General features: G+C 43.5%; 1 protein-coding gene across 1 annotated transcript; it reads left to right on the top strand.

Moving 5' to 3' along the window:
- Window positions 1-18,839: 18,839 nt before the first annotated feature.
- Window positions 18,840-31,694, top strand: THOC7 (THO complex 7). Its single transcript, XM_044451896.1, has 8 exons — window positions 18,840-18,971; window positions 20,774-20,891; window positions 23,395-23,522; window positions 25,448-25,534; window positions 26,750-26,807; window positions 29,411-29,477; window positions 29,612-29,681; window positions 31,421-31,694. Exons 1-8 carry the CDS (start codon window positions 18,953-18,955, stop codon window positions 31,480-31,482), a joined length of 609 nt encoding a protein of 202 aa, XP_044307831.1. The 5' UTR covers window positions 18,840-18,952; the 3' UTR covers window positions 31,483-31,694.
- The last annotated feature ends 40,395 nt before the right edge of the window (window positions 31,695-72,089 follow it).

The raw sequence follows: 72,089 nt of genomic DNA on the forward strand, positions 1-72,089 counted from the left end.
TTGGTTAATTAACAACACCAAGCACGGGATTGGGACCTGGATCTTAGAAGTGGTTAACGCTTCTCTGAGGGAGGGTCGGGTACCTGCCCTTTTAAAGGAGGCGGTAGTCCAACCGGTCCTGAAGAAAGCGTCACTGGATCCAGAGATGGCCACTAACTATAGACCAGTGGCCAACATCCCGTTTCTGGGCAAGGTGATGGAGCGGGTGGTGGCGGGACAACTCCAAGCACTCTTGGATGAAAGTGATTATCTGGACCCATTTCAGTCCAGCTTCAGACCCGGGTACGGTACTGAATCTGCCTTGGTTGCCCTGTACAATGACCTGTGCAGGGAGAAGGACAGGGGGAGTGCGTCCCTGTTGGTTCTCCTGGACCTCTCAGTGGCTTTCGATACCATCGACCAAGGTATCCTTCTGGATAGGCTAGCGGGATTGGGGGTCGGAGGCACTGTTTTGCAGTGGTTCCGCTCCTATCTCAATGGCCGACTCCAGAAGGTGGTGCTGGGGGACTATGGCTCTGCGCCATGGCAGCTATGCCATGGAGTACCACAGGGATCCATTTTGTCCCCCATGCTTTCTGGCCAGGGTGACTTATTTTATATTATTTTATACGGTTATTTATTTTATATTGTTATTTTTGTATTTTACTTCTTGTTGTGAGCCGCCCCGAGGCTTTGGCGAATGGGGCAGCATAGAAATGTTTTAATAAATAAATAAATAAATAAATAAATAAATAAATAAAATCTATATGAAACTGCTGGGAGAGGTCATCAGGAGGTGTGGGCTGCGGAATCATCAGTACGCGGATGATACCCAGCTCTACCTCTCGTTCTCCACCAATCCAGGTGAGGTAGTGGTTGTGCTGAACCAGTGCCTGGCCGAGGTAATGGGCTGGATGAGGGCCAATAAACTGAAGCTCAATCCAGACAAGACAGAGGTCTTGTTGGTTGGCGGATCGGACTTCGGCGAAGGTGAACTGAACCTAGTCCTGAATGGGGTTGCACTCCCTCTTAGGGACAAGGTCTGCAGCTTGGGAGTGCTCCTCGACCCAGAGCTTTCACTGGAAGCTTAAGGTGACAGCGGTGGCAAGGAGAGCTTTCTTTCAGCTTTGGCTGATCCACCAGCTGTGCCCCTACCTGGAGAACGACTGCCTGGCGACAGTGACACATGCGTTGGTGACTTCCCGACTTGACTTCTGTAATGCACTCTACATGGGGCTGCCCTTGAAGATGGTCCGGATACTTCAATTGGTTCAAAATAGAGTTGCCAGGCTGCTGACGGGGACTGGGTGTTATGTTCACATGACTCCAGTTCTCCGTCAGCTTCACTGGCTTCCCACTGAAGTCCGGGCCCAATTCAAGGTGTTGGTTATGACCTATAAAGCCCTTAACGGCTTGGGTCCTGGTTACCTGAAGGAGTGCTTACGTCCATATATGCCCGCCCGCCCCTTGAGATCAGCGGGAGAGGCTCTTCTCTGGGAACCTTCCGTGAAGGAAATTAGGAGGGTAAGTACTCAGAGGAGGGCTTTCTCAGCGGTGGCGCCCAATCTATGGAATGTGCTCCCCAGAGAGGTCCGCCTGGCACTGTCATTATTTGTTTTTCGGCTCCAGGCGAAGACCTTTTTATTCAAATGTTATTTTAATTGTTAATATTATTTATTTATTTTATTATTTGGCCAGGGCGATTTAAATTATGCTGTTAAATTATACTGTTTTATACTATGTTATTTATTTATGATTGTGATCCGCCCCAAGGCTTCAGCGACTGGGGCGGCATAGAAGTTCTCTAAATAAATAAACAATCAATCAAACAAATAAATAAATAAAAGAAAGAATGCTGGGGTGGGCGAGGGCTTCACACCAAAATGCCCTTAAATATTGAATCGTCCTGGCAATAGGCTACCAGCAGGCACAGAGCCCATATATGTGATGCACAGAGACCACGAAGGAGGGGGAAAGACGAGTTAAAATGGTGGAAGAGTCACTAAGATATGCAGATGATATTACTGGCAGAAAGTGGCCATAAATTAGAACAATTCCTGATAAAAGTGAAAGCAGTACAAAAGCAGAACTGCAGCTGAATAGTAAGGGGGAAATCATAACTAGAGAAGAATTGCACAACTTCAGTGTCAACAAGAAATTGAAATGTTGAAAGATTTTGCAGACCTTTCCATTCAAAGGGAGATTGCAGCCAAGCAATTCAAAGAAAACAGACTTACAAGGGCAGCAATGAAGGGGCTAGAAAAGATCATCAAGTGTTAGGATGTCTCACTGGACACCAAAGTCAATATACTCCACTCTATCGTATTTTTTATGTATCAGTGTGAAAGGTGGACAGTGAAGAACGTGGAAAGCAAGATAATGATGTGTTTGAATCAGGTGCTGGAGGACAGCTTTGTGAATACTCTGAACCAACAAAAAGATGAACAAATGGGTCCTAGATCAGATCAAGCCCTAGTAGCAAAAATGACAGAAGTGAGGCTCTCATACTTTGGACACACCATGAGAAGGCAAGACAGAGAAAACAATCATGCTGGGGAAAGTTGAATGCAGAAGAAAAGAAATAGCAAATATGAGACAGACTGACTCCATAAAGGAAGCCACAACCTTGAGTTAACCACAGCTGAACAGGTCTGTCAAAGACAGCACATTTCAGAAGGCATTCATTCATAGGGTCACTATAAATCAGAGATCACTGCATGGCATGTAAGATCAACATCACACCTTAGCTTATTTCACGTAGCAAAAAGGGATGCTTTAAATATACTGAAACATGAGACTGATTATCAGGATCCATGTCAGCCGAGGTTCTGGTTTAGGTACAGAAACAGCTTTGGTCACCCTGCCTGATGCCCTATGCCAGGAGAGAGACAGGGAAGTGCAATCCTTTTCATATTCCTGGAACTCTCAGCAACTTTTGATAATGATGACCATGCTGCAGAATAAAGCCTCCTAGTCCCATCTTAGACAGTCTCTTCAGAAAGATAACATAGCTGATCATATCAAAACCCACCAAGTTTTTTCAGAAAACCAACCGGGTCCAGTTTCCAGTATAGATTGCACAAGTAAGTGACTAAAGCAGTCTCTGCCCATAACCAGGCCTGACGGCTGATTGATCTAGATCCAAAAACCCCTGATCCTGAGAAGCTATCACATGCCCACCACACCTTGCCCAAGAACAGAACACTGGATACTGCCAGAAGTTATACAATACAATGTAGTTCAGAGAACTTTCTGGAAATAAAGTATTTACCACTGCCTCTTTTAGGCAGGACTGAATCACATCTTGTTGGAAAGAGACATTCACCAGTGCCCTCACCAATTCAGCTAATCCCACCCACAAGCACACAGTTGCTTTTAAAAGCCAGGAAGGGCTAGGTTTCAGCAAACAAGTGCTAGGTCTCTTTTCTCCAACAATTCTATTGATATCCTCTGGATGTTTATCCTCTGGTAAACTGAAAAGTACTACCAGGCCTATGCAAGCAACCTTTGTTCAAACAACAGCATGGCCCTTGCCTTCATTCATACCCAAATGGTTCCCCAAAGTGGCAATCTCCAAGGCTGCCTATCTTTTTATGTACCAGTTGCAGGAAGCATGTGCAATCTTTTGCAGGAGTGAGTGCAGTCAGGAGTCTGATCCCGTAAGCAGATAGCATTTTCTGGCTCCAGAAAATGTTTATCTAGACTGGTCAGAGAGAACAAGCAGCGTCGTAAAGCTCACTTACTGTAGAATGCGTACTTGCTTGTTCCTTAATACACATTCCTATCCTTGTTCTAAGAAGCATGGCAGACACCCCTTTGAGCATCTCAGAAAGAAGCCAAAGCTTTATGAGTGGCTTCATTTTTAAGATTGCAAGGGAAGAGTAATACAACAGAGAGCAGGAGCTCATTAGATCAAACATAAGAATAAAAGAATAAACACATGCTTGCTTAGTACTGAACTTTTCTTGTGTGGCTTAATTCTCCCTTACTGCTTTTACCATACACACCAAGTAAAAATCTGCCTCCACCACAAACATGCCACATTGTACGTATATGTAATGGAACATTTAATATAAATATAGCAAGTTATATTGTCATTTATTTTACCATAAATCAGCTTTAAGTTTCATGGTATTAAAAGCCTTCAAAAGAAACTAAAAATTTAAGAGTTCAGTTTTCAGAAGTTTCATTATTTCACAAACAAAGGAATTACTTGTATATCTGTCCTCTTTCAAGAAGTGATTAGTCGTTTCTTTTTCTAGGCCCTTAAACTCGAAATCCTTGTTAAAATGTTATGCTTATTAAGTCTTTTTTCTACAATGAATGTTCAAGAGGGATAACACAGAAAACTAGCTAGTATACTCTGTTATTCATCCATACATATAATAGGCAAGAATAAAAATCCATTTTTATGAACATGACAATTAACTATTGATCTATTGTAATAAATGCAAATATAAAATAATTTGCCCAACAAATTCCATTAAAAGTATATAGTTCAGTTATTTACATTTCTGCTGACATCACGGTTGATGTTGGTAATAAGTGAGAGAGGACACTAATCACCAAGAAGACAAAATACATGACATGGGGCAAGCCGTGGGGGAAAATAACAGAAGATTTAAATGTATTACTTGAAAGTACTAATTTAAAAGGAAAAAGTGTTCAGAGAATTGAATGTTGTTATGGATATTAACTTTAAAACCCTTCCTTACAACTGGATACTATTGATCCCTGTAATGTACACTAGCCAAAGGTACTAGTCCTTTCTGGATTCAGTCTCAGTTTGTTCATACTCATTCAGCCCATTATCAAATTTAGGCAACCACATCCTTGAAGTCAGGTAACAAAAAGCAGCAAAGCTGACTGCCATCAGTATATGATAACTTTTGCATGGCAAAAGGCAAGTAGTAGTAGTAATTACAACACTGCATTTTATGCTTGTGCAAGGAACCCAAGGCAGCTCACACAGTTCTCTGCTTCACTTTTATCCTCACAAAAACAACCCTGTGAAGTAGATTAGGTTAAGCATCTATGACTGACCCAAAGTCACCCAGTGAGCTTCATGGCTGAGTGAGGACTAGAACCCAGATCTCCTAAGTCCCCAGTTCAGTACACTGACCACCACACCATACTGGCTCATACAATCTATGGAACTTTTCAGTCCTCATATACATTTACAGAATTGAATTCATTCTAGGGAAAGTACAAAATTGATTAAAATGTTGATTGCTATTAACTAAAAGAGATTTAAAATGGATCCTTAAGATGATCTTCGAAAAAGACATTTCAAAGGATAAAGTAAAACTGAATAATATAAATAAAACCAATTAATAATCCTGATCACAAGCTAAATGAGTCTTAGTTCATAATGTACTAAAATTAGTTATCCAGGATCTAGAACCCCCGATGTCCAGCAACAAGAACCAGTTGTAAAATGCTATCTTAGGAGGCTGAGTTACCAACAATCAAAAGCCTGGAATGACCTACACACATAGGTACAATTTCATATTTGAACAAATACAGATTGGAGCTTCTAAAAAACCAATATAAAAGGAGGCGGGGGGGGTGTCTTTGTTTCTATAATTAAAACAATTCAGGGTTAAAATCTTTTGCTGACCTAGTAGCAAATAACCTACCTTCTGCTCACAACTTGTTCTGTGGTCTACATAAGGAAGGTTACTGCTCCACTGCAACCCAATAATACATAAAATAATTATTTTAATGATTAAGAAAGCCAAACCCATCCTATACAGAGAAGAAACATTAAATATGTTTATGTCATCCTAGGACAGGCCGTTCCTCAGAGTAGACACAAGCCTTATTTCTCAAACACACCTGACAATAGAGATATTGCAGCATGACACACCTTGTTATTCTTGCAGAGGAGTTTTTCATGCATAATTACAGGGTTTGGTTTATTTATTATAAAGTATATTAGAGCAAATATAGGATATACTAACTGCTTCAGCTAAAATTTATGAAGAACTACTGCTATATAATTCCTATTTATTTCATCAGGCCTTGTATGAAGCAATTGAAAATATGCAACTGTAATTTTCACCAGGCCAACAATTAAAATTGTCATCATTCTGAACTTTTAAATTTAAGCAAGCATTTAGCTTTTCTAGTTGTGGACCAAACTTAAAAAACTATTTACACTAATGTGATGTCCTTGGGGAAAGGGCAAAATGAAGGTGGAAGATAATTAGCGATTCATTGTATTTTTAAAAGTTAAATTCACTGTTTCATAATAGCAGTTTTTCCCTATAACTGGCTTATATATCAAACATATCAATGAATATCTTTGTTTTATTTCATCACATTAATGCCATAAAAATACCTTATTATTTGACAATATTTGACCAACAAACCAATGGTTGGTCACAATGCTCAGTTCGACCCCAGTTCTGAAGACACAATCTGGATCCCATACTAAAACATTTACAGTGCAACTATACATACTCATGCAATCATACACACAAAAGTAAATTCCACTGCATCCAAAGAAGCTTTCTCCTAGGTATAAGTGTACAACAAGGCTAATGCAACCTAGTGACCTCCAGGTGTTCTGGACTGTACCTCCAATCAGTCTCAACCATCATGGCCAATGGTCAGGGATGATGGGAGTTGTGTTCCAAAACATCCAGAGTGCACCAAGTTGCTCTCCTACTGTATAGGACTGCAGAGTAAGTACTGCTAGACTATCTTGCACTTATTTCACAGAAAAATTAAAAGGGCAGATGATGGAATATTCCTACAAATGGTTCCCTTTTCAAACTATGGTTTTTCCCTCCTTCTGTGCCCTTTTCCCCATTTATTTATTTAGAGCATTTGTATGCCATCCCATCGCATAGTCTCAGGACGGCTTACATAAATAAAATAAAACATAATACAGATAAAATCCAGATCCAGATTTGTGCTGGTAAGTACATAACAAGAACTGACAGGTTATTTAAACCATGGACTGTCAGCCAGGAGCAAGGGTGCACACTGCCTCCAGTACATACCTTACATCTACTTTCAATTAACAAGGTGCAATCACCCTGTTTACAGCCTAACAACTCTCACTTAGCCTAACCCTCACAGGATAAAATGGGAGTGCAGGAAGGTATGTAATTAGGTTTCTTGCACGAGAAAGAAAGACAGGGTATAAATGTAATGTAATAACAATAACAACATCCCAACCAAAAACACTTTGAATTGATTAGGAATTAAACCCGTCAGTGTTAACCTATAATTTCTGGTTGGAATTGTTACACTCATTCCTGCTGAAGTTCAGCAATTCATGAGTTAATGAACCAACCCATGGAGTGCTGTTCTTTACAAACTGTATCTGCATCTCCAACTGAAAGGATCTCTGAGAACAGGGCTGGAAAGGAGTAGGCAGCACTGAGTTGCGTGAATCAGTGGATGACTCAGAATAAGGCAACTTTTTTTGTTCAAACTCCTTAATTTCTAAATGATAGATACAGCTCAAATCCACTTGGAAGTCACATACTTTGATAGGAGACATCTAGCAAACCTAGTAATGTTGAACTGGTATAGTTTCTAGTTAAGTCACCCTGTATATATTTGTCAATACTCTTTTTATGTCGCTTATTCTTTGGTATAAGGAACTGAAAACAGTTTCTGTGGTTAAAGCTAAACTGATCCCCCAACTCAAATTGTATGCTACCTAATAATAAAAACATTCCAAAGGTACATTCTTTGCATGCCTCATTTTCTGCAGTAAGATGAGCAGCTACCAGAAAGAGAGTCTTTTTGGTGGTGACACCTCAGCACTGGAATGCTTTCTTATTTACTTTCCTGGAATCAAGTCTGATCTTTTAAATGTCAAAGAAAAGCATGCCTATTTTCTCAGATTTGATTGTTTTTAGATCAGTTTTAGTTCATAATGAAGTATTCACTGTTGTTTTAACAGTGTTTTAATAGAACTGTTCTTATTAACTATTGTGTTTTATTAGTTTTTAATAAAACTAATAAGCCATGGAACAAACACATTGTCAAAATAATAACATGGTAAAGGTGTGAAATTAAAAGGATAAAGGACTACAGATTTGAAAGCCAGAATATACTGTTTCTTGCCTGCATACCCACCCACATGTATCAATGTTAGTCACCTGTCAACTAGAAAGAAAAAAATACTTTTATCTTCTGTTTGGTGGGGGTATCATTTTTAACATTCTATCCATTCACTCAGGTGGTGCCCCTCACTCCACTCCAAATGCCATCACTGTGATTAACATTGCAAAAAATTACACTAAAAATGAGCAGAGCCCAGAGCTAAGGGAATCCTCAGTTGCTTCTGAACTCTTTATTCCCCTTTTATTGAAAACCCTTTCAACAATCATTTTTCAGCATTAATTTCTCTATATCATACAACATATTTAGTTATTTCCCTAAGTGTTTCCAATATGGCTGCCTGGATTTTTTCCCTAGGAAGGTTCTTATTCCTTTAACAGCTGAAGAAGAACAAAATACAAATCAAAACTTGAACATTTCTCCAACATGGAAATGTATTCTACCTGATGAATTTTTGCTTAAGAGAAAAGGATTCCACCTGGTAGAAAGGAGATGGGAATCCTAATCAGTAGCATCTTGAATCGTACACTGCTAAACATACAAACTTTACGTTTGGAAGTAGTCTTCTGACTGTGATGTCTTAAGTATGCCACATAATGCAGGTAATAATACACCACATCAGTTGGAGTGATAAAGGCACATCAGCTCACTGGAGCAGCCATCAGGACAAACAATGTAAGTGAAATTTAGCAAAATAAATATAGAAGGCATAAGGAAATGAACAAGATCTAGACTACATAGGAAGGTAAAAATATTATGTCATTAAATAAGCATTAGTACAAGCTTACTGGGTAACTTTGGGCCAGTCAAAGACTCTCAGTCCAACCTATCTCACAGAGTTGTTGTTGTCATGCGGATAAGACTGAGAGATGCCTTGATTTCCTTGAAAGGAAAAAAGCCACAATATAAATATAATAATTCTTGAAAATGCACATGAATTAAACCAAAGTCCCACAGAAAGAAGGTATAACATCTTTCTACAACAATTAAATATGTAAAATTGCCAGAAATTGCTACAAGTAAAAAACCCGAAACTTTCTGACAAATGAAAATGTACGTACATTGTCATGCCTTGTGCATATCATAGACAACAGGGCTCATTGGAAAAGACAATCATGGTAGGGAAAGTCAAAGGCAGCAGAAGTAAAGGATGCGTAAATATGAGATGGAAGGAAGGAAGCCACAGCCTTGGGGTTACAAGTCCTGGACAGGGCTGTCAAGGGCAGGATATTTTAGAGGGCTTTCATTCATAGGATCACCATAAGCTGGAGATGATTTGATGGCACATAACAACAATAGCAAAAACAACACACAATAGTAGTTTATCAAATCTGACCTGTGAGAACGGCTTTAAGGCTATAAAATACATCATATCAAATTGTTCTGTGTGACATATTTCTGAAATGTACAGAGCAATCCTATGCATGTTTACCCAGACATCCAGCCAGATCTAGTCCATTTCTTTCCATGGGCCACAGTTAGAGCTTGGTTCTCACCCAAAGTAACAAGCCTTCACTTTAAGCTAAGGCTTGGTTTCCACAACAGGTCGTTTTCAGTTTCTGCCCCTCCTCCATCTGACCTTGTTAATATCCAGCAAGACAGGGCAATAAGTTGCTTCTTTCCCATTCTGTGGCAGGGTGTCAGCTATTTGAGGGAGAAGTGAAGCAGCTAAGCACAAGGGAGGGGCCAGATCAAAAGGCCAGCAGACACAAGATATTTGCTTCAGGTTATCTCCCAACTAGATCAAAGGTCAACAGCAGAAGGCAAGCCGCAATTCTCAAGTAGTGAAGGCCCTGCATGTGCCTCTCATGAAGATGGCAGCATATTCTATCTATCCATCCAACCACAAAATACAAAGGAAGTATAGAATGCTGCAGATTGTCTTGTATAAAAATGTACTTGGTACACTTAAGAGTGAGTTAAATGTCTTTAAAAACATTCCAATCATTCAGAAAGAAAATATGCCATAGGAAGGCTTTGTTTGTTTCATTGTTCTACTGAAAAAATATGGGGAACTCCTTGAGGAAATGAATGGAAAACATGTATTTTCCCTTCCCAGAACTTCACTTCTCTCTGCATTGGGAAGGTGATGCAGAGGGAGAGGGAGAGGGAGAGGGAGAGGGAGAGAGCAAGAGCAAGCAAGCACTAATATACTAAATATAACTTAGGGTGCAATCCTTTGACCTCCTTCAACTTTATCCCAGGGTGGAGGCACAGATTATTCATAGCCCTAGCTCTGAGATCCTGACACCATCCTTGGAGGCCATGCCTGCCTCACTTGTAGCCAGCACAGAAAAAACTTTAATGGCTGCCTCTCCAAGGTCAGAAACTAGCTTCAGAGAAGGAAAGGGGAGTACTGGGAGCCAGGGAGGGCGTAAGGCTGGGGCTGACAGCTTACACTGTATCGAAATGGACCCCAGCTTGCTTCCCTTTCCCTCTGCAGCATTTCATTCATATGGCCAAAATCGGCCTTCTAGGAGAAGAACAGGGCCAAGGTGGGGGTGCAGAACTCCAAGGCTTATGTGCATTGGATTGCGCCTTTGAAATCTCATAGCTAAAGATTTAGAGATTTTCCATTTACAAATCAAATGAATATCAGCAAAGAATTAAAAATGTATCATATTTTATCTTTAAAAAGTTGCTTAAAATTCTCATCTGTGATTTTTTATTTGGAATATTTACAAAAAATTTGGTAAATATTTCACTACATCTTCACCCAATTTTTGATATTATTTGACATATAATTAGATTTGAATGTTCAATATTTTATACTGAACAAAATTTATTTCTGTATTGATATGCTATACTATATTTGGAGTATCTGTGAATGAATGGATGACTTCTTCCTTTTCTTTCTCCTCCTATATTTTTATTTTATACTGATAATTTTAATTTTGTATTTGTAAATCAATGTATTTTTTGTATTTTTATATTTAATGGTAATTTATTATGTACTATTGTATTTCAATGTATTTTATCATGTTGTAAGCCGCCCCGAGGTTTCGGCAAGGGGCGGCATAGAAATGTTATAATAATAATAATAATGACTAAGTCTTCTGAGCTTTCAAACAAAAACAAAAGAACATTAAAAACCAAAAGTGATTAAACTAAACTAAAACAGTTCATACGCAGTAGCACTTAACAATATTTTACAATAGCTCGCCAGATTTTATATTTTTACCTGCCAAACCAAATAAACAGATTTCAGTGCGAATACAGCACAAGTTTCACATTAGAAGAAACGATTTCATGTGAAACTGAAAATAGAAATAATTATTTCTTTTTTAGGGTGATAAATCTCAAAAGCTTTGAATATTTTCACATTAACTCTGCATAGAGTACTTCCAAGTCACTAGAAATGACATTCACCAATTAAAATCTTTTGCAGAAAATGCTCTAGAGCAGTGGTTTTCAGGCACCAGTCTGTGGACCGGTATTTCCTGCCAGTCTGTGAAAGAGCCACAACAGCTGCATCTCCCTCGCCAGGACCAGCACGGGAAGGGACTAGTTGTGCTCTCACTGCTGATTTCCCGCCTTTTCCTCAGCTAAGGAGGCTGGCAGGGGAGGCAGCTAATTGGGAGCCAGCTGGGGTTCATGCCGCACTGGCCCACCCTCTGGAGGGGGCGCCAAAGGTCGGGCCTTTTCCTTTTTCTGCTGTGTTTTCTACTGGAAACGGAAATGCTGAGGTGGGATTGTGCTGTGTCTGTGCTGGTGTGTATGAGGGTTTGAGTGAGTGGGGTTCATTGTACTTTATTATTTAACATTATATTGTTGTATTAAGTAACTTTGTTTGATGTTTGTATTGCTCTGCTCTTAATATTGTATTTGGATTTGTATTTACTATGATCATAGTATTGCATTTATACTGATTTTACTATTGTAAATTTTTGATCAAGTATTCTTGAAATGAAGCAAAGCAGATTTCATAGTAGCCTTATCTGAATTACTTATTGCTCTCTAAAAATTTCAGTTGTATTCTATTACAATTAATTTCAACATTAAATTTTTATTAGCATTTTTACGGCTCAGTTTCTGGATATTTTACGGAATTTTCATTTCTGGTACTATACTTAAAAATGAATACACAAAATACTACTTTGTGTATATTGTGCTTTTTATTTCTGCCTCACCAGTCCCTGAAATAATTTTTCTATTTTTGCCAGTCCCCAACTGTAAAAAGGTTGAAAACCACTGCTCTAGAGTGAAACTACAATATCAAGGAGAAGGATGTAGAGAGAGATGGACAGAGAGGCCTTCTGCTCTTGATAAGTAGGTGATTTGCAGGTTACAAGCAGAGCCCTGCAAGGGCTACATTTCAAGTACCTGCGCCACTTCTGCCATGACCTTCCCCCACACCCCCAACAGCCCAGACTTACCTAGGATAGGAGAAGGAAAAGGCAGTGGCAGCAGGATCTCCTAGCATCCCCAGCAGGAGCAAGATGGTATTTATATCAATTTCTCCCAAGCAGAAGGGTGGCTGGACACTTTACTGGGCAGTTGAAGCATTGCCATCACCACCATCTCCTGCCCCATCAGGTTCAGTCTGCTGTGGGCTAGGAAGCAAAAAATCCTTTACCACCCTGTACTACCCTTTATCAAAGCTACTTGAGTCATAATCAATTATTGAAGCTTGGGATGATGCAATGGGGGTTAAAAAGATGCAGTTTACAAACCTTCAAAATGTTAAGAGTACAAGTAACAATATTCTACTCTTTCAATTGGTGCTGACAACCAGAGATACATGCTTAAAAGGGCAAGTTGCTAGTCATAGACCTACAAACATTCAATCAAACCTTGTCCATGCAATGCTGCAGCATCCCAGCTACACAAAGCATAATTCTTGGCAAAGTGAGCAAGGTTATAACAAAAACACAAGTATAAATATCTCCCTGCCAACATTGTAACATTCAGTGATATCCCAAAGGTGGTGTAGTGAGGTCTCACTAAACTCAACAGGAAGAGTAGTTACAAGCAATTTATACAACTTACCTGGAGTATAAAACAGGTTTTCTAAAACGGGGCCTTTCTAAAACTGCACATCACACAAAACAAGCTTTAAAAAAAAAGCAAATAAAAACTGCAGATTCTTAAGACTGAAAAAGAAAACTATTGTACAGTATTATAGGCTGACAATGTAATTCTGTCTCTCTTAAAAAAATGAATGTTGATAAGGAAAGAAAAAAGAAGGAAAATAGAACTGAAGTAATAAGTACCTATGGAAATAGTGACTGCCTAAAATAAGACAGATAAAGGCATTAATACTGTGCATATCTAGGCAGAAAAAGCTCTACAACTGCTTGTATGCCCAAGCGAGCCATTAAAAAAATCAGTATCGAGTGATGACAGATAAATATTTGAGATCAGGTTAGGTTTGTCCAGTCAGATTCTCCTATTTCGCACATTCATTTGTTCATTCCATTTCTATACCATTCAATAGCCAAAGTTTCTCTCACAATATAACTTCATGAATGTTCAAAAATTTACAACAGTTTCAAAGAAATTGAAATGATTTAGCAACAAAGCTACCAAGATCTGACAAATTTTAAAAGTCCCATTAGATATGCTGTCAGATGCCTGAGAAGAGAGAGAAGTCTTAACCTCTTAACCAAAAAGATGTTGGCATGAGGACGACTTTGTTGAGGAAATCCTCAGTTGATGAGAATTACATATGGGTAGATTTGTACGAGGAGAGTAGCTGTATGGGCTATCGTATATTTAACCATAGCTGAATGGACTATTTACATTATGTAAATTATTGTACATAATTTACACTAAATTACATTAATTTACATTATGTAAATTATGTGAGATGGGCTAAGTATAGGATATAAACTTGTATTAAGTTATTCTTCTAAAGCAAGACAAACCCAAGCACTCAGTTGCCCATGGGGGAACTGAAAAATAAGATATATCAATCCCTTCCTGTGCACAATACAACTTGCTTCTGGCTGGGTTTGAAACAGACTTATTTGCCTTCTATTGCTAATATATTTTGATAACAAATTAAACAAAACTGGAAGCTAAGGCTGTGATTACCGTTTTACTTAAGAACGTATGAACAGTCATGCTAGATCAGACTAAGAGACAATCTAGTTCAGCACTCTGTTCACACCATGGCCAATCAGTTGTCCATGGGATTTCACAAGCGGAACATGAATGCTTCCCACCCAAGTTCCCTACCCTACGCCGACATACCCACATCACTCCTTTGATAAAAGAGAATGTTCTACTAGCTCTTCTGAATCAGATTTTTCTCAACCTGAAATGGGACTGATAAGCAATGCAAAAAGCCCAAGGTGGTACAGTTATCTCAATAAAAGAAAATTAAACTTTTGATATATATGGCAGCCCTTTGGGGGTATATATCCTGGAAACAGTATGTTCTTTCAGTGCAGTCATTTTTTGCAAAATATAACCAAACATCAGAATGAACTTGGCTTGTTTCATTAAACATTTACAAATAATACAATAAAATAATTTTCACATAAAGCTTTGAAGGTTTATCCTCTATATTGTAATGTTAATTTAATTTTCCCCAAGCACAAACTTCAGTTCAAATATTTGGAAAATGTTTGACATATTTATAAAACACATATAACATGGGTTACATTTTTAGTTCTGTTTACGAGATAAGATAAATGGGGAGTAAAGATGAATCAAGCAAACATACTGAATCAGACAGCATTATTTAGAACACTGGAATTTTTTCCAGTTCTACCTTTTTCCAGAAAACCCACATCACTGCATATAAGCAGCAAGTGTAAGCAGCCAGGATTGGTGTTATATGTTCAGACCTTCAGGCACCTGCTATCAATCAAGCTGCCACATTTAGCACAAGTTGCAGCTTCTGAACCACTTTCAAGGGCAGTCTCAGAGAGAGAGAGCATTGCAATGATCTCACTTGGAGGTTACCAGATCATAGACTACCAAAGCCAAATTCCCTAATGCCAAAAGGACTATTACAAGGCAGCTTTAGAAAAAAGGTACCCAAGGCTGTGTGACTTGTTTCTATGAAATATTTCTGAAATAGTATCCAAACAGAAAGAAGTATATTTAGGTAGGATCAGGCTATTATAGACCAAAATACAGGAGATGAAGTAATATTGGAAGAACTTTCATTGTTGGGAAAGCTTTTATTGTTGCTACAGTAAAGTACAGCTGCAATGTCCTATCATTCCAGGGCTTCAGATGAACTCACTTATTCATCTTGGCCTCTACCTGAGTTAGGACTCTACTGCAAACCTGGTGTATTTGATACTATCTGGTTTTAGCTGCTACTTTTGATCACACCCCATAGTACCCAGTTTGTACAAAAGGCTAAGCAACAGAGGCACAGAACATCCCTGGGTTATTTAGTACTTCCCCACACACTTGCAGCCAGCTCACTTTACTGTTCTTGTTCAATTCACAGTAAATCAGGGTTTAAAATAACTGACTTGTCAGGTGTTGAATCAGGCCAATTCATTGCTAAGGCAAAGCATGGCTTACGTAAACCATGGTGTAGCATTATGTGTAATTACAGTCTTGGTACTTGCAATGCAACCTATTCATCTTCTCATACTGCTACTACAGTAATAGCATATAAAGATGACAACACATGTGGACATTTTCTAGAATTAGGAGAAAATCAATGGTCCACCATGGGGATTCCGGTACTGAACATTTCCCTGATGATCTTCTGGAGGTTGAATCCCTGAAATTCACCCCTACCACAACTAAGCTCTTATTGCTCTAATGAGATCTATAAATTGAGTTTTACACTTGGCGTTTGGAACATACTAGAGATGACCAGTGCAACTTCTATTAGCACAATGGCATATTTATAATGACCTAAGGCTCTAAATATGAATAAGATACTGAACTAACTGAACTGGAGTGATCTTGTACAACATTTCCTGTGTTTCAATTGGAGGTTATCCTCAGGCTCAGAATGAATCCTTAAGCAAGTTTACATCCAAAGCAGGACAAACTGCAAACCACACTTTCATATTTTCCTTATCAGTTTTCAAAGCATTGTAAAGCATTTCTTGAAACTTGTCAAAATAAAAGAAAGGCCTGTAAAGGAAACCAGGCATTTTAAATATGCGAAATACTGATTCGTTCATTTTAAAATGTCAGCAAGAAATGGGATTATTGAAAAAAGATCCGTGCATGAACAATCTGGCCAGTCCTTCAACATTTGAGACACATTTCCCTGAAATAAAATAAATAGATCCCATATGGTACAGCTCATGACTGTTGCAATATCAAAGTCTGTGGTTCAAAAGGACTACAGTATTCATATCATCACTACGCTATTCAGGGCCTGTCCTTCTACATGCTACAGCTTCCTAGAGTGCTCAGGAAGCTTTAACAGCCGTCTTTCTCCCACAGACATACCCCCCCTCCCCGGATCACAGTTGGAGCTTCAACTAGGCCCAGAGGCGGTTCTGAAGAACAAAACCACCAATAAGAACATAAGCAAAAAAGGCACACTTCTGTCTCTCTGACTGACATCTCTCAGCATGCACACCATTCCTTATTCCACTGTCAGCAGCTGATGCTTAAATTATCAGGAAAACAGGACATGAAATCCTGAAGACCAACATAAAAATAATTACACTTACTGAAGGTAACTTTACCTTCAAAATCACAACTGAATTGCTGCTGCAGATCCTAATGTGGGTTTAACCATTGAATATGTGTAATTAGATATCCAAGATGCTATGTTTGGAAATTCCTATTTGATATCCAATATTTGATATAAGTGACAGTTGGAATCTGCTCAGCTTTAGTACATACATTACAAGAGAACTGGTTTCAATGGCATGAGTTACAGATATTTGCCCAATATTCATATGCCCTATATTGGTTTAGAAGAAACAAGCAGGAGAAGAATTCTATGGGCAATTATTCTCTATTATCTTAATTTACCAATATTACCATCACATATTTTAAAGCAGTAACAGGAACTTAGTTGAACATTAGGATTAAACCTGGATACAGATTTAATCTTACTTATAAGCAGACCAACTGAAAGCAGTATTTAATTATGGCTAAATTAAGTAGCACTGATTTCAATGAGTCTGTCCTAAGTATGACTACATCTGGGTCCAACCCTAAAACTGTGTAGCGGTATGTACTACAACAGAAGGAAGTGTAGCCAGAGAAACATGAGCAAAGATAAAGACAATGGTTAAGAGTTAAGCAACAATGGCAACAAAAGCCAACAAAATCATAAAGATATTCTAACACTTAAATTGTTGGTAAGACTTCAAAAAAAATTTCATGGCGAGGTATTCACACTGATGGAGATCACAATGACATACCTAACATAGTAGAAATAGCATTAAGGAAGTTGAAGCAACCACATTAGTAACAGCAGAAATGGTAGACATCACTTTGACCTTAATAGGAAAAATAAAAATAGAAGTGGGATGTGTGATATGAAAATGATGGGAAATAGGTGGTTTCTCAAGTATTTGAAGATACAGGAAGCATGAAATAAAGAAAGGAAACTATGTTAACATAAGACCACCAGATCAATTATGTATCAGAAGCAGTAAATGCCATAAAATGTGTAAGAATACTGAAAATGATGATGAGAGGAATGAGAGAAATGACCAAAACGGTAATTACAAAGGAATTGTGGCAACATCAACATAACAGACACACGCCTAATAGATGTGCCAATTTGACAGAGCTGTAGCAGTAATGGCAATAGAAGAGCTATCATACTACAGCACTGAAAGAAGCAGTAAGAATACAAAGAGTGAAACAAGTGAATACAATAAGAGAAGCAACTCCAGTGACAGTGCCACAAAGGAGGCCGAAATGGTTGGCACAAGCTAGAGAAACAAAAAGGTGGCAAGAAAGGCTGTGTTTAGGTCAGTGTGGCAGCAGCAAAGAAGATGATGGTGCCATGGCAAACTCTACTAGAAGAATATCGCCCTCAGAGAAATGGCAGCAAGCTGAAGTGATGGTGGCAATAGTGGTGGCAGCAGCAATGATGATGATAACGGTGTCAATGCAGGAGGCCAAAGAGGTGGAGGTGATAATAGGCAAAAGTCATGACATGACAATGAAGCTGCGGATGAAAGAAGCCACCAGAACATGGTAACAGTGCAGGCTACAAGGACCATGACGTTGATGACAGCAGGATGCACATGGCAGTGGTGGTAGCAGCAACCATATTGACAATGGTAATGGAGGCCAGGGGTGGCACGGCAACATTGGTGAAGTAATGATACTGGCTGTGAAGGAAAGCGATAACAGCAAGGGGTCACCAAGAGACACAAGCAACTGCAGAGACAACTGACACTGGCAGCAAGAAGGGGCACGGGGTACTTGGCAGTGCCAAAAGGGCTGGTGCGACCCTGTGGCAGCCACATGGCGACTGCACAAAGGTCACCAAAGGTTACGTGGCCAGTGGCCAAGTCCAGGCCACAACCCATAGGAATGGGGGCGTGGGGTGGAGCCCTATCCCCTCGCATTCTCCTCCTCCCTCTTTTGCCCTCACCTGGCGAGGAAATAGCCCTGCTGGAACACTGCAGGCCGGGGCCCACGGGGCGGGGGCACACTTGGCGGGCTTCTCCTGCACTACTGCCGCCGCCGCCGCCGCCGCCCGCGCTCAGCCGCCGAGCCCAGCCCAGCCCGGTCCCCCGCTCCTGCCGCGCCCCGCGCGCTGCCCCCAGCCTGCCCCGGCCCGGTGCAGCTCAGGCCGCCGCCGCCGCCGACACCGCCTCCTCCTCCCCCTCCATGGCCGCCGCTTACCCGGCTGCCGCCGTCGCTGCTGCCGCCGCTGCCGCTGCTGCATTGTGGGAAGCGGCCGCCTGAGCCGGACCCACCTCACTCGCCGCCGCCCAGACTGACTCCTGCCTCTGCCGCAGCGGCGGCCGCCGCCATCGCCATGGGGGCCGTGACCGACGGTGAGAGACGGGCGACCCCGGCCCAGCGCGGGGGCGGCTCTGGCCGCGTCCGCGCCCTCGCAGCCCTTCCTCTGCGCTCGGCGGGCTCGGACGGGCCCGGCCTGCGCGGCCCGCCGCCGCGCTCTGCCTCTCGGGCGGCCGCTCCGCCAGGCGCGCTCGCTCGCTCGCTCGGGGCTCTGCCGCGCTTTCTTCCCGCGGAGCCGAGGAGCCGGCTCCTCTCTCCTCCCCGCCCCTGCGCCCGGGCGTCGGGCTCCCCTTCCCGCCGCGGGACCCTCGGCAGCGCCTGCCGCCCCTCCTCGCGGCCTCGGGAAAGGACCCTCCCAGTCCGTGGAAGCGGGTCTCGCCGTTAAGGGGCCTCGTGGTCCTTCCTTGGTGTGCGGCGGCGGAGAGGCGTGCTGATGCGCTGCCTCCCTGCGGTCTCCCGCGCTTGGAAGCTCCCCGACCTGAAGCCGAGCGCCAGCCTGCCTACCCCGTCCATGCCCACAGCCCGGTCTCCCTTAATTTAATTACTGTTGCTGTTTCTTGCACCGTGCCATGGCAGTGTAATGCCGTGATGTTAGAGCGACAGAGGCAGCACTAGACAGGTTCCTGCTACCCAAGGATCTGTTTGCGATCTAAAATAGATTTTGGGGAAACCAGGTGGGGGAGAAGGAGGAAGTGATGAAAGTAGAGAGGAAGAATGTGGGAAAACGGTATTACCTACGCTTCGGTTTAATTATAGTTTATTTGGCATCTGTATCCCTCTTTAATAAATTGCAGTCTGGAATCTCTCTCTCCCGGCCCCACATCCTCATGGCTTGGGTGTTCATCCTCCCCAGGTACCCTATAAATGTAATACTAAGTCGACATATTCATGCACAGTGAATGTATGGAGTGGGGTGAAGCAGGCTGGTTCCTGCTTGGCCTGTCTCTGGCTTCCACAGACTCCTCTAAACCTATGAATAAGACCTACATACATACGGCTTACATGGGCATAGGCTTTTGTGCATGGCCAAGGTGGCTTTTTTCATGGCCACAAATTTGTCTCTTTCTGTCAAGAGTTCGTATTTTCTGTTTGTACTTTTATGACAAGCATTTTCTGAGAGGCCAGTGGTGCTCCTCACCTCCCACCACTTTTCTTCAGGCTGGTAAAGGTGGTCATTTCTTGCAACATGGTATTCTGCCTCCTTCATACTTCCTAGTTCCTGCACACACTATTTTTACTTTGATTGAAAAAATACTGGGAATAATAAACGTCTTATCTGACAATGTGTTCATTTAGAGATGGTTCTAGTTCTCTTCTTTATATTTGTTATACATAGTACTTCATGTTCTCCCACATGCCTCAGTGCTTTAACCTCTTCTCCCCCTTAATTCTATATTGAAGTTTATTTTAAAACTTACAGTGAACATATGGGGTGGATTCAAAACTTGCTGATATTTAATAAGATATTCCCATTTGTTTAGTGTGAATGCTTTAGTCCTAATCATTTACCAGTAGGTATACCTTATTGTATGTAATAGTTCTTCTGAGCAGACACATATAGGATTATGCTGTAAGATCCTATTTGTATGACTACATGAAATCAGCTGCTGATTATGTAAATAGACCAATGTAATTATCACTATGATATGCAAGATCACTTAACAGTAAACACTAGGGAGGTCTGTATCTCACATACTTCCACCTAACTAAAACTATTTAATCAAGGACTTGTTTTAAGTAAATAGGTATAGAATCAAGCGGTAGTTTTATCTAATGGCATTCTTCTGTGAAAAAAGCATCAGTATTGTTCACTGACAAATATTGTTTTTTACTTTAGATGAAGTTATTCGCAAGCGACTTTTGATTGATGGAGATGGTGCAGGTGATGACAGAAGAATTAATTTGTTGGTGAAGAGTTTCATCAAGTGGTGCAATTCTGGATCTCAAGAAGAAGGGTATTTGCTGTCTGTTACTTGTAAAAGGAAAATGGGAGCAGTTCATTAAGTACCAGTGATGCATAATAATTTTACTGGAGCATGGGCACTGTGTCCAGGGACATATACCAGTAGAAATGGCATAGCCAAAATTCATTGTGAGGATTCATTCAGAGGAAAGCAGTGTTTTAGGAAAACAAATATTTAAAACAGTCTAAGTATTGTAGCAACTGTACATGGTTAAGAACAAGGTATGGTGCACCAGTTATCTAATGACTTGGTATTTTCAAGTATATGCGGTTTAATACCCTATGTAATTCTGTAAACATTTTTGGCAGCTGTTGATAATTGCTTTAATAGCAACTGCTAAATGGTAAGATGCAGACTAACTAAATAACATGTCCCAGAAAATTTATTTGATTTGTACCTCTAAAAGAACAAGCACACCTTACAGAATTTTTTTGTGAGAGCCTTCTTACACAATCATTTTTAGGGAGATATGAGTTGCATCGTTGCCTTCCATTGTTGTGTATAGTCCAAATGCTTTCTTTCAGGACTGCTTTTGCTATAGGGATATTGCTTCTGATAAGTTATTCTGTTTCCAGATAATTGACCTATTGCTATGCATTTGCCATGTGGGTGTATCTGTATAGCAGGCACCTTGAACATTGATTGTATCATAAATGGCGATGGCACAGCATCATTCTAATGACAGTAGCACTTTGGGATTTTACTTTTCTTTAATGGAGGGAAGGGGATTGTGTGACCTCCAGATGTTGAATTGTAGTTCCCATTCACTTTCACCTTTGGCTCTTTTGGCTAGGGCTAAAAGAAATAGAAGTTCAACAGCATCTGTAGAGCTGCACATTCCCTGTTCTTGCTTTGGAAGCTCAGTGTTCACCATCATGCTTCTCCAACATATCACTACCAGATTTTTGTAAAGGATATGCACACATTTCCCATTCTCACAGAATGCTTTAATGCTATCATCATTGCATTTGGCTTTTGAAAACTGTTTGTTCTTCTCCAGCATTTCAGTGACTATGTCTTGTTGTTTTTAAAAAGTGGTAACTGACAGTATGAGTGTTCCACATGTGGTTTGGGTATGGCACTGTTGCTTTTGAAAAAGGCTAGCATACAAAAGTTAAAACACGGTTGGACAGGCAGGAAGTGCTATTCTAAAACAAACTTAATTGGAAATATGAATGTTATTAGAAAAAGACTTAAATACTAGAATATATCATTTTTTTCAAAAGATCTTCGTAAAACAGTATTGGCAAAGAATAGGATAGCATATGAAATTAACATTTCATTGTAAATTATTTATTGTTGATGAACACTTACACAGACACAGGCAGTTGGCATCATGAAATTATGTTCAAGCTTTTAGACGTTTAGGCAATGCGTATCCATTTAATGTAAAATGTTGCTGATTTATCATTTGGTTTTTAATCAGTTCAACCATTAAATTTAAATAAATTAGCATTTTTCATGTTGCTTGAGAACTGCTGTAGTCTGTTTATTGGCATTACATTTCCCTTAAGGCTGAGATTCTAAAAGTAGTTAAACTGTACTCCTCAAACTGCTTCCTGTGGCCTCTTTTATGTTTCTTTTAATGGATACAGTTTAACTACATTAAAGATCAGCTTCCCTTGCTGTTTCAAAACTGATCAAAATAGTAATAACCATAAGCACAACAGAGAATAGAGTTAGAAAGAGGAGGGGGGAGAAATTCATCTTTAAAAAACTGAGACAAATATTTTCATGCTACTTTACCTTGTCTCTCTTATAGCTTTCTCTCTAGCACCTACTCTGGGAAGATAATCCTATACCTATAATCCTTACCTGGGAGTAAGGCCTATTGCACTCGCTTACTTAGAAGTAAATGAGACTTCTAAGCAGAAATGAATATGATTACACTGTCAGGCTGCAACCCAATACATGTTATTTGGAAGAAATATACATAGATTCTGAGTTAATTGAGCTGCAGCTGGTCAGGCTAGGTTAAATACACCTTCCTTAGCCTCTTTCTAGAATAGAACCAGTAGCAGCTAGGCTTTTTGGGCAATTTGTGTTTAAAGAAATAGAATGGGATGCCTTTATAACATTTATTAATGACTGGCACAGAGATTGGAGAAGCTGCTTGATGCCTCCTTGACAGCACCCTCCTGTGACCACTCTACACTGCTCAGAAACTACATTGCTGCAATTTATTAATACCAGTTTACATGGACATTAAAAAATAAGAATTTGATAGCTGTGATAATAATTACATGCTAGAACAAGGTAAAACAATACTAATGATTCCATTTATATAATCTATAATAAATTATATTATTATAATATAAATAATATTTATATTTATAAATATAGAACTTGAATATAGTACTTGAATATAGAAATAGTTTTCATTTCTACTAATTTGTGCCAAGCTTTATTGCCTCTAAGAATTATTGTAAAATGTCCATGAGATATTAACTTATTGAAATGCATGAACTCAATGAATTCCTTCTCTGGTTTTTAGGTACACCCAATATCAGCGCATGCTGAGCACCCTATCACAGTGTGAATTTTCAATGGGAAAAACCTTGCTTGTATATGATATGAATCTCAGAGAGATGGAGAATTATGAAAAAATCTACAAAGATATTGGTAATCAATTGAATTTCTACTTTTATTTTTGTACCATAAATAAAGTTCATTTTTAGAAAAAATGACATTGCATTGAGCAGGAAGGCATTTTAATTCAGACTGGCCTTTGGCAGTTAAGCTGGGTTGCTATGGATGGGGTTTTAAGTGGTTGAGGATCATTGCCTTTTATTGATGATTGTATTGTGTTTTTAATCTGTCTTTATGTTTTGGGCTTGATTTTTACTATTGTTAGCTGCTTTGGGTGCCATTTTTGGCAGAATGGTGGGGCATAAATTTAATAAATATATAAATATTAAAAGAACCCTTCTGAAGCTTTTACATATTCAGTATAAAATTTTAACTATATAAGACATTGCTTATGGTTGCCACAATTCTTTAAATCAGGGACTACATGCAGCGTCCCACATGTTTTACCGCACTCTCACATAAGTTCCTTGAGTTTCCAATCACCATTGCGACCCAAATACAATTTGGCTTTGTTTATATTACAAATTGAAGCCTGAAATTGCAAGCTAGAAGAGGCCTAGGAAAGTCTTACGTTCTTGGTTTTCTGGAGACTACATTCTAAATGAAGCTGAATCCAGATAGATAAAGTTACTGTTAGTAGATGTTTCATCTGCCCATAAGAGTAGTGTTTGCCCTCTGATGGAGAGGATTTCACTCACTCTGAAGGATCAGATTTGTATCCAGCTCTCTGACGTTGCATGACAGCTTCCAGGCACTTTATAGAAATGTAGGTTGGTGTACTAGTTGGTATACCAGCTGTCATTCTACCTGGGAAAAGCCTAATTGCCACAATCATGATCGGGTGGCCAGCCATTTGGACTACTGCAATGTGGGACTGCCTTTTAAGTCTGAAAAGTTTGGCTTGCAACTTGCTGACTTTAATGGATCTCTGTCCATTTCTGAAGCTAATTTAAAGTTCTGATTTTACTCTGTCAAGATTTTGGCCCAAGGTATCTGAAGAATCACCTGTTTCTTCATTTAGTTACTGTATTTTAAGATCTTCTGAAAGTATTCATTAGGTACTCTCAGTGGATGGGCAACTGAGGGAAGCGTTTTTTTAGCACTGGCACCCGAGTTTGGAACTCTTTCCCTAAAGAGATTTACCTGGATCCTACTTTGATACTAGCCATTTTGGTACTAGGCAAAGGATTACTTATTTTCCCAGGTCTTTTTTGCTCTTGTACATTTCTAATTTGTTTTAATTTTTGTCTGCTTTTATGGTTGGATGCTAAAAGCCACAGGTGGGAAATTCTGGCCTGTTAGATCCTGTTTGACTGCAGCTTGCATAAACTGTAGCCCAGCATAGCTGATAGTGAGAAAGAATGGGAATTGCTTTTCAAGAACATCTGCAGGGCCACATCCTCCCCATCCCTGCTATGAACACTTACTTGTGAATAAGTTTCTTTCACTCAATGCAGCTTATTCCTAAATTGACATATGCAGGATTGCACCGTTGCCAGTTTTATTGTTGATATCTTTCACTGTAGCTATTTTTAATTTATTTTTATTCTTGTAAGCTTGCCTGGGAATTTGGTTATAGGGTAGCAGGGTAGCATATCAGTATTTAAAAGGACATCATAAATAGATAAACCTAAATTCTCATCCAATTTTTTGGCTGGAAAGCATACCAGATTCTATGGCACTTACTGTAAATGTATCTTCTGTTTCTTTGGCATTTTTGTCAAAATAGTAATTTCAGTAGATCTGCATTCTGAGCACTCTGACAGTAATTATAGTATTAGAAGATGCAGTATGTTATGATTTATAGACCTATTCTCAATTATTAGAAATGAAACTTGAAAGCCAGATGCTTTATGTAATGTTGCCACTTATGGTACAAAGTTTTCACAGTTGAATAAATAGTCACTGTGACATTTATAGATTTGTGTCAATCACTTTTTATTTTATTTCTATGAAAGAAAATAGCATAGCTGCAGCACATGACAAAATTGCAGAGTGCAAAAAGCAGATTCTTCAAGCAAAACGAATACGAAAAAATCGCCAAGGTAAGGATTTATTTTGCAGTTAGTACTTATTATGTGAAGGGGTGTATAACATTTTGATTTAATGCTTAATGTTTCTAAATGACCACAACACTTTTCTTTTCTTATAAAAATACTGGTTTCCTAAATCTTCCCAATTAAATTCTTAAATATGTTATTCACTACTCACTAAACTTGAACAAGACTTGCTATGATAGAGCAAAACACCAAATGCCTGCTATTTTGGTATATTTTCTGGTGAAACTATTAAGTTTTGTTAACTGCCCAAAGAGCCTCAGCTATTGGGCAGTATAAAAATGAAATAAACAAATAAACTATTGAAAAATTTCTTCCTAGCTTGGTTCAGATTAATTATAATGTGCCTGAAGAATGTTGAACAACTCTCAATGTAACTTCCTTTTGGACTGCTGAATCTACAGGTGATTTTAGGCATGTTGAAAGAACCACATTTGTTCATTCAATCAGAGTTTGATTCATTTTCAGGGATCTATTCAGATGCAATGGCAAATATGTAACAATTTTTAGAATACATGTTTTAAATTGAACATTGTGCAAGCATTGTTCCTTTTGCTATTCTCCTTGCAGTTCACTGCATCCCTTCCAAATTTGCTTCAGAGAGTCCTGGAGGGTACAGGAAGCTGCAGATGAAGAGGAAAAAAGTTGTTTCTTCTTCTGCTGGCTACTCATAAGAGTTGCAAATAGCCCTTAGTGTGTGCAGAACTGGGCACACACGAGTTGGGGAAAGTATGATTTCCCATAAACCAGGATCAGAAAACATATTTTAATCCTGTTTGTCATTCTAGTATGTAAGCAAATGGTGCTTAAATAGATAAATGCACAGCTCCTCTTATGGAGGAGTGGTGTGGATTCCCAAAGTGTGATCTACACAAATGGGAATGCATAAGGGAGAGAGATGAACTAGGAAGGAAATTTGTGTTGAGAAGGGAGATTGAAGGAGAAAAGTGAAAAGCTGGTATGAAATGGAGAAAGACTGATATATATGGGTGGGTGTCCTTCTTTAAAAGGGAGGAAGCAACTGAACTATAATCTAAGCCTCAGTCATCCCAATTACATTAGCAAGTTTGCTATTTTTTATTCCTCTAAGTTTTACTTTTCTAAAAGCTATATATGTACTCTTAAAATAAACAGAATCATACTTTTTATTTTGTCTTAATAAAGCTGAATGTGTTCTTTTTGCTATTTTTTCCTTTATTTTAGAATATGATGCTTTGGCTAAAGTAATACAGCACCATCCAGATAGACATGAAACATTAAAGTAAGTATAAGTCTAACACTTAATACAAAAATGAGACAATTTATTAGAAATGCTTTCACGTTTTTATAGAGTCAGGCAACATAAGCTAAGAATCAATGATCCAATAAAAATACTTGGAGCACAGACATTTCTATTTGATACACTATAGAAATTCACATAAAAAATTTGTACATTCACATGTACAAATTATGCCTCGACTTAATAACCAGAGTTACATAATTATGATCACAGTTCCTTTTGTAATGATTCATAAAACGGTAGCCTGGTTTATATTGAGTCCGTTTGTTGTGGCCTCTCTTCTGTTCATTCAGGGCTGAGAGACTGCATTGATCTTTCTAGCCAGAGATTATACTTCTGAGATTCCTTTGTGGCTGTTCAGTCCAGAAACACTCCAGGAGCAGTATCCATATCCATGAGAACTCTGGTTTGGCTTCTGTGCCCTTAGTAATGCTGCCTCTGCAGTAGGGGTGACGCCAGGACCAAACTATTTATGAGCTGGGATCAGACAGTGGGTTATGATTAGCTTGCAAATTCTGAACTGGAAAGTCTGTGCTCTGAATTCTTCATTTCAGAACATTTGCAACCTCACTGTATCCAACATGAAAGCTTAGTTGTTTGAGGTATATTTCAGGCTTACTTGTGCTACAGTAATGCATATTAATCCAGCATTAATAACTGCTGCAATATGCCATTATAGTAGTAATTGAGTTTGCCCTTGTTTTCTGCTAGTTTACAAAATCCATGCATATTAATCTGTAGAAAATTATGTGGGTGTGTCCAGAGCTGCACTTATAGAAGGAATGTTTGTTACTGAGGATCTAGATCTGGCTCTAGAGAAGGTGCTTGGAGGAACTCGGGCTACCACCTATGTTCACAATCCTTGCTCATGTTTATTGATATCATGTAGCAAGAGGGATGTAACCAGCTATATCCACTGGGATATTTAGCTACTTTATGAAAGGGAATGGTCCTGGCCACTTTGAAAGAGGCCATTGTGAGACCGCTCCTGAATATTTCTTTCCTAGGAATGTGTTTGTGCAGTAGTTGCAGAGCAGCTCCAGCTATTCTTGGATGATGCTGGCTTTGAGCCCCAAATTTGTTACAGAAAAATATCCAGTTGCCCCAATGACTTTTTTCTAATAAGGATAGGCAGAATGATTCTCCTAGGCCTCTCAGCAGCTTTTGGTATCATCCAAAATGATTTTGTTTCTGGGGCTTCTAGAAAGTGGTGCAGGCCCATGGCAGTTAGCATATAATGTTATTTGTTTGCTTAATAGATTTTTAACCCTTCCTTTCATAGTATCTACTCTTACAAGGCATCTTACAGCATAACACTGACCTTGCTCTGAGGCAGAAGCTGGGACTCCAAACTTGGAGCACCTTACCTGTGCCACAGCCGGGCTGGAAAGAAATTTGGCTGCTAGAAATTCTTCATGTAACTCTTAAAGATGGTTCAGAAGCTGGCGGCAGCCAGATTATTAACTGGGACCCAGAGGTCCAAACATATAAGACCAGTTCTGACCTGCCTTTGTTGGCTGCCTGTATCCTTCCAATTCCAATTTAAGGTGCTAATCTTAACCTATAAAATCCTGCACAGGTTAGGAGCATCATACCTGTCGGAGCGGCTCTCCCAACCCCAATCTACCAGACACTGTGCTTAACCTCTGCAGCCTCCTTCTGAGTACCAACCCCTCAAGAGGCTTGGAGGGTGGCAACTAAGGGCAGGATCTTTTTGTGGTGCCCCCTCCCCAAAAACACTTTGGAACAGCCTCTGTACTGTGACCCACCTGGTCCCAAATTTTCCATCTTTTTGGCACCAGGTTAAGACAGCCCTCTTTGTGGAGACCTTTAAACACCTTCCTGGTCATTCTTAGGCCTGACAAAATTATTTTGGATGCCTTAATGTAGTTTCCTTTCAGTGCCATTTTATTTTCATAGGCTTTTAATGATGTTTAATCATGTTTTTCTCCTGAAAGATTGGTCTTTTTGTTTAATGTTGTTTTAAGATTAAATGTTTTGCAGTGTTGATTATTTGGTGTAAACAACCTGAGGGTTGTGCATAGTTTAAGTGTGGGATATTTGTAATTAGAATAAAATAAAGGTACTGTGTATTCACTGATGGTATACTTAATATGACCTATAAAGCCCTAAATGGCTTGGGTCCTGGTTACCTGAAGGAGCGCTTACATCCATATATGCCCAGCCGCCCCCTGAGATTGGTGGGAGAGGCCCTTCTCCGGGAGCCCTCCGTGAAAGAAATTAGGAGGGTGGTTACTCGGAGGAGGGCTTTCTCAGCGGTGGCGCCTAAGTTATGGAATGCGCTCCCCAGAGAGGTCCGCCTGGCGCCATCGTTATTTGTTTTTCGGCGCCAGGTGAAGACCTTTTTATTTAAGCAGCATTTTAAATGTTAATATTATTGAATTTTATCTGGCCAGGGCAGCTTGTTTTATATTGTATGTTTTATATTGTATATTTGTATTTTGTTTTAATGTATATATTTTAAAATGTTATTTTAATTTATTGTTGTAAGCCGCCCCGAGGCTTCGGCAAATGGGGCGGCATAAAAATGTTTTAATAAAATAAATAAATAAATATGTTCTCAGGCAATTAGAAGCACTGGGGAAAGAACTTCAACATCTTTCGCATATCAAAGAAAATGTTGAAGACAAAGTAAGTTTTTCTTATTTTTTCTCTCTTATTTATAATGGAATTATCTATAACTTTGATTACATGATTATTGATGTAGAACAAAAAGAATGGCAAATGTTTCCATAAATTCAGTATTCTGTTTGTTTTTGTTTCAGCTGGAGTTAAGACGAAAGCAATTTCATGTTCTTCTGAGCACAATTCATGAGCTTCAGCAGACACTGGAAAGTAAGTCATTCAGTTATATAAAGACAAGCCTTGCTTGTAAGGAACTTACACATCAGTTCAGAATTAATGATCAAGAACATTCCCTTCCTTCTTCTTGTGCACTCAGATTCCTCCCTTTGCTTCCTTGCATTCGCACCAGGGAAAATGTGGAGAGTGGTGTGATGAGAGATTGTCGTGCAGCTTGTTTCTAGTCCTCCAAACTGTGGTTTAGATTTCAGGAACAATCAGTTCAAACAAATTCATAGTCTTCATGACCTTCATAGCATAACATCTGTGTGACAAGGACTAACAGAATTTGGACTATGTCTTACGTCTATTAAATGCCATTGTTGCTTCTTGATAGACAGGATTCACACAACACTGCAACCCAATGTGGGTCACCGTGTGCCATGGTGGGTTGTCCTGTCATTTGAACCCAGATGGTTTCCTGCAGGGGGACCAGTTTTCAGGCAACGATGCATCCCGGCAATTCATACTTTATTCTAGAATAGTTGAACCCACAGTGGGATATGTATGACCTCTGAATCTCGGAGGCCAGTCCCATTGCGGGCTTCAGGAAGCGAGTGAGCAGCTCAGCAAAAGCAGGCAAAAGGCCCTTTGATGAGTTTTCCATGCCGCTTCAGTGACAGTTACTTCAGTGATGCCCAAGCAGCACTTTGGAGCAACTGTCGTTAGCCTTTGGGGGGGGGAAAGTTGCAGTGGCACAAATCTGAGCAACTTCTTTCATTTTTTTCCTGTCTTTTGCATGTGTGCTTCTACGGCAGCCCAAAATGTAGAACCTTATCTAGCCAGTATCTGGATAATTTTCTGCTGCCAAAGTGCAATAGGGTGTAGCCATGTGCACCTACATTTTGCTCACAGTTGTTAGCCGTCAATTGAAAAGTGAAGCGGTGAAGATTTTTTCCCCCTAAAGGGGGGAGGGGGTGACAAGTGTATCTCCCCCTTTTGAATCTGATTCTCCAGAGTTTGTGTGTTGTCCTGAATGCACACTACCCAGTGCACTACACTACCCAAGCCTCTAGGCCCTTTGGGAAGGTGAGGTCTACAGTTGACCCCTTTTTATGAGCACTTTCATTTCATTCAGCCTACTAGTAAATTTGAGCTTTGGGGGGGGGGGGACATGGGGAGGAGATAGGGAAATCTATGCAGACTTCATGATTACATAATTCCCTGTCTCAAAAGTATGCTCAAATTTGCTAGATAGGTTGAAATAAAAGAACCCTTTCTTTTGATAGGGTCAAAAGAAACAACTGAGCAATTAACACTAGGAAACAGTCACATTTTGCATTCTTAATCTGTTGATTCTGGCATGTAGTAGGGATGTATAAATTTTGTTAAATCTGTTTTATCAACTGTCTTTTGTTCCATCTTCGAGTCACTGGTGAAATCAGCTTTGTTCTGTTCTGTTTCTAGCAATGTGCATGAAACTCATGCATTTTGGAATTGTTTAAATTGCTACACCCTCACAAATTAAAAAAAATTGGTATGCAAAATTCACAGAACTCAGAAAAAATTGTATGAAATAATAAATTCTGATATGGCTGTTCAAAGCAAATACCTGCTTTGTTCAATTTCATCTTAGTATAAGCTTGCGAAATTCTTCAACAAAAAGTGATATTATAAAAGACATCATCATAAGCTTCAATATGTCTAGTATACTTTCAGATTCATCTTAATGCTGCACTAATTTCACTGAAGTATACCATTTTTAAAATAATGAGAAAAAATATTTATTTCAGATGATGAGAAACTTTCAGAAGCAGAAGACTCCTCCCCAATGGATGCAGAAGATAAAGAATAGATGGATTCTAGATGTAATTTAGAAGCCTTGGATTTTTTGTTTTTGTTTGTTTAAACTGATGAATAAATAGAACTTTACTTTTTTGTCCTTATGAACTCAGTTTTGTTTCCACTGAAGTGCATTTTATCTTGATGTTTAAATATTCTGTCATTTTTGTACAATGAATAAATAGGTAGAATTCCATAATAAAATTATTCAATCTTGGATTCGCACTGTGTTGAAATAAGTGTTTTGAAACTGTAGGTTATAATGTGTGTTATTTTATTTATTCATTTTTCGGTTTATATCCTGCCTTTTTCCTACAAAGGGCTCAAGGCAGCTTAACATCATTCTCCTCCTCCATCTTATCCCCACAACAACCACCCTGTGAGGTAGGTTGGGCTCAGAGTCTGTGACTGGCCCAAAGTCACCCAGTTGGCTCCATGGCTGAGCGGGGACTAGAACCCAGGTTGTCTGAGTCCCAGTCCCATGCTCTTAACCACCACACTACACTGGCTCTCAATGTTATGCAAGGCAACCTTCCAGATATTTATTTATTTATAAAATATTGGTAAGCAAGAGAACATCCTTGTCTTTTGAGTTCAGATTATAAGGATGAGGAAAATAAGAGAACCACAATTTGCTGGCAGTTAACTTCTTTAAGCAACAATGTTTGCATGGAGAACACATGTAAGTTTTTAAATTTCTGCTACTTCGTTGTCCTCTTTGAAACTGCTTAGAGGACTGATGTATTTTGTCCCTGAAAGGCACACAGTGTTGCAGCTCTGTACTTCTGAAAGCCAACAACTGTATGGATTTTTTACTGATGGTATCTAAGAAACTTTCCACCCAGTAAGGAAAATGGGGAAGTACAACAAAATAAAATAATTGTATCCAAACTGGAAGATGAAAGTTTTCAGGCACTCAAGCAGTGAAATGTAGAAATGGTTTTCAGTGGAGACCAGGTAATAAATGTTCTTGAAAACAGTAGCAGATAATAATTAAGAATATGAGTTGGACTCATTTGCCACAGCAGGAAAGTGGTTAGCAAGAGAAACTCCGGGGTTCTGAGCATCCTCAAAATGAGGCATAGGCTGGTCATTTGTTCAGATGTGCGTCACTGGATACTTCTGGCTGTGCTTTTGGCTGCAGTGGAAAAGTGACCATGAGTTTATCCAGACCAGAGTAGACAGTAAGTATGGCATCATGATATTCCACCCTTCCCACTCCACTGCCTAAGGTGGGGAATCTACCTTGCCTCATACGAGGATAGGTCCTAACTAAAGCTTTGCTGATATGCAGGAATAAGAGTTGCAGCGAGTTACAATAACAAGACAAAGACTTACGATGTAAGATCTAATCAAGCAATACATTGTGTTAAGGTGTCTGCATTTGAAGGTTCCTTTGTATTCTGTCTGAAAAGTACCACAGTGATGGCATCTTTCTTTCTTTCTTTCTTTCTTTCTTTCAAACTATTCTTTTTTTGAGAAAGTATTTCCAGATATGAAACCTGTTAAGAGGCAAGAAAACTTTCACGCAAAAACAGCATGGGTGAAGCTTTCTGTTCTCATTCTGGAGAACCTTAATATGCCATGTATATATAGACAATGCCAGTAATAAGTAGAAAAGCACCCATGTGCATGTAGCTCCATATAATCCAACCGTGGGATGCAATTATTTAATGCAGTGGTGCATATGGAGCAGGTGTGGGGCTGTGTTCCCTTGTGGGGCATTCTCTCGGGGAAAGGGCTGCCAAGGTGGGTGCGGTCAGGATCAGCAATGGGTGGAAGAAGGGCCAAAAACAGTGGGTCTTGTTTCCTCCCCCTCCCCCTTTTCCTTTGTCTTCTTGTGTCACTCCCTTTCTACAGGCTGCATGAAATTAGGACCACATGAAACCAACTCCAGCAGCACATGTGTCTCAGACCTCGGGTCCCCAACTCCCAGGGTGCAATATCACCCCGATGAGCATCGTGATTCTGTTTTATATATTAGGATTGCTTTTCAGCAGTAGAGCACCTATACCTTTAGTCACTGTCAGCTATGTGTGAAATCCTGTTTACAGTTGTTATTTATTAAAGGATTTCCGAGCAGCCTTTGAAGCCCATCCGAACTGTCAAAGTGGACGAGATTCTCTAAAGAGCAATCATAACCCGGGGGACAGAACGTGGGAGTGTGGGGTCCAACAAAGCCACTCCACCTCCACTGCTTCTGTAGCTCTTGCTGGACCTCCTGATGGTGTTTCAGGGCTTTTGAGCTGCTGAAGGTAACCACGGGAATGAGTGGGAATTCTCATTTCCATATTGGGACAGATAAACAGAGTTCCCTTATGCAAGCTCCACTAACCAGCTCCGTTTTTGAAATTGGCGATTCTGCTTATTTCATATATTTTTAAAATTAGAGAAGCACCATTGTGCAAACAGGTGCTGTTAAGTACACAGATACAATAACAACTTAGCAGTTTCCCTTTCTTAAAGGAGTCAGGGTATGGTAGGGTAGGTTTATAAGCACTGTTTCATATGTTAGCTAATAATGGAACATACATTTTTAAATGCAGCATACCTGGAAATAATGGGAGTTACTAAAAACCATCATGCACACTAGTATAAGCGCCCAGGACACTGGGTGGATTGCTTCTAAGTGATGCAATGCTGGATAATTCCAGAAATGGATGGATGTACATGTGGTCTGATCTAGCAAAGCAAATAAGTGTTCAATGTTTAGGCTACATCTTACAAGCACTCAAATTGACAATTACCTTGTTTGTGGCCTTGTTTTTACCATTTTTAACATTAAAAACCTTTATCTGTTTTTATTTTATTGTAGTTTTAATTGTGTTTTTAATTTATTTGATTTTTATACTACATTTTAATTAAGGTTTTCTTTTTGATGTGGGTTTTAATCATAGCTGCTTTGAACACTTTTTTAAGAGACAGAAATTAAACGTATTGAAGCTTTTGCTACATTTAGGAACAAATAAAATTAGTTCCAAGTCAAACCAGTAGAGGGCTGCATCAGCCAAACAACTTTGAATTGGTAGGGGGCAGATGCTCAGGAAGGACTGGGAAACAGAATTCAGAAAGCGAATCTGAATGTGGTTTTATGCATGTTGTAACGAATTTAAAATTTCTTTTAAATTTGGTTTAAAGACTGAAGGCCTGCCTCACTGAACCTTGCTTTCTAATCCAGTCTGCCTGGCTTATTAACCTTTTCTCCTGCAGGTCAAGTAGCTGCATAATGGAATGTATCCTAATCCACAAGACATCTGCATTGTATTAACCTTTAGGCTTCTGTATTTAGCAAAACGTTTGCACAGCACAGATTAGAACAAGTGCTGTAGGAAGAAGAATTGTGCAGCCAGATAACCCGTCTATCCTAATTAGAGGCTTGTTTTGGTACCTCCTCCCATTTTCCAATATCCTTTCTGAGCTTAGAATACTCACAACTATGCACAGATGATCAAAGGGCAGTATGTGTGCCTAGTGCAACTTCAGTCCACAAGTGAGAGACGGAAAACCGTGGTTCTTGTTACATGCTGTCAAGTCATCCTGGACTTAAGGTGCTCCTATGAATGAAAGCCCTCCAAAACGGCCTATTGGTGACCTCTCTGCTTAGCTATTCTGAATTCAAGGCCGTGGCTTCTTTTATGAAGTCAATCCATCTCTTATTTGGGCTTCCTTTTCCTCTTCTGCCTTCGACTTTTCCTGGCATGATTCTCTTCTCCAGGGAGTCTTGCCTTCTCATCATGTGTTGAAAGTACAACAGCCTCAGTCTGTCCTTTTCGCTTCTAGAACAAGTTCTGAAATTATTTGATCTAGGACCCACTTGTTAGTCTTCTTGTCATTTCAGTGTATTCACAAAGTTTTGGATACATTTATTTTCCTCCTTTCAGCTCTCCTCACTATTCTGCTTTTACACTCACACGTCTTGATCAGGAATACAATCAGGTGCATGATCTTGGCCTTCATCTCCTTATGTTTGATTATCTTTTCTAGTTCTTTCATTGCTGTCCTTCCAAGTGTCAGTCTTCATCAAATTTCTTGGCCGAGTCTACCTTTGAATTGATGACTGAGCCAACATATGCAAAATCTTTCACATTTTTTTAGTCATGTAATTCTTCTGCAGTCATGATTTTTGTTTCCTTAATCTTCAGTCCTGCTTTCACTTTCATCAGTTGTTTCACAACTCATGGCTGCTTTCTGCCACCAAGATAGTATCATCCTCATATCTTCAATCATTGTTGTGTCACCCACTAATTTTCTCCCTCTGATCCTAGTCCAGCTTTCTTTATAATATGTTCTGTGTTCAAGTTGAATAGATGGGGAGATAAAATACACCCCTATCTGATGCCTCTGTCTCTAGGAAAAACTTCTGTTTCTCCATAATTAGTCCTTACAGTAGCTTCTTGTCCATGATATAGTTTCTGCATCAGGTCAATCAGATGCTGAGGCGCACCTATTTCTTTCAGGAATATGCATAGTTCCCCATGATGCACACATTCAATTGAAGGGGAAAAACGGGTTCCAGAAATAGCTACTTTTATATATAGTGGTACCTTGGCTCACAAACTTAATTCATTCCACGACCCTGGTTGTGACCCAAATTGGTTGTGACCCAAGTCAAATTTCCCCATAAGATTCAATGTAAATAAGGTCAATCCGTTCTGTAACTATTTTTTTTTAAATCAGAAAAATTTGGAACAAAGTACTGTACGGTACAGTAGAGAACACTGACCTAGGTGTAGGGGGAGGTTATTGTTTGGAGGGAGAGTCCCCCACCATAAGGGACATTGGGGAGATCTCTTTCAGGGGTTTCCTCTCTTCTTTGTCTCTTAGCTGCAGGGCCAATTTTGGTGAAAAATCTGTCTATAGTCACTTGTTTTTTCATGCACTGCATAACTCTCCGGAAATGAGAGACCACGTTATCATTCATCAGATTCAACACTCTGCCCATTACAGTAATGTTGGGGTGGTGCTTCTCAAAGAAATCCTGGCACGGGCGCGCTCCTGCAGGAAAGAATCGCGGCCATCTCCCCACCCCCACTGAGTGGGGAGATGGCCACAAGCACAGTTGCGTTCGTACAGGAAAGAAGTATTTGGGGGATCTTTGGAGAAGATTGTTTTATGGATTGTACACCACACAGAGATCTTCAGCTTTGGGGCAGTATAAAAATTAAATACTTTCTGCATGATCTTAAACAATGTTCACATCCAGCTTCAAAGGAAGAAAGAGGAGAGGCTGAAGAGAGTTAAGGACAAATAGTGATGTCTGTTTGTCACAAGATCAAATTAAGGGCAATAGTCAACTCTGCTACAGAAGCAAACATGGAGCAAGCACAATCCAAACCTGGCCCAAATTAGAGCTTCTGGAGTGGAAAAAGTATTAATCTGGCCTGCTTTCCAGAACAGAACTAGCACAATGTTTTCAGTGGGAGTAGACTGCCAATACTGAATGTTGCCTTAAGCAATCCAGAATAAGCCCTACTGTTGTAGAGCCATGCCATAAAAAAACTGGAAGACAGGGTCTACTCTACTCTTGAGGCACTGCTATGCCAGAATTTCTACATATGCAGTTGCTACTCTGCATTCACACGTTCATGAACAAAGTGCAGCATATGCTGTGTTTAGAAGGCAAGCAAAGTGCACAGTATCGTCACCGTGGGAGAAGTAGGAGTTTGAAGGCTGACCGGTGCAGAATCATTTGTGTTTACCGTCTGAGTGCACAGCACATGCCAGAGTAAAGTGCGCCAATTACGGGAGATGTGGGAGGCCACCATGCCCTTTCAGACTTCTTTAAAACCACTGCAAAACGCCCCTCCTTCTCCCTCCACTGGCATCACCAGCAGCTATTCCAGCAGCCTGCATTAGGGAGACAAGAGAGGCGAGGAGGGGAACAGCCATTCCGCCAGCCCTGCTGAAAGACCTTTGGTGAAGATGCCTCCTTCCCCAGCTGTTTCCACCAGCAGCCATTCCAGCAGGCTGCAGAGACAGAGATGAGGAAGGGGGTTCTAATCCCCCCTTCCCTTCCCTTCCCTTCCCTTCCCTTCCCTTCCCTTCCCTGCCCTTCCCCCACTGCTATGTTGGATCCTTGGCCAATTGCCACCATGTGGGCAGGGGCTGCTTTCTTTTGCTAACTGCACATCAGCCAGCCAGAGAGACTTTTGTGCTCCAAAGTGAGATAAAGCATTTTAAATAAACAGACAAAGATGCAGCTCTGCAGGATCACACCTTTTAGAGATGCTGCGATTCTTCGCAGTTGTATAACACACACCAAAAATTAGTAAAATAAATATAAAAATCAAAGGTGAGGACATGGATAACTTCTTGCCTGCATGTCCCTTCCCCCACCTGAAGTCAAAGGTGAATGTGGGGGAAATGGTTGCAAGACAGGTTCTACGGCCTGAAGTCACTGCACTCCCCCACCCTGCCAGGACAGACGTGGCAGTTTTAGTGTGGCGTGTTGGTGAGAGTGTTGGACTGGGACCAGGGAGATCTGTGTCCTGCTCCCCACGCAGCCATGGTGCTCCCTGGATGACTTTGGGCCACTCGCGGATTCTCAGACTAACCAACCTCACGGGGTTGTGAGGAGAAATGGAGAAGAGAAGCCTGTAAGCTACCTTGGGTTCTTTGCAAGAAGAAGAAAGGTGGGGTATTAACATATCATGTGAGGCCAAAACATCTGGAGGACACCAACTTGCCTACATCTGAACTATGGAATTGCCTGTGAGTGGGTAGATTGAAAGCCAGAAGCGGCCATGGGAGAATGAAGTTGGAAAATGGAGGTGGAGGAATGGTGTTTACAACTCTTTCCCTGTGCTGTTTTCCTGATCGGAATTGTTCTCCTTATCAAGGATGCAATCCTATGCATACTTGGGGGGGGGGGGGGGAGACTACCGCACATGCCCCAGCAAGCAAGGCTATCTAGGGATACTCTGAAAGTTGTGGGGCTTTTTTCTGTATAAACATGCATAGGATTGTACAGAAGGAAGCTAGGTAGCATTTCTGCATTTCTTGACTAGCCAGGTCCCCACAGCCAGTGTGTGGCTGGCTGTGTCCTCCAAGGGAAGCATTTTGTCTGGGTGCCTCCAAGCAGTTTCTCAAACCCCCAACAGGCCCTGAAAGGTCCGTGGCTGCTGCTATGAAGCGTCAGCCTCAAGGTGCTCTGTTCTGGCACACCTTCCTCTCTGCTGGGCCCTGTGTGAGTGCTCTGGCTGCCAGAGGCAAAGGACAGCTTGTGCGCCCCCCCCGCCCCCCCCAATGCGCCCTCCTTTTCACAGCCAGGCACGCAGCTCCCCTGCCCCCTTTCCCATGTGCCGCACCATCCTTCTCGAGGAAGCAGCTTCATCCGGGTTACACGGTGCGGTTCTGGGAATCCCAGACAGGCTTTTTAAACAGGAAGACTGCAGCAGGGAAGGTGCTGTATGCTGGATATCAGGCTGGAGAGCATTCGTACCCATTTATATTGCCCAGTGGGGCCAAACATCAGCAGCTACAGTTTCTCCCCTTCCCAGTCCTGTCATCGGCCTCTTCCCTAACCCACAGTAACAGATCAGCATTTCAGGCTTCATCCCGCCTGAAGAAGCCCTTTGAGGTCCCTTTGATCTCCAGCCACCAGGTGACACAGCACAATTTAGCTTCATTTTTACCTGGTTTAATTTTTAACCTAGATTTAATCTCTTGACTGTGCTTCTGTAAAGACTGTCATGTTTCACCGTACTTTTACTCTCTGCATGCCCACAAACCTGTACGTTTTGCCCAGAGCAAGAGACATCTGATTACATTCAGGGTTTACATTTTCAGAAATGGGGACAGCCCTTGCTTCGTTGTCTCATATAATCTGACACCTGCAGCATCCGGCAACGAGTCTCTTATTCAGTCTTCATCTCCATCTTGAGACAGTCTAAGCTGCAGCCCCTGTGGCCAGGACACCGACCCTAAATTTTGTTTCTTTACTCTGTCCAGGAGTGAGCAATTTGTGACCCTCCAGATGTTTTGACCTATAACTCCCATCAGCTTTAAGCAGGGTTAAGGAATAATGGGAGTTGTGAGACAAATCGTGTGGAAAGCCACAAGTTGGACAGCCCTGCCCTAGCCTGATGTAGAGTTCCGGTCCGCTTGAAAGCTTGCACACTTGTTTGTAGCCTTTTGGTTGATCTTAATAAAAGTAGGACCTACCTTGTTTAAGATATGATTTCAGAATCATCATCATCATCATCATCATCATCATCATCATCATCTATGTCAGACCCAAATATTTGAGGGCAAGTGTAGCAAATTTTCACTTCAACCTTGCAGCATTATTTAACACTAAACAACTTGTTTGGCTGTCATTTGTGGCAGGGAAAGGAGCCATATTGTCAGTACTTCCAGCATGAAAACAGTTTCAATGGGTCTGTTCTACAGCAAACACAATTTGAATCAAACCCTCCCTTGCTCTGAAAACCATTTTAATTCAGTGTTTCTGCCAAGGATGCTAAGAAGTCTGTATGAGAGATTGCTATTCCCATCTGCAGTATTGCAATGCCCAGAGTCCCCTGGGTAGACAGGATGACAGTCCACCCCTTCCTGGATATGTTTGTTTTAGTGTAAATTGATGTATCTGGTCCAGCACTGCTCACGGCCGGAGGGGAGGGGAGGGGAGGGGGGGTCGCTTTGGTTTACCGAGCCTCCATCTCCCTCACAGGACTTCCAGTCCCTTCAAGGCCAGGGCTGGAGTGCCTCTACTTGGTGTTGGGTGACCGAGACAGATTGGGGATTCTGTTGGTGTACTGTGCACCCTTCTGCCCAACAGTCTCCCTGCCTGAGCTGACGGAGATCGTCTTGGACCTGGTGTTGAGGACCCCCAGGATGTTGGTCCTGGGGGACTTCAATCTCCATGCCGAGTCTGGTCTGACCGGGGCGGCTCAGGACTTCATGGCCTCCATGATGGCCATGGGGCTGTCTCAACATGTCTCCGGCCTGACCCATGAACGTGGACACACTCTGGACCTGGTTTTCTCGACGGGGCAGGAAGAGGGTGGTCTGAGGGTGAGGAATTTATGCTTGACTCCCACTATCGGGCCTATGCTGTGGCAGTGAGGGCGGTGAAAAAGAGGTTTTTTTCCGCTTCCATTGCCTCCTCACAATGCCGTCCAGCGGAGCTTTTTCAAGTGGTGCAAGGCCTGGTTTGTCCAGGTCCTAAGGAAGATCCGATGCCACCCTCAAAGGCCCGCTGTGACGACTTTGCCAGGCATTTCAGGGAGAAAATCGCTCAGATTCGTCACGAGCTGGACTCCACTAGTGAATCAGAGGTTTCTGGGGAGACGCCAATGCTGCCGTCTGACCAGAATTATTGGATGAATTTCAGTTATTGCAGCCCCATGATGTGGACAAAGTGCTTGGATGAGTACGTCCCACCAATTGCCTATTGGACCCTTGCCCGTCTTGGTTAATAAATAATTCCAAGCACGGGATTGGAACCTGGATCTTGGAAGTGGTTAACGCTTCTCTGAGGGAGGGTCGGGTGCCTGCCCCTTTAAAGGAGGCGGTAGTCTGACTGGTCCTGAAGAAAGCGTCACTGGATCCAGAGATGGCCACTAATTATAGACCAGTGGCCAACATCCCGTTTCTGGGCAAGGTGTTGGAGCGGGTGGTGGCGGGACAACTCCAAGCACTCTTGGATGAAACTGATTATCTGGACCCATTTCAGTCCGGCTTCAGACCCCAGTACAGTACTGAATCTGCCTTGGTCGCCCTGTACGATGACCTGTGCAGGGAGAAGGACAGGGGGAGTGCATCCCTGTTGGTTCTTCTGGACCTCTCGGCGGCTTGTCTTAGGGACAAGGTCTGCAGCTTGGGAGTGCTCCTCGACCCAGAGCTTTCACTGGAAGCTCAGGTGACAGCGGTGGCGAGGAGCGCTTTCCTTCAGCTTCAGCTGATTCATCAGCTGCGGCCCTACCTGGACTTCGACTGCCTGGCGACAGTGACACACGCGCTGGTGACTTCCCGTCTGGACTTCTGTAATGTGCTTTATGTGGGGCTGCCCTTGAAGACGGTCCGGATACTTCAATTGGTTCAAAATAGAGCTGCCAGGCTGCTGACGGGGACTGGGCGTTATGTTCACATGACTCCAGTCCTCCGTCAGCTTCACTGGCTTCCCATTGAAGTCCAGGCCCAATTCAAGGTGTTGGTGATGACCTATAAAGCCCTAAACGGCTTGGGTCCTGGTTACCTGATGGAGCGCTTACATCCATCCATATCAGCCTGGCCGCCCCTTGAGATCTGCGGGAGAGGCCCTTCTCCGGGAACCCTCCGTGAAAGAAATTAGGAGGGTAGGTACTCGGAGGAGGGCTTTCTCTGCGGTGGCGCCCAATCTATGGAATGCGCTCCCCAGAGAGGTCTGCCTGGCGCTGTCGTTATTTGTTTTTTGGCACCAGGCGAAGACCTTTTCATTCAAACGTCATTTTAACTGTTAATACTATTTATTTATTTTATTCTTCGGCCAGGGCGACTTATTTTATATTGTTATTTATTTTATATTGCTAGTTTTATATTGTTATTTTTGTATTATATTATGTTGTGAGCCACCCCGAGGCTTCGGCGAATGGAGCAGCATAGAAATGTTTTAATAAATAAATAAATAAATATACAGTATGTGCAAAGTCAACAGTGAGAACTTCAGCCGAAATCATGCAGTAGTGCTTTTCCTACAGCAGGGGGCAGCAGAGGATAGCAGTGTCCTTTTGCTTTTGCTGGTTCCCTGCAGTTTTTGAAGGCTTTTCCAGTGACAAATACGTGGAGCATAACCTGCCAGATACGGCAGTGCTCTGATGGTGTCAATATAAGCAGAAGAACACCAGGGGACAAGCATGGCAGTGTGTGGTATCTAGGAAATGATTGCAATCCCATATTTCTAATTTTTTTCCATGCGCTAAAACACTGATTGCAAACAAGTGTGCCCCCACCCCTGATGTTGGTGTTCTGCAACTTCCATAATCCTTCACCACTCTCTGTGCAAACCAGAGCTGATGGGGCTTACCATCAAACAACATCTGGAGGGTCATGCATTCCTATTCTTTCCTGGGGAGTTGCTTCCATTTAGCCTGAGATTCTTGATCCTGCCTAATCTTGGAAGCTAAGCAGGGTCAGGCCTGGCTAGAATTTGGATGGGAGACTTGGGGCCTGCAATAAGCAGAGGGTTGGCCCCGATGGGCTTTCCAACTGTATGAATCTATGAATGCTGTGAGCAGCTTCCCAAAGAGCTTTGGCTGTGGGTCATACAGACATGTAATAAATACATTTTCACAGGGGAAGTGTCACATCTTTTAGAAGGGGTCTTTTACTAAGCCGGATGATTGCTCCACCTATTCTAGTGTTACAGCTTTTCTACATAAGCTTGCTAATGCACTGTGACTTCCAGATTCCATGAAGGGAGCTGCAGCCTTGAGTTTATAAGAGTTGAGAGGGCTGTGAAGGACGGGATATTCATTCATTCATTCCAGCTGGAGGCAACTTGATGACACGCAACAGTGAAGCACACGGTAGATCCTATCATGCTCAGCCCAGTGCTCTGGCAGGTCCCAGCAACGAAGCATGATGTATTACTTGCCAAACATCATCATCATCTCTCGCTGTGCATAACTTACTGGTATGCACACTCCGCTTCCGCAAGTGTCATGACGAGACGCTGCAGTGATGCAGCCCCTTGCCTTGCTTCCCTTTGTAAGGCAGTCACGGGAGACTTACAGTGTTTTGTAATCTTGTACCGTACTTACAAGCATACAAGCCAAACTTAGTGGTGGCATAGCTGAATACCAGAAGTGAGCAAAGTCTGCTGCTTTTGTATCAGATCTCCAGGGAATCGGCTAGCACCACGAAATGCTGTTGATGGCAGCCTCCACTGCCGCCACCCTGTCCTAATTCCTAACTCAGCTCTCTGAAGTCTGTTTTGAATTGCAGTCTTCACACACTGTTTACTTTTGAGTGTTCTTTTTACACTCAGACTCATGGCTTCCTCCCACAGCTAAGAAATGGGTGGGGGAGATAGAGAGAGGTTTCGTTTTTCCAAGATGGCTCTCAGCTTCCCAGAAGAGTCTCCAACTATTTCCTGGTCATTGTGGGCCATTCTTGTTACCATGGAAGACAAAGATCACCTCGGTATCAGGCAATCTTTCTCCACATCTTTGAGGCTGGCTTTGTTTTGGCTCATGACAACCAAAACTTCACAGAACTAGAAGACGCTACACACCCTTTGCAGTAGGCACGAGCTGGTTTGGTTTCCCTTATTTTTCAGCAAGGACAGAGCTATGTTTGGCTGAAGTTTCCGCTACATATGTTGGGATCCTTTGTGGTCTCTTTGCCTCCAAATTACACCCTCAGTCATCCATGGATGAGTGGACGTTACGTGTTCTTTGGCTCCAGATAACTACCGTGTTTCCCCTAAAATAAGACCAGGTCTTATATTAATTTTTGCTCCAGAAGATGCATTAGGGCTTATTTTCAGGTGATGTCTTATTTTTTTTTCTTATGAAAGCCGCAAGATTCTTGCCCCAAGAGTCCTCCACAATTCCTTTCCTGTACTTGACGGAATAGCTCTTTCTTTTTGCACTCATCTTGTCTGGGGGTCAAAATATTATTCCCTTTAAATCTACCATTAAATCAAATGTTAATTGAAGCCTTACGAGACAGGAGTGGCATCACGCGAGTGCATTAAGTACATCCGTAACAACGCATGAAGTATTGAATTATGAAATGTGTCCATTCATTATCAAGTGCGCATGTTATTTGTGTGTTGTGTCTGTACTGATTGGTCATTTGGCAATAAGTCTCAAGTTCATCTGTTTACACAGGCATTTACCTCTTGTCCAAAGGTGCCCACTTGGGTATTTACAAGTACTTAATTATAATTTATATTATCATTTATTTTATTAATGTCAATAATATTATGTATTTATATTTAATTATATATTAATATGATCATTTTATAATTCAATACATCTGTCATGTGTTGCAACAGATGTACTAAGTGCATCTGTCTGGCTGATGATCTTAACTGGGGCTTATTTTTGGGGCAGGGCTTATATTGCAAGCATCCTGAAAAATCATGCTAGAGCTTATTTTCCAGTTAGGTCATATTCTGGGGGAAATACAGTACCAGCTATTTGACTGAGTTTGTACCATTAAGAAATAGCACTTGGGGCCTGTACTGATTTGGGGAACTACATCCATATTCAGTCTTTCCACACAGTATTTCCAAGAAGTGTTTATCCCAGCCTTCTCCAACCTGGAGCCCCTTAAACTTTTTGAATGCCAGCTCCCAGCATCCCTGGCCATGGGTCATGCTGGCTGGGGCTGGTGGGCTTTGAAGCCCAAAACATTTGGAGATCACCAGTCTGGGGAAAGCTGGTTTAGCCTTGCAGACTGGATGCCTACAAATTGCTACAATGATTGTGAGTGTCACATCCTGTCCCCACAGAAGCCCATCCTGTGGTTTACTCCCCCAGAGGGTCTTTTCCAGGGTTACATCCAGTGCATCAACACTCTTTGTACGGGACAAGCTGACAAACAAGAACTTCTTGGCCAGAAGAAAGAGAAAAACAGCTCTACTAAAATGCCTCTTTTGTTTTTGGTGATTCTTACTTGTGTGAATATTGTCTTAAATTTCAGTTTTGACAAGCATTTATGAGTTCAAGGAAAAGGGGATCTACTCACATTTCAGCTGCCTGGACTGAAGCCTGTTTGTTCAGTGTCCAGCTTTGCCACTCACTCGCTCTTTCTGAGATGCTGCTGTTACATTAGTGATGAAAAGGTGTAACTTAACACCGTTGCAGTCGCCGTTGAAGACAAGTTTGTGCAAATCACTGGGAGCAAAATGCTGTCACTCGGCGTGTTTCCTGTTAATGCTGAGAAAATGTTCGGGTTGCCCTTACAGTCCAGGGAGCCCAGTCCAAGCGGAAGGTCCTGCTGTGTGCGTGCACACGATTCAGCGAGCATCACTTTTTTTTTTTTTTGAAAGAGCATGTTGAACGTTTTGATTATTTGCCTCTGGCTGGATGCGACACGAGGTGAGTGGCCCATCTTCTGCTTTCAGTTATTCTAAAAGTGAATGCGTCGCCGGGTTAACCTTAGTTGTTCCACTGTGGGTTATAGCTATCCTTATCCTGAGGAGAGGGGGATGTGCAATTTGATGGACTGGTTGTAGGGCAGGGTCTTGGTAGGTGAATCTTTCTAATCTACTAGTATCATTGCTAGATTGCATTCCCACCTTTCTTCCTCTTGCAAGGAACCCGGGGGGGGGGGGGCTTACAAGTGTCTCTCCTCTCCATTTTAGCCTCACAACAATGACCCTATGAGGTAGGCTAGGCTGAGAGTCTGTGATCAGCCCAAGGTCACCCAATGGGCTTCCTGGCTGGGCAGGAATTAAGGCCCAGATCGCCTGAGCCCTGGCGCCCTTGGCCTCTGCACCACTCCACTCCTGCTCTCGTTGAGCCATCGCTGTTCAGGTTGCTATGGAAGATGAGCACATCTGGCAGGGAATGGAGGGGTGCAGAAGAGCTGGGGCCCTCACAGGAGGACCCCTCCTTGATCCTGAGGTTCTGAGCAGCTATTGGGTTGAATGTCTTGGATCTTGGGGCGTGCATGACGAGCAAAGCGCCCTCTACAGATTTGTTCGGCATTCCAAAAACAACTAAATCAGGGACTATTTAAGTGTCCCATTCGCTGCCTCTAATGGCTGTTGTGTTTTTGCGTGAGTAAAATCCCCCCCCCACCTCAATTTGCACGGCTGTTCAAGAAGACTGGGAAGGACTGGACTGCCTCCTGGTGGCCACGAAGGCCTTAACATTTCCCGTTGTTTCCAGTGTCTGGAACACTTTATCCACTGCTGTGACAGCACAAAGTTCAGAACAGCCGTGTTTGGAGCATTTGTCACTGCTGTTCCTACAAGAGCCCTTTGGGATGGGCCTGCAGGCTGATCAGAAATGGACCGCATCCTGCCTGCTCACATTGGATTGGCTCAGAAAATAAGCCGAGGTGTTTGACACAGAAATAACTCAAGCTGTTTCCCAAAGATGATGCAGCTGCCTGCTCACCCACGTATTTGCCACCTCACTTCCAGAGGTGAGGGGAGTGGAGGAAGCAAACACCTGGGTCTGAAACAGCGGATTTCCCTTCTTCCCCAGCAGTGCAGCTTTGCTCCTGCTGCCTGGCTGAGGGCTGAGCCCTGAGAGAAACCGGAGTTGCTAGTTAGGACACCCATTATACCGATGGGAGAATGAGGCTTGAGATTGCAGCTTGCACAGCAGACCGGGGCATCCTGGGAGACGCAGGGCTTTTTTCCTGTCTCAGCTTGCACAGGACTGCACCCCTTGGGAGCTGACAAGCGAGACGAGCTTCCAAGCCAGTCACTCGCTGGATCGCCACTCACCCTCTTAGCCTGGCACGGCCCTGGGTGTCAGGATGCAGCTCATTCCAGTGCTGAATCGCCTGCTATCGTTTGTAGGCAGGACCAAACAAGAGACTTGCTGAGGGGGAGGACAGTCCCGCTGGGCTGAAGCTGTTTGTATCCCCAGTGCGATTGACATCTGTGGGTTTGCTATCGGATTTAAGTATTTATTAATTTCCGACTCTGTCTTTTTTCTGCAAGGAACCTAAGGTAGCTTACATAACCTTCATCCTCCTATCCATCTTATCTTGACAACAGCCCTGTGAGGTAGGTTAGGCGACTGGCCCAAAGCCAGCCAGTGAGCTTCAGGACTGAATGGGACCTGGATCTCCAACACTCTAACCACTGAAGCACACTCTCTCACTGAGACCAACCTCAGGACTTAGGCTTCATCCCTTTTTGAAGAATGTGGCCCATGCTTGTTTGCTTGCTAGGCTTCTTGACCCGTCGAGCGGCTGCGTCAGCCGTGCTGGCGTTCTGCACAAGGCAGAGCAGCTCAGCTCAGACTTCTGCAGTAGCTCAGTGCAACAAGGCTGACGTTGTATACAAATTAAATGGCTGTTGTGGTAGCCAAGCAACAACAGAATTAAATACCTCCCTGAGATCATTTCAATTATAGAATTGTGTCTTGCAACATCCATTGTCCCCGGGGTAATTTCACATGCAGTTTTGTAATTCTAGTAGCGATCTGGAAGGCTGGCAAAATGATACTTTCATGCAGTTGAATATATCTTTCAGCATTAGGTCCAAAGTCCGTAGAGGAACTTTTGGGCCTGCATTCCAGTGGCAAGTGCCAAAAGCAAAAAGGGCAGGGCCGAAAAGACTAATAAATACCAGCATATTTAGTTGTACCTCTTTCTCCCAAGTAGAAATACCCTTAGAGGCATTTCTAGCTTTTAGAATGCTGAGAAAATGCACCAAGCCTGTACAAACACCAAGCAATTGGCTTGGTAAAGGGGGCTGGTTCGCGGGATGGGGCATGACCGCTGGGGCTGCTCTAGAGGCTGAGATTTGGCCCCCAGGCTCAGGTTCTGCCCCCGCCTTTCACTGGAGGTTCACTCTTTTTTGAAGTTTTTACGAATGCCTCCAGAGAGTCATCTTACGGCCGGGCGCTGGGCAGCATCCAGTGGGCCAGGGATCCCCCGGATTCCCAGGGTCAAGGCCAGAAGGCCTTGGAGCTGGGCATCTGCATTCTGATTCCTCTCCTTTGCCCTGCAGAGGAGTGGAGAAAGAAGCATCCCGGCTGCTTTTGTAAGGCTGGAAAATCAATCTTGCAGAGCGGGGCAGCTCAAGGGTGGGGAGGTGACTGGGACCGTCAGGATATGATGCAGCTAACGGTGTTCCACCTTCCTTCCCAGTGAGTTTCCCAGGACTTTGTAAGTTGCTTCTCTGGGTTCCAAGAGGTATTCTGTTTAAGTTATTGGTGTTTTATATGTATTTTAAATGTGCTTTCAAATTCTGTACCACAATTTTTTTAAACAGTATTTGTATCATGAGTTTTATTTTAGCTTGTATTTTTAATGGATCGGGGTAAACTGCCCAGAGAGCTGTGGCTATTGGGTTGTATAGAAGTTAAATAAAGACTAAAATAATAACAACACATAGTGATACTTCCCCACCACTCCAGAGCATCGCAGGCTGAGTTTCCAGCCAGCTGAACTGCAGGCCAAGACAGCCTCCTCCCGCTCTGTGTCAGATGCTTGGAGGTGGCACCTGGAGCAAGACTGGAAAAAGTAACAGGTGGAGGCCGTGCTTCACCCTCATGGCTGGGTTCACACATCATGGCGAGCAACCCATCATGGTTACCGGGAGGTTTGCTTGTTTTTCACCTCAGTGCGCCTGACAGATGATCTCGCACATGGTAGTTACTCTCCTCCCGCCTGCGTCTCCTTCCCTTTCAGGCCTCCAGGGGGCATTTCAGGGGACAGTGCAGGGAGGGGGGCGGTCCTCACTTGGACAGCCATGATCGCCAGCCTAATTCAGCTCACTGTGATTGTCAAGCTGCCTCTGTCGGAAAAAGAGGGCGCGTGTCCTGAAGCGCCGTGGAGAGGAGCTGATCAGGCGGCCCCTGCTCCTGCTGCGGGTGGGATGCCGATCCACACTGAGGCCGGGGGAGAAATCAGCTGGGTGGTGCTGCCAAGGGCACCACCACTGTGGGCTCCGGAGGAAAGCCCCTCACCTGTATGAGCAGGAAGGAGGAGGATCAGCTGCGTGGCGGGGGCTGGTTGGGGCAGCACCCTGCAGCTTCCCACTCCTGCACCTCTCCTGCGCATGAGGGGGAGGGGGAGGATTGGCTCGACGGCAGTGCCCACTAGGGGGCAGCACCACTGAGCTGAAAGCCCCCCCCCAGACACAAGTAGGCGGAGCAAGAAGCAACTGGATGCGCTCTTGGAAGGGGGCTGCATCACTCAGCTGATCATCCACTCCTGCCCCGAAGAGGACCTTTAGGGCAAGAGGTGGGCAGAGTGGGAGACCTCTGCCAACTCTGCAAAATGGCAGCTGTCAGTGGCACTTGCTAGCTGGCCACTCGCCAAGAGCAGCAATGGCTGCCCTTGCCCAGCAGCTCTCTGGTTCTGGCCTTGGAGCCACAGTGACCTCTGTTTCCCAGGTTTGCACAGCACAGCAAGACATCAGGGTTCTGAGAATCCATAGAACAGGCCGTGGTTCCTGTCCATGGTTTCTGAAAACCAAACGTACCATGCTGAAATGCTGCCGTGGGGTTTGGAGACCGGAAAACAGGTTTGGAAAACAGGAGGCCGACAATGGTAAAAAACAAATCAAAACCGCCCCGTCGCGTGAGCGTGCCTTCTAGGTACTTTGGTCCTTCACGTCATACATCTTTCATAGTAAAGCATCACGTTTAACATTAGCATGCTGTGCATAAATATCTCAAGAAACTTTCAAGCAATGAAAAGTGCCAAACTTTTTCTCTTCCAGGTCTCGGATTACTTCGTGTAACGTTTGAAAGTCCCCAGCCTTTGGCAGAAGGTGCACCTGAATTTACAGTCGTAACCAACATCTCTGTGGCTGTCCCTGCCTACAGTTCCTTGGTTGGAGAACCAGCAATAGTCAATGCTAATCCAATAGTGCACCCATTTGCTATTATTCCAAAAGGTGCAGACCAGTGGCAGGTGCGTAACTGTGCGAAAGCTATGCTGTTACTGTGTCTCATCCAATTCCCACACTGATCATTGCGCTTCTATAGTCCTTACCTTTGCTGTGAGCCATTGCGGTGAGACCTCGTAGGGTAGCTAGTGCTGGAGATCCATACAGATTTGACAAATGCTAGTGCTTATACATGCATCCATACATACATCTATAAAGAGGTGCAATATATATTACAGACGAAATTAACAGACGAGAGCCAGTGTGGTGTAGTGGTGAAGAGCATGGGACTGGGACTCAGAGGATCTGGGTTCTAGTCCCCGCTCAGCCATGGAGCCAACTGGGTGACTTTGGGCCAGTCACAGACTCTCAGCCCAACCTACCTCACAGGGTTGTTGTTGTGGGGATAAGATGGAGGAGGAGATGTAAGCTGCCTTGAGCCCTTTGCAGGAAAAAGGCAGGATATAAATCAAAAATAAGTAAATAAATAAATAAAAACATCCCTACAGCAATGCAAGAAGACTTGCAAACATTATTCACAATTTCTGCGAAGTATCACTCAGAACACCTAGCTGGTGTTAGACATGAAAAAAGAAAGAACCAAATGATCGAAGCCGAAGTCTATTACAGATCGGCCTCTTGCAACTGCCATACGCTCTTGACTACAATGCTCATCAGCCTGCCCAACAAGGCCAATAAGGCTGATGGGAACTGTTTTCCAAATGTCTGCAAGGGCCTACATTAATTCTACACTGTATATTTGTGTTGTCCTCGCAGGAAGCAAGTTGTTAGAACAGCAGAAGGCAGTCTCAGGATCCGTCCCCCCAGCGCTGCATGCACTTAGGGAGGCAGAGCTTTACACGTGAGCAGGGAACGGTCTGGCCACGCTGCATCTGGCTCACATCCGATGCGTGAGTGAGGCTCAGCAGCCATCTCTACTGCCTCGGCACCACATGGCCTTGCATTGCACCCATCTATTTATTATGTTTATATCCTGCCATTTTTCCTTTCAAAGAACTCAGGGCAGCTCAGACGATTCTTCTGTTCCTCTCAATCTTATCCTCACAACAGCCCTGGGTCGAGAGCCTACGACTGGCCCAAAATCCCCCAAGGTTGAGTAGGGACTAGAAGCCCAGTTGCCTGAGTCCCAGCCCTGCACTCTCTTTTTTTTTTAAAGTAAGTTTTATTATTATTATTTTTCTACCAACTAACTAAAAGAAACTAAAAAACATCAATCATCAGAAACATCAGACCTACTGGGTCAGCCCCCCATACTTTTTTTTTCATAGTAATCCGTAAACATATTTAAATCTATGCATTGTTCCATTTCTCTAGCCAGTAATAAAAAGAGTTCCAAGTCTGTATCCTCTTTCTCCTTCGGAGACAAAGTCAATCTGTCCATTTTGGCACACTTAACCACTACGCTCTCATTTTTGGCTGGCTAGATGAGGAGCCCTGCGGGGACGGAAGGAAGCCGGGCTGCCACTTGGCCGCTGCCTGTCCCAGCCTCCTCCCCTCCCTGCCTCTCCCTACACACCCCTTTCCTCCTCTCCCAGCCAGTGCAGCTCCTTCCCTGCTGGCCGGAAGGAGGCCAGGAAGGGGCTTGGCATACGGAGTCCCAGCACTGGAGCTGGAGCTCCAACTAATCCTCCCCACCACCAGACGCAGGACTTGCTTGCTTGATTCTTTGCTAAGCTCTGCTCCATTTGTATATTTCACCGCATTTATTCTCTTCCAAAAACTATCAGTCAGTTCAAATAGGTGTGCCACTATCCAGAGCTGAAACTTGACAGAGTTTTACCAACATTTTAAAGGTGTGTGTTTCCCAAAACTCCAGTTGGTAAGACTGGATTTTTGAAGTAATAGCTCAGGACACCATTACTGTCAGGGAGAATGGGTCAAAATACCTTATATTTTTACATCTTTTATATATATTTATTTTTACATCTTTTAAACACCAGCAAGCAATTTTGCTTTCCTGTATGTGCATTATTATCCATTGTTGAGTGTCTCTTTGCTAGCTTGCTTTACAATTATTCATTCAATCTAGGAGGGGAATCTGGGCAGTCAGTCAAATAAAACAGCGATTTCATCAGGAAACAATGGTAAGACAACAAAATGCTCTGATTGCACAGCCACATCAATGTAAAAGAGGCATGGAGTTCTCTGCTATATAATCTGCCAATTGCTACCTGTCAGAAAGTGCAAAGAACTGCAGAAAATGAACTGGGGGCCACGTGGCGCTAAGCTGAATTAGGGTGAACATTTGAAGCCCTGTCTGCTATTAATTTCCATGGCAGTGCTAACACAGAGCCTATTACGGAAGGCTTAGCAGAGACACCCGCCAGGAAGCCAGACAAGAACTTTATTGTGTCTCCTAAGCAAGTACATGGAACAACTATGGGCAGCTTCTGACTCTACCAAGATCCTGTCCAGGTGGCTAGAACCAGAACAGGAACAGCCCCAAGCCCTGCTGGGGAGCTCATTCTACTGACTAGCACCAGCTGGGAGTCCTGGGGCAGAGCTATATAAGAGCAATAGTTACTGCTCCTGGTCCCTGCCTTTCCCTGTCGCCTTGCTGCTGTGCCTGCCCCTGGCCTGACCTCTGCCTCGCCTTGCCCATGTATCCTGCCTCACCATGTTGCCTCAGTGGCACAGGGCTTCCTGCTCTCTGTGGTCCAGCTCCTGCCTCTTGCCTGAGCCTTGCTGCTTCTGGCTCCCGTGGTCTCGTGCATCCTGCCGGGCTGTGTCTCCTGCCCTGTTACCCTGTCCAAGAGACCTGCACCTCTGCTGGTCCTCCTGGTTCTCAGCCCTTGGCTTGGTCCTGGCCACGTCCTTGTTCTGCCCTCATGCGTTCTTCTGGTTCCTGACTTTGGCCCGTACTGTGACTTAGACTTGCCATTAAAACCTGCTTTTGGACTCTGTCTTTCTCGAAGTTCTGTTGCCCTGGTCCTGTTGCTCCTGCCTTGTCTCTGGCCGCCCACGTCCTGGCCCCAGACCCTGGCAGATGCAGCGATGGTCACTGCCACCCATGGAATACAGTGACCTCATGAATGTTCAGCTCGCAGGTTTCCTGACCATTGGCTATGCTGGCTGAAGCTGATGGGAGTCGAAGTCTGGCACATTGTAGGTTGGGAAAGGCAGGACAGACTATATAATGACATGAGTCAGAGGAGGAAGAATAGGCAGAGGAGGGAGCCAAGGAATGTGGGTCATTTCCAGATGTGGAAATCAGAGAAGTGGAGACACTTTTCTCAAGGCTTGACTCCCCAGTGCCCAGGCAGCCTCTGGGAATAACCAAGATGTGTAGCAGGGGGACGGGGACCCGGGGCAGGGGGATTTTTCAGAGACAGACAAGGCAGGCGTGGCTTGTCTGTCGTCATCAGAGGAGGCAGCCCGATTAGAGAATTGGCATGTGGCAAGGAGGCACCCTCATTTCCAGAAAGCCCCTGCCAAAGTGATGGGATCCAGGCATGCACATGAGGAGACTTCTGGGGTGAACAAACTGCTCTGTGCATGCTCAGAGCTTCTTTCTGAATGTTTGTGCATCTGGAGAACTCTTTGGTCAATAAAGGGCATTTTGCAAGAAAGTTCGTTGCTTTGTATGTGTGCAGGAAGGGAGCCTAGCTCATGACAACACCATCCATACAGAGCCCAAGTAGAAAACTGCCTTAATAGTCCAGTATTATGTAGACCCTGGCTTGGTAGGCTAGGAAGAAAGGATGCCGGATCCTGTACAAACATCTGCAGAGCTATTTCTGGTACCCAGAGCTGTGTCCAGGTTCCCGTGTTATTGACACCAGAAGGCAGCTGTGTTCAAGCGAGTGCTTGCAGAATTCTCTGCAAAGGGAAGGGGGTTTCTACCACTGGTTTTGGTTGTGGGTCATGATGCAGTGCCCACTATCCATCTCTGATCAGGACAGCACTGGGGAGAAGAACGCAAGCATCAAAATAAAATCCATTGACTACATCTAGCCTGGAATCCTGCCTAGGGATTGTGGTCACAAGAAAGCAAACGGCAAGCTCCAAACTGTACACGAAGCCCTTCTTGTTAGGCTTCTCCCCCAGTGGGACTCATCTGGGCAGCCTCAATATTGCTGAACATGAGGGCAGTGACAGACTATGCGAGGGTTTTTTAAACAATGTAAAACAACCTTGAGTAGCGACCTACTGTGAGTATGCACTGAGAAGAGAAACTGAGGACTCGGGGTGTGAGTAGGCTGTACACTTGGTGGAGCACAGAAGCAAACCTGGCTTGGCGTCACCCACCTTGCCTCATGTGCCACTCGGACACGGACCAGGCACACGGTGGCATCGTCTGCTGGTGAGTCAGATCTAGGAAGCCCTCCAAGGGATGGCAAAGCGAGACGATGATTTGCAGAACATCTCCATTTGCTAATGCGCGTGTGTGGGTGCAAAATTAGGAAGTAGTATAATAGTTCAGAGGGAAATAGAATCCCTCTTGCATAGCAGGGAGACAGTGGCCATGTGCTCTCTGTGCCTCCCTGCCCAGTCGGCTCGCCCAGTGCTAACCGTGGGTGGGCAACTCCAGCGTTTTGCTCTGCTCTCTTCTTATCACGCTTCTTCTTTAGACCAGACTCAGACTGTCCTCTGGCAGTCATTCAAACAGAGGACGGTCCTTTGTAAAACAGGACCCACGGCCATCCTCCAGCCAGCTTGCCTGTGACTCCTGAACGGCCTTCTGGCCGGCCTCAGCCTCTTTCCCTGATGACCAATTGCTCCGCAGTTTTTGCTCCCCACAATTCGGAAGGATCAAACCCCCTCTCCTAAGACACAGTTATTGCAAGAGAGACCCTCAAGCTAAAATGTGCCGGTGCTTTGTCCCCACACTCTCGCCTTAGCTCTGGGCAGTTCTGCTTCCATCCCGGCCATCCCGAGAGTTCTCTAAAATGCAGTTCAATCCAAAGCCTGGAAGGTTGTCCTGTGGATCTAGCCCCCACTTTCATAGCACACAGCCCAAAGCACACAGTCCCTGTTCATATCCCAGGGCAGGGAAGGGACTAAGGCGGTCCAAGGCTTTCTCCTGCACCTCCTGGCCTCAAGAGCGGCTAAGCTGGGGCTTCGCATGACCCAGCCCTGGGAGCCGTGCACTCCGGCCTTCTCATCCGCCTCTCTTTTGCAGCGTAGGGTGAAAGAAGCAAACAGCCCCAGTTTTGAAAGTCGTCTTCTTTCAGCCACTGTGAAATACCTTCCCGTGTTCTGAGTTTCTAACGTTGTGACGCTTCTTCTCCTGTACAGTTAATGACCACTGCGTCACCCAAACTGGACTTTGAAGCCATCAGCCTCTATGCAATTCCAGTCTTTGTGAGAGACAGCAAGGGGAACTCGGCTTCTCAGACCATCTTTGTCCAGATTGCTGATGTCAATGAGCCGCCTGTCCTCACTGGAGCCCTTTCTCAGCCTGGCCGAGGTATTAAACCCCTCCACTTGGAGAGTGGTTCAGGGGGCTTGCCCCTGCCTACAAGGCACACCTGTCTCTGGGAGCTTGGCATCGAAAGTCCCCCTTTTGTATTGTAGCCTGTGTCCTCTTGCAGCCAGCACCCGTGAGCATTCAGGCTCTGAGGTTCAGACTCGGAGAACCCTGCCTCAGCTGGGCAGTGTGGGCATGCCCGAAAGAACCCGTGTGTTCTCACATGACACAGGAGGTGTCGTAGCCCACACACACAAGCCCCTCCTCACGCTGCCTGTGTGGGATGCGCCTGCAAGCGCCGGCTCAGCTTTGTGTCTCCTGATGGCACCTGCTGAACGGTGCTTGGCTTGGCGGTCTGCACGCCATGGCCTGGGAACATGCAGCGGAGGCCAGTCTGCACACAGCACTCGGGGCTGAGGCTGTGCCACCGGCTCCAAGTCGTATATCTAGATAGTAGTTGCCCGACCAGGCCTTGCTGGGCAGCAGGTAAACTCAGGTTAAAACACATCAGGGAAGACACTGTCTTTTTATTCGAGGAAGTGCTCCAAACACTCTTTCTTTGTTAATTTGAGCCTGGGACATTTATATTCTCCCGTTTTTGTAACATTGCTAGAGGCAGGATCCATTGGACCCTCAAGTGGCCTTCCGTTCGGGAGTGGACTAGTCTTAGACATCAGCAAGGATGCTGCATCCATTTCCTGGACCTTGTGGGTAGTTTCGTATGGTAGAGCTGCCCGCTACCCACAACACTATTCTGCAATGGTGCTCAGTGCAGGAAGTCAAGGGCAACTATACTGGACTTGCCCCAGGGCCGTGGGATTTGGGCTTCTGCAGTGTAGTTGGACGCAGACTTTCCTCAGCCCCAGTCAGCACGGCCCAGGAGAACTGTAGTCCAAAGCCACCCGGAAGGCCTTAAGCTCCCAGGCACGGCTTACGTGCTGCTCTTTCCCCAGGGTACACAGAATGATTTATAAGGTTTATTAGCTTCAAAACATCATCTGCCTTTTCTTGAAATATCTTATTCAAACACTCACATCCCCCAGCTGTGTGATGCCTTTCTTTCAGTGCAGCCTGACTTCAGGTTCTGAGAGCGTTAACTCTTCTGTGAGTTGGCTTTCAACGCCTGGGATTGTGCAAGGATGGATGGACTTGCAGCATCCTCACCTCATCTTTAGGCAGGGTGGATTTGATTTAAATCACTAGTCAGTAAGACTAGATTTAAATCATGGTTTTCGATGTAATTTGCATGCATGACTGCCTTACCTGTAGGTAGAGGAACTTCATTAAAACATTCCCTGACTGGGTTTCTCTTACGGCCTGCTGCCATTATAGGTTTTCTCCTCCAGGGAAAGAGTAATATGATGAACAGGCTATGCACGAAAAGATCCAAAGACTTGTGGAGTTTTCTGCTCAAAAGGGTTCACTTTCATTTTTACTGCTTGCCCTTCACTTAGCTTCTTGTGCAGATCTATTCCACTCCTAACAATCGTCTTCTATTCATTGATTTTTTTTTAAACTTAGCACTTAAGAGGTAAGGGGTTGGTTCTCGGTACATAAATTTGCAAAGGAACGATGGGATTAAGGTCTCTTTCTCGACTCTTGTGTTTATTTTATAATATTTTTGCTGTGAAGAAGAGGCATGTGATCTCTGCAAACACAAATCCAGTTTTGAGAACTGTAAAACCAAGCATCTGTGATAACATCTTATACATATATAAATTGCCATTGTGAATGGATTAATAGAATTAATTTACCAAAACAATGAATGAATTATGTAGCCTCATGCTACATAATTAAAAACTAATTCTTATTTCCTGATGAATAACCTTTGGACTATAATGTATCTTAAACAGGAAATGGACTTGAGATAGCTTTTTCCTCAAAAAACATTTTATTTTTAAAAAAATCCAATTTAAATTTTCAAAGATCTAATTTTTATTTAAAAATCATTGATTTTTATCCACCTTGTCCTTAGAACATTGAAACAGATATTGAAGAAGACATTTAAATTTGAAGTAGAAATTTATTAACCAAAAGATAAAATTCTTTACCAGAAACGTTCTATTTGTCTACAGCTGCTGAAATTTATATTGCAGAAGATACACTGGAAAACACTGAAATTTTCAGAGTGACAGCACAGGATCCAGAGGGAGCACCTCTGAAGGTAATTTTCAGTAATTAATGCGTTTCAGTATCTTGTGCTCTGAAAATAACACAGTTTCCCAGATTACTTTTTCCCACCCATGTTCTTTAAACACATGGAGGGGAAACAGCCAGGGCTGCATCTCTGTTTTTTCAAGTGCAGCTCATAAAATATAAGTTGCACTAGTGCAGTGTAGTGATTAGAGCAGTCTTCTGTATTGGCAATGCTATGAATGATGGGACATATAGTCCAGCACATCTTGAGGAGACCAGGCTGGGGAAGGATGAGTTAGTTTATTAGGCTAGAACCAAGGAGACCCAGGTTCAGCCTCCACTCAGCTCACTCAGTGAGCATAGGACAGTATATCTCAGAAAAACCTACCTCACAGGGTTGTTGTGAGCATAAAACAGAGGGCAACCATGCACACTCTCTTGGTTTTCTTGCAACAAAGTTAGGATAGGAATACAAGAAATAAGGCATTCTGTGGGAGTTTCTTATAATTATAGCACCATGCTTTCCATGTTTAAGCTGTGTTCCTAAGTGCACAGAATAGTGAGTGAGTGCATGCAAGTGAGTTCAACCGCATTTAAGTTCAAGCAAATGGCCACAGGCCTGTGCTGGAAAAGCTGGTTTAACAGCCCCCACCTCATCCCTAGGTAATTCTGGGGAGGTGGCTCTTAGAGCCTTTTCGTGGAAAATTATCAGAACTTTTGCCAGATTAAAAGGCTGAGGGTTGCATCGCCGTGCAGTGAATGGGAGGTGGTCCCACCAACAGAACTGGTCCTGGAATGATTGACCTGTTACTCTTTTTCAATGACTCCCATTGGCAACAAGCAAGGCCCAGGTTTTAGAGGAATGCTCTAATTTGCTGTTTTGCATGCATTGCTGTCTAGACGCCCCTCGGAAAGAAAGGGAGGCAGACCGAGGCTGGAAAAACATGCTATGGAAATTGTATGGTGGTTGAAATGAACGGTGGGGGTGGTGCTGAGGAAGCCGCTCCTACGGCAAACAGCTGGTCCTCTTGCCTCCGGCTCCCGACCTGAATTGGACCTCTTCTGTCAGGCTCTCGGAAAGTGGCACTTGATTCCAACACTGTGGCCGGACCTTGAGACTTAGCAAGCCTAGTTGCTGGAGATGCTTTATTAGGATATATTTTTTAAAAAAGTAATTAGTCATCTCCATGAGAAGTAATTACATAGCAGGGAATGATACTTTAGCAATGCCTATAATTAAAGAACAATTTGGATTTTAAATATAAACTGCTATCTACAGAGCTTGATAATTCAGCTATGAAACAAACATTAAACACAAGCATGATGATTTTCAAGGTACCGAGCAGACTTTATGTATGATTATAACTTGTTCCCTCATGTTAAGCTTTGTGGCAGATCATGCTAAAAAGCTATGCTAGAAATACCATTTTATACAGTGGGATTTCTCTTGATAAGCACGACTCCCATGGGCCTACTTGTTTCGGGGCAAAACAAGATTACGCAAGGAGAATCTCATTATGACAATGCTTTGGGCTATCAACCAGCTTCCTCTGAAGAGTGAAGTGGAGGTTACGTGGGCTTCTGCAGGTGTATTCTCTATCACCGAAATATGGGCATGATCAGTAGACAGAAAGGTGATTCTGTGCTGAAACGTGCATTGCTCTCCCTCAGTCTTTAAGACACTCACTGGGAGTTTGGCAAGAGTTTTGGAAAAGATCCATGGCAGAGGAGAATTCCAGTTCACTGAGGTTGCTGAGGTTTCTCTCCATGAGGAATTTAAGCCGGTGCTTCACGGAGGCTTCTTCTGTTTTCTTCGCAGGAGAAAAAGAGTATAACTTACAAATGGTTTTTTTTCCTGAGGTTTTCTGATCTCGGGCTTCCTGTGTGTTGTAGCGTGTCACCACAAGGGGCCGCTGCAGGATCGTGCAATCGCTGAATTACGTGTGCCTTTATTCCGATTTGGGGCGCCTTTAAAACGTGTTATCCTTTTAACCTCCCTCTTTAAAAAGTCACGAATATAGCTACAAAATGTGGGAGGGACTCATGATGCCGCCCTGTAAAGGATCGACCAGGTGCCATGAGTGAAGGATTGTGCAATAAATAAAAAAAATTAAATAATTAAATTAAATTAAAACATAAAATGGGCATGCGATCAATGCCTCCTATAGAGAAGTCTTCCATGTTATGGACCTTGCAGCCTCTGCAGAGCTGCTTCATGTCCACAGAGCGTGAGTGCGCACTTCCAGTCCCATGAGGGCATACTCCAGATGAGGATCATCCAAAGCCAACGTCATCAGGCACAGTACTCTTTTCTTATTGCCCAAGGCTGCCTTATGTCCTGGACACCCGAGGCCCTCCTGTCCTGGACTGCCAACATTACGTGGCGCTGGCAGGAGGTTTTCCAGTCTACCTGGATATGCTGGGAATCAAACCCAAGACCTTCGGCACGCAAGGCGGGCGCTCCGCCACTGAACCACCTCCTCTGCTTGGAACAGCTGATAAGCACTTACTGATAGAGGCGTGTCCAAGAATGGCAGGTCTGGGAAAGGGATGAGCCAGAGCTGCTAGAAAATGCTTCAGCTTTGGTCCGGGCGTTCAGCCAGTGGTGCTCTGCTTGGCTCCCTGCCCTGGAGCAGACAGGCAGCATTCTGTGGCCGCAGAGTATGACCAGTCTTCGAATAGGGCTGCTTATACGTGGAAGGGCCAGCCCCCTAAAGCTTGTTGCCCCCTTAAGTGTTGCTGCATTTCTGTGACCTTTATGGGCTGAAGCCACCTAAGGCATTCACTGTGCTGAAGCTAAGCAGGTCTGGGGCTGGCCTGAGCTTGGAGGGGAGACCTCCTGGGAGCCGCATGTAGCCACCTTGGGTTCCACAATGGGAGAGAGGTGGGATATACATAGCACATAATTAAACAGACACACAGGAACATACTGATGGTTCCCTCTTGTTTCTAGAAGACCTTGTTTGGGGGACAATCCTGTCTGCACTCACCAGCTGAGTTCATTGTCTAATATAACTAATTGCATATGGGACATGGAAATGCTTTATTGGTGCTGGGGAATTCAATCAATATCTAGCTATCTATCAATCTATCTATATACATCTACATGTGGACTTGCGGAGAAAGTGATTCCATGGCAGATGCAATTAAACTGAGAGCAATTCAGGAGAAACTTGATAGGATGATCAAGAAGCAACTTGAGACTAAGTGCTCAGGAAGAGGGAAGCATGTGACCCCCTCTTTCCCCCTCCCCCCCAGAAATTATCAGTTTTCATCAACTGGTTGTCAAAACTTTTTAAAAATAAAGAGGGGCCCCCCTTTCCCCCCCCCCCCCCCCGTCGCAAGGGTGCTCTGCAGGAACATATGCAGGCATGAATGGGATCCCATAGAAAGGGGATGACCCACAAGGGGCTGTCCTTAGCCGTCAAAGGGCAGGCGGCACTTGATGATCTCTCAAAAAACAAACAAAAGCAATGGGCAAAAAGGGCAAAAATTCTGTGGTGAGCACAGAAATTCTCACGACTGCAGCAAGGGAAGGGTGACAAGTCCCAAGGGAGGCCGCCAGAGAACTGATGGGGAAGGAGGAGAAGCACACTGTGGGTTGTCTGAACAAGACACAACCCACCGTGACATCCGGCCAGGGCCAAATATACCTGGTGACAATTGCGTCATTCAGTTGCAGTTTGCAAAATAGTTGTTTGTGATAACAGAGGCATCCTGGCCTTGGCAAGCTCATTAACAGAAGCAATGTTTATCCTAACACGGAAAAGACGTGGACTTAAATGCGCTTAGCTGCAGCTCCTAGACTGTGTCCTTGACGACTATGACCCATCCCACGGGTGTATCAGCATGTCCGTTTGCTGCTCATAAGGCATGTCAGCCACTCTAGCGCAGAGGCTACTGGGGCCTTCTCTCGTGGCTTTGATGGAGACGACAACTTGTCCAGAACTTGTTCTGGTTCCTTCAGCTGCGTTCTAGCCTGACAGTTGCCTAGCAACAGTACCAGTCCTCTTGGAAATGTCAGTATATTGGACAGCAAAAGCTATTAGCCACATTTTGATTGCATAATGAGGAAACAAGGCTCTTATGGCATCATCATTCCCTTTTACATTGGTGCGTGCACCCCGCTCCCAAGTGTAGGAATTTGTAAAATTGCAGCAGTGGTTGATATATGTGAATCCACAATGACAAAAGGCCCCTTCAGGCAATGTATGTAGCATGCAAGTTTTATGAATGAAGGAATGAATGAATGAATGGAATTCCATGTGATCATGTGACATCCACGTGTTAGGTGTTCAAGGATGTCTGCAGGGTATTTGCATCAGGACAAAGGCATGTGTGTGTGCAGGCAGGACAATGGATTGTGCAAGGTTGCAGCTTCCAGGGCAGGTCTGTGCATGTACGCTTCTTCCTGCAAGCCTGGTATGTGGACACTGGGGGCATAAGGTTGCCCACTCACGCTTCTCCAAAGGGAATAAAGAAGAGGGCCAAAATGAATAATTGGCACGTGCTAACTTACATGTCTATTTACCAATGTAACAATAATTACTGTAATTTAAATAGAAATGCAGTACATCTTACCATTGTGGGAAAGACCGTACTGGGGCACCCTTTCTTGCTTGCCTGCGGCCTAGAGGCTAGCTGCTGATGGACCACTTTAGGGCCCCTGCTCTCCTTTCCTCTGGTTATCTTTCTTGAAACCTGACTTGGACTGGACAGTCTTCAATAGAATGCAGGGGAAAGCAAGCGGTCCCTTTAATGAGGAGTAGCTGCACCATACATGTAAGACGTGGAGGGCAGCCTACCTGCAGCTGTTCTGCAATATGCTGAGGGCCAGTGAGGGGTAGGAACCAGCGTCTTGGACTGGGCTCCAGGAGATTCGGGTCCTCGTCTCCACTCAGCCACGTGTGATTTTGGGCCAGTCACCGATGCTCAGCCCAACCGACAGAGCTCCAGTGAAGATAAAATGACAAGGGGTGTGGGAGGACCAGGTCTGCGGCCTTTGATTCCTCACAAGAGGGAAAAAAAAGGGAGGGTATAACATTTTTAATGGAATTTGAAGTTGCAACTTATCTGTACAAATTGTAAACTTTTAATTCTATTAGACCTCACTGGCCTTTGATGCACTGTCTGTGAGTTTTTCTTGCTCCAACCCTAAGAATGAACACATTTCCACAGAACTTGTACAAATATGTCCATGCATCTCTATTTCCGCATCATATATGATGTAATCATACATTAAAATTGATATCCCAGCCTTCTAATTGTTCAGTGGAGGAAACAAAGGCAAAGGTCCAAAATGATGAATGGAAACTTGAACATTTGGCTAAAATGCCAAAGGTTTGGATTTTGAGATAAGTTACATTAAGAAAGTCAATGGCAAAACAGTTTCCACCCTTTTCTCTGCCTTCAGACATATGTTCCCCTCAAAAGCCTCTTCAGGGGGGTCTGGTGACCCTCCTAAAGAATGTGGAATGAGGCGTGGGAAGCTGCTGGAGGAAGGGTGGATTTTTAAAGGGTTTGATCCAGGATCTGCCATCAAGAGAGGAAGGAACCTTCTGCAAGAGGGAAGGTTTGCTTGCAGAAGGTTCCTCCACTGGATTTTTGAAGATAAAGTCTCACCCATACCACAGATTACTCCATTTGGCAGGATCTCCTGGCACTTTAGACAACACAACAAGCCATGGTAGGGTGTTTCATGTTGTTGGTTTATTGTTTTGTCTGCTTCTCATCATGATATGTCACCATGGTAAGTTTGGTCTTTAGAAACCGTGATAAGAAACAACCATTTATTATATGATTTCTGTGTACCCCCATGGGTTGTCTGAACCCAAGGTCATGGTTTTCACAGTCTTGATGTATGACTACCACAACATCCTCTGGAAAAAGTAACAACTGCAAGAGCCACTCCAGCCATCCAGCATCTATGAGTGGACCAATGAGAAAGAGGCAGGCTATACAGGCAGGAAGCCATGCATGCTGGCATTGCCTTTCAGGTGCAGCTATGGATGGCGTCCATGCCAACAATGGAAGGACTGAATGGGGAGGGTGGAAACCATGAGAAGTAGAAACCACTTACATGTCTGTCAGGTAGATCATGGTACAACCACTGCAAACCATGGTAACCACGCTTCTCATATTGTGTGAACACAGCCTATGTGTAGCATTTTCAGGAGCCTGGAGGAGCTGCTATGAGAAGGAGAGGGTGAGCACAGCTAATCTGGCTTGACTCAACATCCAGCCCATAGCTCTTTTAGCTCTTTTAGCTACTGTTTTGGTAGGATACCATATTGAGGCTAGGATATACAGAGAGGTAGGCGTGGGGTTTAATGTTTTAACATATCAGGCTATAGAATTCTTTTAACTTTTTCTGACCTGGGACATTTTGCATGAATTAGTATATTAGGAAAAACAACAACAATACTTTTTTTCCTACTAGTTCTCTATTGAGATCTCACCGAACCACACAGTACTTGAGATTGATGAAACGGGAGCAGTTTCTACAACAGAGTCCTTTGGCTTTGACAAAAGGTAAGTGGTAACATGCTATGTGTTTCTATTTTGAACTTTGTGATTATGGTGTGCAAGTGGTGAAAATTCTGCATTTTCTTCATTCAAAATATTTTCTGTTTATGGTTGCTGTGGGGGAAAGAAAAGAAAGAAAAGAAAATGCAGTTGCAGGATCTCTCTGACAAACTGGAGAGAGAGAGAGAGGGAGAGGGAGAGGCAGAAAGAAAGTTGATTGTCTTTTCACTGTCCTGAAGTAGAAACGTACATGTTTCCATTTTAATTTCTACCATGATCTTGAATGCATTTTGGCTTTTGCCAAAGAAGTCGTCTTCTTGAGTAAGCAGCTTTCCCTCCAAGCCACCACTGAGCATTTCTGAGAATCAACTCTCAGAAATTATTCAGGACAACCATGGCTGATGAGGAGAAACAGAATGATGGGTATAGCAAAACACTACATAAACCAGTCTTCTGCAGCCTGGTGCTCTCCAAAAGTGCCGAACTGCTACTGTCAATGGCCAAACTGGCTGGGAATTATGGGAGTTGTAGTCCCTGGATGTCTTGCAGGTGCCTGGCTGAGAAAGGCTAATAGAAACCACTCCTTAGCCCTCGCAGTGTGAAAATTCCATATCGTCCAGTCAGGTGATACAGCATCTTACCACTGTTAAGCAATATATGAACCAGGGTAAGTTAAGGAAGAAAATCAAAGACCTGCTTTTAATGGAATGGTATTAATAAAATGAAATAAATTCTTCCCTAAATCTTGAGGAATAGCTAGTCCATGTATACACAAAAACATATTGACATTAGCCTGAATAAAATTAGTGTAACTATTGAGCTTCAGCTATTAGGTGATAGAAGATCATCGAATGTAAGGAGGTTTTACTGGAAACCAAGGCCAAGATCATCCAAGTTATTATATTGTATTGCTGGGCACTGAAGAAAGCTGAAAGGAAGAAAATCGATGCATTCAAAACAAGCTCCTGGAAGAGAGGTTTGCAAATACCCTGGACTGACAGAAAGGCAAACAAATGGGTCTTGGATCAAATCAAGCCAGAGTTAGAAGCAAAAGTGACAAAACTGAGGCTGTCATACTTCGAATGCATCACGAGAAGGCAAGACTCCCTGGAGAAGGCAAACGTGTTAAGGAAAGTCGAAGGCAGAAGGCAAAAGGAACGAGATGGATTGGATCCATAAAGGAAGCCACAGCCTTGAACCTGGAAGAGCTGAAAGGAGCAGTCATGGACAGAACGGTGTGGAGGACTTTCATTCATACAGTTGGCATAAGTCAAAGATGATTTGACAACATCTAACAACAAATGGGATCTCGTGTAGCACAAAATGCAGTGAAGAGAGAAGTAGAAAGGGTTGAAAAGGAGACCTATGCAGGGCAATGTCCCTTTAATGCAACCTCCGTCCAGTAACTATGCCCAAGCGTGAAGATAACATGAATTACTTCTGAGTAGACATGCCTTAGAGTACCATTGAAGAAACTGTGATTCACTCCTAAGTAGACAGGGGAGGAAGGGGGCGTGGAGTCAGCATTGCATCTACTCTCCTGGGGAGAAAGAGAAGCCATGCCAGGGGAGGGAGGCAAAGGAGGGAAAGGTGCAAAGGAGGGAAAGGGGAGGGAGGCAGGAAAGCAACTGAAGGCTGACTGGGCTTATCTCCTTCTCACAGCTGCTTCTATTTTGTCAAAGCCCAATAGGAGGCTTCCTCTTGCAGGACCATCCCTGCCAGCCCAATGAGGCCCCTCCCACCCTCCCCAGAACAGTATCACAAGTTTAGCACACACCAGAATATATACCTTGAAAACAGTCTCTCTCTCTCTCTCTCTCTCTCTCTCTCTCTCTCTCTCTCTCTCTTTCTCTCATTCTCACACACACAGAGAGAGAGAGAGAGAGAGAGAGAGAGAGAGGGAGAGAGAGAGAGAATGAGAGATGCATACATATAACATAAAAACACTTGTGGTACAACTGGTTTGAAAAACCTGAGATAAAATGGCATGAGGAGGATGGATGGTTTGGGTGAGCATCATGACACGGGTCAGTGAATCAGGCATTGCAAAAGGCATTGCATTCTGTAAAAAGTGCCTCGTCTTGATCACCCCCTAGAGAAGGGCCGAGGCCATCAATTCAGCATTCTGTTCCGGTGCCACTTTTTATTGGCTCCAGCAAATCTTACAAAAACTAGACAGGGAAATAAGTTTTCCTAGATATCCTCAAGCATAGAGAGGCTCATTAATTCTAATTGCCTCCACAATGACCTCACCCGCCCTTGCAGGGCGCAGCCGGGTTATATCTGCATGTTGATAAGACTGTACTGCAATTATGAGTCTTCCTCTTCACCTGCATATTAATATCACACAGTGTTGCGTTTAAAAATAGAAGGGGAGACTTTTTTAATCAAAACATTTCCTGCAGGGGTGATTTGGAAATAAATGAACTTGTCTTGAAAAGACTGTAGAATCCCCTTTGCTCTCTTCATTTTTTTTCCTAGTGAAGGAGAGAAGGCTACACAAATATTATCTAGAGAGCTCTCCATCTTCGTCCCAGGGAGACTTGCAGATCTTTCTGTTCAGTGAGAGGAAACCTCTTGATTTAATTACCCACTTCTCAATTACGGATGGTGGTTGTTTATCACTGTGGTTTTACTCCAACAAGTTAAAGTGACAGCTGAAGCCAACACTCGCTCTACCTTGCACAGTTAAAGAAACAATTTGAAACACAGATGCTCTGCCTTAGCTAGCTGTGGTTTAGCAAAGCAGGCAAGGAGGAGATGGGGCTCTGCACTTGGAAGGACGGGACAGGCAGATGCCTGCGGACACTTTGGGTTTTCCAGAGAGAAGCAGACGTGCATTTCTTTGAGATACTTTTGCACTGACTTTCTGCCACATGGTGGTGGTTGAGGTGGCCTGCAAAAGGACCGCAACCCACCATTCAGACCAAATTTGGGGAGCTGCAGGGGGGAACGGCCCTCCTCTGGCATGGGTGAGTCCTGTGCGTGGGGCAGCCTGGAGAGATCTGCAGTAAGGAAGGGGAAGGAGGGTGCATGTGTGTGAGTGGCTTACACTCTGGTGTGGAGTGCGGCAACTCAGGGGAGTGCTACTCTGCAGCAAGGGTGCTATTCTAGTGGGAAGGCTGTTGCTTCCACTGATCAGGGGAGAATGGCGGGAGCAGCTGCCTGAGGACTGCCCAGGGAGGGTATGGACCAATGAGGGAGAGGTAGGCAAAATGGGTAGGAGCAATGCACCGTGGGATCACATTTCAGCCACGGGGGCTGATGGGATACCTGCCACCATGAGGAGGAATAATGGAGGAGGGTAGAAACCATGCAAGTATGGAAACCATGGGATTGTCTGAGCCAGGAACTGGGCAAGAAACCACACCACATGGAAACTGCCTGGCATGGTTTCCTGTGACTTGCAAATGCCCCCCCCCCCCCGGAAAATAAAGGTTGTGGTATCTTCACAAGACTTATCGACTATTTTCTTTGTTGTCTTGCTCAAGAAACAACCAGCTGAAATGCATGTCTACTCAAAAGTAAATTAGATTATCTCCGGTGTTCTTACTACATGGACTGCAGTGGACTTAATGTGCTGGAAAATGTGCATGGGAGAAGTTATACTTGCTTGCTTTTGGGTGGGAAAAAGAGGAGTGCTGGTCCCAGGGACTTCATCCCAGGAATGGAGAGGACAAGAGCCCTCAACGTCCCCCTTTCTCCTTCTCTGTTATTTTTTCTGAGGGGAGCAGGAGAAGCTATCAATTATTTTTTCCTTTAAAAAAACCAATCTCTCCTTTCCTTCCTTCGAGTCGCTGACTGAACTCAAAAACAACACCAGAACAAATGAGCCTTCAAGGGCCATTTCGACACATGACTCCTTTCCGGCACCTCTGACTCCTCCCACAGCTGCATTCAAGTTTTCAAATCAGCTGCATTCCTTAGCTTGCGCTCCAACCGTGATGAAAGCATTCTGCGAAAATACCACAACTTTGTTCCCTTATCAACGGAAGGGGCTCCAGTGCAGGTCTCCCCGAGGTGAGCGCTAAGAACCTCTGACAAGGACCTCTGCTAAGGGCAGATGAGGTTATTCAAAACCTCACAAACAGACCTAGCTCTGAAGCACAAAGCTTTGCAACTGCGGGAAGTGCTGCTGGGAGAAGAATGGAGTGGGAATGTGGAGTGCGGAGCCAGAACCAAAGGCCGGAAATGGAGTAGCAGAGCACACGCGTGCAGAGAGAAGGGGAGAGGGGGAGAGGTTGGGGTTGTCCCTGTGGCTCGTACGAGGCGCACGGTAGTGGGCGATGGGGCCGGTGGGCTAAGGTAGAAGGCCTGTGGCCTGGAAACAGGCTCTGGGTAGAGTCCATGCATCTTGGGACACCTGCAAGAGCCTCCTCTTCCTTGCCACCCTGCCTGCTCACGGGAGTCGCGATATGGCATGTTTCTGGTGGTGCCCCAGGGACGTCTGGCCCAACCGGAGTCATCTCAGGGAAGACCTTTCAGTGCGACAGCTCCATTTCTCTGGTAACTCTACATCTGGAGGTAAGACGGGTACCAATATTGGTTGGTTTTTGACACCTCTTGGAAATCCAGGATGCCTTCCTGAACTAACTAGGCATGTCCATGTTGGCAGCTTAGTGTTTATTTGTTTTACCTGTTGTATCTGTTAGCATTCACTACTCCACATTTGGAATATGGAGTGGCATGTAAATCATGCAAATAAATTGATGAATGCTAAGGCCTGGAGGAGGATGGGGCCCACGGGGAGAAGGATCTCTGTCCCTGGACTAGAACACGTAATGACTCCAGCCACACCAAAGCAAGGGATACTGCACAGCATTTTATGCATAAGTAGGCCCTTCAAGCAACAGAGATGTTTAATTAAAAACACACCCCCCCCCCCCCCAGCCATCCATGAATTATAGCAAAGAATAGCACCCAAACAACATGCGGTCCATCAGTGAAAACAAAACTAAACTTTGGAACAGATCAGCCATCACTCCCCTCCCCCACAGAGTAGATCGGAGAACAGGCAGAATTCACTTGGAGGGAGTTACAACCAGGGTAAAAAAATATATACTCATTATTGAAGGACCAGAAAGAGTGAGAAAGTGCTCTTCCTGACAGTTGCTTGCCTCACTTCTGGCATCAAGAGCATCAGACAGGGGCTTCTAAAGAGGACTGTAGGTGCCCAGTTCTTACCGGAAGAAATCATCCAAGTATTTGGTCCCAAACTGTTCAGGGCATTGAATCAACCCCTCCAGAAAAACAACTGGGACCCAGTGAGATCCCTTATGATTAATGTAATAAGGGCTTGCCTGATGATACTAAATGCCCCATATCCATTTTAGAACCATTTGCATTTTCCAGAAACCTTTCAAAGATTCCCCCAAATATAATACACAATTGTAATCAAGATAGATGAGGCACAAACCTGAGTTTGGTTGAATAATAAAGCACTCCAAACTTGTTCAGAATACTTGTCTGAAGATTTGACTCTCCCTGATGATCGTACCATCTTCTGCCTCTCCACTTGATGTACATTTTGAGTTAACGGGCATCCAAGCTGCAAATCTCTGCAGGGTCCTAGCAGTCTCTGGAATACATCCAGGATTACTAGATTCTCAGCAGAGCACACATCACACAAGACGGAGGTCCTGTTTGTTGGCGGATCGGGCTTCGGAGAGGGTGGATTTGACCTGGTCCTGAATGGGGTTGCACTCCCTCTAAGGGACAAGGTCCACAGCTTAGGAGTGCTCCTCGACCCGGAGTTTTCTTTGGAAGCTCAGGTGACAGCGGTGGCGAGGAGCGCTTTCCTTCAGCTTCGGCTGATTCATCAGCTGCGCCCCTACCTGGAGTACGACTGCCTGGCGGCGGTGACACACGCACTGGTGACCTCCTGCCTTGACTTCTGTAACGCACTTTACGTGGGGCTTCCCTTGAAGACAGTCCGGATACTTCAATTGGTGCAAAACAGAGCTGCCAGGTTGCTGACGGCGACTGGGCGTTGTGCTCACATAACTCCAGTCCTCCGTCAGCTTCACTGGCTTCCCATTGAAGTCCGGGCCCAATTCAAGGTGTTGGTTATGACCTATAAAGCCCTAAACAGCTTGGGTCCTGGTTACCTGAAGGAGCGCTTACATCCATATATGCCTGACCGCCCCTTGAGATCTGCGGGAGAGGCCTTTCTCCAGGAACCCTCCATGAAAGAAATTAGGAGGGTAGGTACTCAGAGGAGGGCTTTCTCTGCGGTGGCGCCCAATCTATGGAATGCGCTCCCAAGAGAGGTCCGCCTGGCGCCGTCGTTATTTGTTTTTCGGCGCCAGGTGAAGACCTTTTTATTTAAACGTCATTTTAATTGTTAACAATATTTGCTTATTTATCTGGCCAGGGCGACTTTTTATATTTTTTATTTATTTTATATTGTTAATTTTAATTTTATATTGTTACTTTTGTATTTTATTGTATTTTATTGTGTTGTAAGCCGCCCCGAGGCGGCATAGAAATGTTTTAATCATAATCATAATCATAATAAAGTGATAGCAAAGAAGATATAATAAATAGCTCATATAATAAATAGCTCATTTGACATTGGTGTGATAACTGTTTTTCTATGTGTTATGTTTTTGCTGCTCATAGCTATTCGGTGAAGGTGACAGTAGCTGATTTAGAGGGGCTTTCTGTGAATGGCTATTTGACGGTGTTTCCTGTGCAAGTCATGTACAGTGACCACATTCTTAATTGCATGTAAGTAGTGGCGATAGTGCTCAGAGCCACACGTTTTGTGCATGGAGACTTTGTGCAGATGACAGTTTCCCTCCCCCAGAATAACCCAGATACTCTGCAGGGTATTGAAAGAGTGATTTAATGCAGAAAGAAATGCTATTTCCCCTTCTCCCCCTTTCCACCTTGGATTCCTCTGGTCCAAAAGTGTTTTGGAGTTTTGAGAAATTAGAGTTGCAGAAAATTTACAGAATTGCAGAGTTTTGAAAAGTTACAAACCACTGTAAAAACTGTTTGACTAGAGGCAAAAAATAGTGAGGCAATCAATAAATTAGTCACAATACAGACAATTCTATCACATTGCATTCAAGACTCCAAAAACCTCTTCTTCGGAGGAAATATGAATTGCTTTCTGCCCAGTATGGAAGGATATTATGTGCTGCTCTACCATGGGTCATACATATATTTCGTTCTGGAAACAAAGGTAGCATGAAATTCTGAAAGGTTCATATGGATGATGTCAGAGGAAATATCTCATGCCCCTCACCAGATTCTTCAGTCATTGATCTCTCCTTTCCTAAACTCCTTCACTAAGTGAAGAAGTGTGCTTACAATGAGCTTCAGCCTGGAAGTCCTCTGTTCAAATTCACCTTGCCTGAGAGCCCAATTCTCTTTCATTCTCATCTTTCCAACTTCAATATGGGAATAATAATATTGACGTATGTTTCTGGAAAGATTGAGAGAATAGTCCCTCAGTCTCTCTTTCTTTCACAGAAAGCATGAATTGGGAACTAGGCATTACTTGTGGCATTTCTATGCCACCTGCAGTTGAGGCTCTCTGGGTCATTCACAACAGTATATAAAAACATAAAATACATAAGCAGCATTTAACAGATCTCAAAATTAAATACAATAGCATTAACATACATTAAAATCAGTTTTAAAAAATGAAAAAGACCTGGCCAAGAAAAAGAAAAGGCACCTGGATGAACTGCTAGGCCCCTAAACAGGGAAGGCACATGTACTGGGCACTAGTGTATTACCACTAATTTTGATTCTTTAAAAAAACTCCCACAAACCACCAGTTTTAAGAAATATGATTACTATTGTGAAAAACACCTTATCTCTTTTTGGAAAGTTACCAGTAAAAGTAGGAAAAGAAGGAAGAAAATGAATATGGAGGGGTTATCAACAGGGCCTGCTGGGGAGAACAAAAGGTGATATAACTATCTAAATTATCTCTTCTAAAGCTCTGGGAGAAGTGACAGGTACCAACATTTTTGCTTCCCCTAGAGCCAGTGTGGTGTAG

The sequence above is a fragment of the Varanus komodoensis genome, unplaced genomic scaffold, assembly GCF_004798865.1.
Source record: "Varanus komodoensis strain SLA01 unplaced genomic scaffold, ASM479886v1 scaffold6_4, whole genome shotgun sequence".
Classification (NCBI taxonomy): domain Eukaryota; kingdom Metazoa; phylum Chordata; class Lepidosauria; order Squamata; family Varanidae; genus Varanus; species Varanus komodoensis.

What these genes read in the sequence shown, in the direction of transcription:
- THOC7 (XM_044451896.1), top strand. An exon ending in AATACGAAAAAATCGCCAAG is followed by an intron (nt 25,535 to 26,749) that starts GTAAGGATTTAT and finishes CCTTTATTTTAG; the next exon opens with AATATGATGCTTTGGCTAAA. An exon ending in AAGAAAATGTTGAAGACAAA is followed by an intron (nt 29,478 to 29,611) that starts GTAAGTTTTTCT and finishes TTTTTGTTTCAG; the next exon opens with CTGGAGTTAAGACGAAAGCA.